Source organism: Vicia villosa, unplaced genomic scaffold (genome assembly GCF_029867415.1).
Source record: "Vicia villosa cultivar HV-30 ecotype Madison, WI unplaced genomic scaffold, Vvil1.0 ctg.001179F_1_1_3, whole genome shotgun sequence".
Classification (NCBI taxonomy): Eukaryota; Viridiplantae; Streptophyta; class Magnoliopsida; order Fabales; family Fabaceae; genus Vicia; species Vicia villosa.
Genome location: NW_026705522.1, coordinates 111914 through 184002, shown reverse-complemented (window position 1 = coordinate 184002; position 72089 = coordinate 111914). Strand labels below are relative to the sequence as shown.

Here is a 72089-nt window from a genome sequence, read left to right as displayed (position 1 = left end):
CCCTTGAATTCTTAAGGCGCACGAGGCTCTGTGGGGAATTGATTGTTATAGCCGAGTGCTAAAAGCATATCTGACATCACCCATAATTTCCGAAGGCGCACGAGGCGTTGAGGGGAATTGATTGATGTAGCCGGGCTCTCGAAGTTTATCATACAACACCCTGTTAGCTGAAGTTTTCGGCACCATGATTATTAGTGAAAGAAAATATTTGTTAAAGATATTATGATTTTTCATAGAAATAACATGTTTGCTAAAAGCCTATCGAAGTCGCCTCTGATAGGAGAAAGTGTTGGACTTGGACTTAGAAATATTTTCTGTTTTATAGTTGGTTCGACAAAAAGGAGCGTTTGACAGGGCAGTTTGAGTTTGAATGAAGATGTAACTACCTTTTGTCCTTGTCCGTTTTTACCTGAGGACTCGTGGAGCTTCAGAGCGAAAGGAAGACATGTCGAGCAAAACGTGACATGTTTTGAACGAAGAACCATTGGAAATGGTTATCTTTGATTTAGTGTATATATATATATATATATATATATATATATATATATATATATATATAAGGCTTAGCATTTAGGATTTGTGTGTTCATTTGTATACAAAATCTCATTAAAAAAACTCAAAGTATATGCGTGTTGAGAAACGAGTCATCTGACAATGTATGTGTAAACACCATTTTGCAACTTTTTTACAGTTTTATGCAACTTATCATTTCCAAAATTTACATTCTTGCAATTTACTTTCAATTGCCTTTACTTTATTTTCTTTACAAGTTTACAACGTTACTTTAAAGAGTTACATAGATCAAAATGACTTTTCAATAAGAACATGAATGTAGTCGAAGTATTCTTCATTATCAAGAATAAGGTTTGAAATATAAAGCACATGTCCTAGGATCAATCTAGTCGATCATGGGAGTAACTAAAGACTCTTGTTTTTGGAAGACTAGCGCTTATTTACCAATTTTCACGGTAAACACACCCCTGAATTCTAAAGGCGCATAAGGCGCTACGGGAAATTTATTGTTGTTGTTGGGCGCTTGAAGTGTATTTGACAGCACCCCTGAATTTTGAAGGTGCACGAGACGTTTTAGGGAATTGATTGATGTAGCCAAGCATTAGAAGCGTATGCGACAACACCCCTGAATTGTGATGGCGTAGGAGGCGCTGTGGGGAATTCATTGTTGTAGCAGGTGCTCGAAGCATATTCAACAACATCCCTAAATTTTGAAGGCCCACAACAACAACATTGGTTGTGCCTCATTTTTTCTTTTTGTCTTGATGTTACTCTCACTAATCACAAAGTAACAAATAGTTCACCCTTTTAGTGGTTGTATTTATAGTAGGGAATTGCATGCTTAGGATACATCAAAGTTCATACATGTAAATTTTCATATATAATTGTGATAAAGGAATAAAGCGAAATATAACCAAGTAGATGTTCAATCCATTCCCACTTCGTTTAGCCACATTTTAGAGTATTAATGTTCAAGCTTTGGAGTTTCCACATAACGGAGGTCATGTTGATCTCAATAGCGGTATTTTCCCCTTGATCTTGTTGGCGCGTGTTGTGTATTTTTCTGGATGCGTCAATATCGGCGAGTAAGATAGCTGGCTCTCCATGGAAGTTATGGTTCTTAAGCTAGAGGTGCATGGGTGAGACCACAATGTCCAATGTTGTAATGAAGGGTTTACCCAAGATGCCACTGCAAAGGCTTACGCACGGGATGACTATGAATTAGGTATGGATATACCAAATGTCTCTGCCCTCTCCCACTATTACCATCAGCTCTATATAGCCTCAGGTGCAAGTGGTCGTCCCATTAAATGCATGTAGATCTGAACCGTCATAAGGTACCAAGCTTCCTCAGTTCAAGTCCATGTTCTCGAACAATGACGAGTACAGAATGTCGCAAGAGCTTCCTTCATCTACCAGAATCAGTGAGACGTTGAATTTTTCCACACTAGTTGTGATTACCAATGGGAACAACTCATTGGGGATTCCTCCAACCTTTTCGGAGTCTTAACACGAACAATTTTGATATGCTAAGTGTTATACCCCAATTTTGTCGCGACTTTTAAAATTTCAGGAAACCGACTCTGTTGCGCTTAAAATAAATTTTCAATTTTATAGACAGACCGGTTGATTCATTTTCAGATCGTGTGTAAAAATTGCATACAAATTTAAAAGTTAGGCCTGCAACTGTGTGTTTTATGGAACTACGGTGCACATAGGTCATTTTGTTATGTTCATTTTAGTTTTTTTGCATCAGCGTGGGTTCGTGTTTTGATCAGTCTGAGCCTTTTCATCCAGGTATTTTTAATTGCAAATTTGATCTACACAGGGTTGTTTTACTGATCTCTATTGCGTGTAGTTTAACTCAATGGTTTTATTTTATTTTTCACCTTTGCGCGCGCTCGTTTTTTTAATTTGAAATGATTAATACCAAAGATAGTTAAATGTTTAGTTTATTTTTATCCTTCTAATTGTTGTTTACTTTTACAAAACTTATGAATAAAGGAGGTATTTTATTAAAGTAGAGGTGGTTTTTTTTAAGACACGTTGGTTTATTATATGACTGAAATCATCCTTTAAGAAAGCCTAAGGGTGGAATTGACTGAAAAATGATATTAGAAACCCTAAATGGAGATATTGAGGGCAAATTGTGTGGGAGTTTATGGAGGACCAATAGAGAGCCACTACTCATAGTCGCCTCTCTAATATTGAGAAAAGTGACACTATAATAAATAAATAAATGAAAAGGAAACTTGAAGAAGGGTATTCTTCTTTGCTCAAAATGATAGACCCACCCTCTTCAATGTTTCCACCTCCACCTGAAACTTTTTCTCCATCATCAACTCGGGGGTTTGGAAACAAACATCATCAACTCGGGGGTTGGAAAACAGACATCATCAACTTGGGGGTTCGAAAACAAACATCATTAACTCGTGGGATGGAAAACAAAAATGATCAACAAGATCATTCATCATCTCGGGAGTTGGAACATCATCAACTCGGGGGGTATCAACTCGGGTGTTGGAACAAAAATTATCAACAACATCATTCATCATCTCGGGTGTTAGAAAACCATCAACTCGGGGGTTAGACCCTTACTTTATCCTCCATTTAATCTGCAAAAAATGTAATTGTTATTCCAAGACAAACGCAACAAAGGGAATTTAATAGTGAAGAATATAGAGAAGTCTGAATTTACCAAAGGCAACCCGACAATTTTCAAGAGAATGGGACTCCATCAACAAGTAAACATATATCTGACGCTTGTGTAGCAACCTGCCCTAAAAATTGACTTTTAGAGTCGCCACCTATTCTACCAAGGCGAATAGGAAACCTATGCAATTAAGAGATCAGGGTAAGATACTATATTCGGGTTAAGGGAAGGTGTTAGGCACCCAAAACCCTTTCCTAAAGGTTAACATTGCAAAGATAAGGGTTATGGCAAAACATAAAGAAAGGTAACAAACAATTAATAGGGTTAAAGACATGATTAAGATTTTTGTGGCGTTTTAAACAAAACTTAGGAAAAGATATCTTGAAGAAGATCACCCTAGAAAGGATGGTGAACTGTCTTAGAGAAGACTCTGTACTTTAAACAAAGTTGGACAAGGTTTTTTGGAAGTATAAGAGAAGTTTGAATATGTCTTAAAAGACTAATTGAAAGAAGTTAAGAGATGTCTTACAGAAGACTACCTAGAAAAGGTTCGTAGAAAGGAATGTGTCTTAGAGAAGACTGTTTGAAAGGGTTTGAAAATAGAAAGGATAAGAAGGTGGGTCTTTTAAAAGATTGTCTGAAAAAGGCTCCTAGAAAGGGTGAAAAGTGTCTGAACATGTCTTAAAGAAGACTATATGGACAGATTAAGAAATATCCTATAAAGATTCCTGGAAAGGATGTGAGAGTAGCATTGACACCATCTGATACTGAGTGACCTTTGCAACATGCCCCCAGGTAATGGACTTGCCCCATGGGCTATTCAGCGTCCTTGAGAGACTCCAATGGATCTTGATGAGATTGCCCCATGTAAATGGGAAAATGACGGGTTATGCCCTGTGTGCACCTCAGCTATCTCAGTCATGTGTAAGAGATACGTCTTCTTTCGACAAGCTTTTAAAAGCTACTTCGTCAGTCAGTAGGATTTTTAGACATTAGTCATGCCCCATGCAACTTCTCCCTGATGTTTAAACATCTGAATCCACATAGACAATTGTACTTTGTAATGAAATTCATAAGATGCAAATGCATATGTCTGTCTTGAAAGTTTAAAAACATTTTTTGAATAAAACAAAGTTTTTTTTTTGTAAGAAAGTGATATCAACTCAAGAGTTATAGTAGACCTTAAGGAGTCGGGATACCTTTGGTAACGGTATGCTTTCGAACTAACCATGCTTCAGTTAGGACTTTTAAAGGTTGTAACGTGGCCTGGTTCACGGTTTAAAGAAACAAAAGATAGAGGCTCAAAGTTTATTTGTACCCATCCCAATCTTCGTGATGTTCTCCAGTCCTATGCTCAGTTAGCTATGCATTTAGTCTCCAAAAGAATTTGGGAATTGTGACATTGACATTTATGATGGTTCAAAAACCAAAGGTTTATCTGCAAAGGCAGTCATTCTCCTTTTTGTAATTTTTCCTTTTGTCGAAGGTACATAGTAACCTTTTTTCGACTTTGTTATCCCTAACTTTTGCCTGAACTGTTTGTTTTAAAACTGCAGTCAGCGGGATGCCCCAATGTTGCCTAAGTCTCCTTAATAGGTTTTGACTCAGCAGGCTTTTGCATTGCTTTCTCTTTTTTTTCTTTGCGGATATTGACTGCCAGGCTTAATCATGACGGAGAACCATCGGTGGTTATGTTCAAAGGAACAGTTTGGAATAATTAAGTTAACTGAGCAGCTACCCTACCCCAGGTTATATATTAAGGGTTTTATTTTGTATGAAGGAAAACTCCTACTTCTTTAGGCTCAAAGGGGTTGACAAGGGATTAACATCCTTATATCTCCACTGTTTGGGAATTGAAACAATGCCTGTACATCGTCAACACGGTCTGTTCGAAAGCATGGTGTATGAAATTATGGTATCGTTTTCGTCATTCTCCCTCAAAAGGTGTACAACTTTAACGAGAGTTGAATATCACAAAGAAGAAAACCGAGTAAAAACACAGTTTTAAATATAGTGAGAATACTAGGAATGAATCAAGACAAATGTAAGCAATGCATTAATGATTGTTGTAAAGTACATAGCATATGTCATAAGACTAATGTTTAAACAAGCGGAAAGAAATTGCGAATGAAAACAAAACTAATGATCTAAGAAATCCTCTTTCTAGCCACCTATGGCATTAGGCTTGTGAGGATCTTCGAACTCAATGAGCCCTTCTTCAATCAAATCTTGGATCTTGTGCTTTAACGGCCCACAGTCCTCTGTATCATGGCCAGGGCTGTCTGAATGATAAGCGCACCTAGCATGATGCTTGTACCCGGGGGCGGGGTTAGCTGGAGCTGAGTATGGAGGCAGCAGAGTTATCAAGTTCTGACTGAGCAGATGTTGCAGAGCTTGAGACAGCGGCATGTGCAATGGGGTAAACGATCGTTTTGGCTTGGACCTCCAGGGGCGTTGGCCACCCTGTTGCTTTTGCTGATCTATTGATCTCTTCTGCTGAAATCTTGTTGGATAATATGGTCGGGATGTTAGGTTATCCTTCCCAATGGTCCCTTGTTCTGGGGATAGAAGAGGAATCTTCTCTCAATGTCATGAAAATGATGTGTATGCCATGCATGATATGTATGATATCCTTTTTTCTTTCTTTTTTTTTTTGAATAAAATATGATGCAAGAATGCCCCTGAGGAATGATGCATGCAAACACAAAGATATAGCAACAAACCAATCAAAACAAAAACAAATCAAACAAGACAAAAATGCAAATCAGATCATCATATTTCAAGAAATCCAGGTTCATAGGTTCGACGTAGCGCCTCTTGGGAGCCAACCTTTTTATAGGGGGGTTCTAGAAGGTCTCATGGGGTCGTTCGTAGCCTCCGAGACTTTTTGTCTCTTCGGATTTTAGAACAACTCATTTTATCCATGAGGTTCAAATTTTTGGGGTAGGTTCCCGGAGAGATCAGCTAAGTATCCAGTCCAGCCCTCCACAAAGTCAAGCTTCGTTTCGGACCTTTCCAAATACCTAACCCACTCCGAGTGGAGTTATCAATGAGACTCATAGGCGATTCATACTCCCCTATTGATCTCAAAGTTAACTCCCACACTTAGGGTTTTAACATTACATAATGCCAGCGGTGTATATAAAAATATAACAATTAGGCAATTAAATATAAATATATTAACATAAACAATTAAATATAAACATATTATAAACAATTAAATATTTTTTAGACAAAAACAAAAAAAAATAATTGCAAACCCTAAAAAAGGCGAATTAGCCAAACCCTAAAAAGTTGTCAAACCTAAACCCTGCCAAAACCTAAAACCTATAGGAGTATAGTATTCACCATTATAGTTATCCCCAGCAGAGTCACCAGCTGTAGCAACCTGCCCTAAAAATTGACTTTTAGAGTCGCCACCTATTCTACCAAGGCGAATAGGAAACCTATGCAATTAAGAGATCAGGGTAAGATACTATATTCGGGTTAAGGGAAGGTGTTAGGCACCCAAAACCCTTTCCTAAAGGTTAACATTGCAAAGATAAGGGTTATGGCAAAACATAAAGAAAGGTAACAAACAATTAATAGGGTTAAAGACATGATTAAGATTTGGAGGAAGGGGACTCGCCTTGTTGCCAAGTGCCTACGTATCTCCTTATGGAGAATCAGAGTCAACGTAGTTCGGGGGACGGGTTGTACGCCCTTAAGGTTTGAAAATTGATTTGAAGGTTTGAAGGCTTTGAATAGCCTGTCGTAGATAAAAATCTGTATTTGGAGTTTGAAGTTTGAAAGATGTTTGAAAAGTGTTTTGAAATATGGGCGTACAACCCTGATTTAGTATGGCACTATTAACCGCAATGATCAATAGGTTTGATCGCCATAGTTAAAAGATTAGGAGGTTTGCACCATTACCAATTCAAATCGATTGATTCGATTATCACTAATAACGGATTATTGTATTTTATTATTCTTGTGAATTTTATTTTGTATTGTTACCCCTCATAACCGATTAACGCGATTACAAATAATAACAAATTGGAATTTAGAAAACAGGAAAGTTAATCATCACAACTAATAAAATAGTTGCAACCATTTAACTTAAATAGAAATCATTTGTATTTTAATTAAATAAACATTTTAATTAAAATTATTGTTGACCATAGCGATTAATCGATTTAATCGGCACGAACAACAAATTGGCATTTTAATATAAATATCACATATTAATTTTTATTTATAAAAATAATTATTAATATATAAATAATATATTAAAAGAATTAATTAAAACAAATATTTAATTAAAATTATTTTAGTTTTATTAAGGTTTTGATTTTATGTGGTTGTTAATAGGGTATATAGTGTGGGACTGAATCCTGGGGCGTCAGATCTAAGGCTAGTGGGAATCAATGGTCAGATCTGAGAAGGTGTATGGTAATAGCCAGGGTGTGGAGCGCACAGGATCATAGAGTAATATTTAGAAAAATAAATAGGCGAAGGGGGGGCTCGAACCCATGACCTCCCCCTCCCATACGCGCTTGGCAACCAACCCAGCTAAACATGCTTTGCGTTATAAAAACGCCTCCATTACACTATATGCAAAATATAACGAATATAGGTAAAACGCGCGCGTGAATTCAAAATGCCCAGTGATACTCAGACACCTCATCATCGTCCTCAACCCCACCTGAAAATCCCTGCAAAATTAGCTATGAATTTGCTACGATTCCATTCGTAGCAAACTTACCAAGAAAATAGCGAATAGCACCTGTACGAGCATAAATGTTTCGCGACCCTCTCCTTACTTTCGTTTGGTCCATACGAACCTGACTGTACACCCAATTGATCCTAATTTTATCTCTAACGTGAACCCCCAATTGAAACCCTAAAAACCTTCAAACGGACATTAATGGTAGAACACGATTAAGGCACGCAAATTCAACAAAACAATCCAGAAACGACCAATACATTGAGACAAACAAGAATATGCAAATAGATTTCAATGAGGATGCATATATTGTTCAAATCGAAAGGATTTTCAGAACGACTTACCTGGGCAAATACGAGGTATTTCTGGGGGTGTTGAAGTAGTGCACCTATCCAAACACGTTCAGAATCAACCAAGGAAGCTTTTGGAACCTTTAAGTCTCCCTGAAAACCTCCAATTCTTTGAAACCGAATTTCAGTTTCTTGGTGACTTTTGAGTTCTTGTACGTGTGCCTCTCTCTGAATTCTGCGTCCCCTAATCCCATGCTTTAGGTTCAGTACCTATAGGGGAACAAAATTAGGTTAACAAATAATGCCCAAGGTCTTTGAATCAAATCTTGCCATATTTGAATATTTGATTTGGTTTCTTGAATCTTAAGCTACTATTTTGGTCCAAATATTGTGTCAATCTTCCCAATCCATGTATGCACGAAATTAAATATATTTTGGACATTAATTGTGATTGAAATTGGCCTTTATGAATATTTTATCATAATATTTGATTTTATACTTAATTAAATCATAAAAATGAAATAAAAAAAATATTAAATCAATTAATATGATAAATTTCGTGCCCTTTTGTTTTGGACAAGCTAATGGCTTGTGGATCAAGTTTGTACCATAAAAACATAGGCCCATTTGCAAAATTCCTTAATTTGAACCCTCCTTTTTCACATTTGGTCCCTCAAAAATCACCTAACTTTGATCAAGCATATCTCACCCAATTTTTAAGCTATGAGGGGGTTCTAATACTTTTTAGAAACCTCAAGAGGTCCTCTACAAGCCACTTTGGAACATATTTCTCATTTGAAGCTTTTATCTTGATCATATCCCCTTTGGGAAAAAACTGTTTCTGAAGGATGCCTGGAAATGACCTGTAATCTTTTGCTTTGTATCTCTTAAATGAAGCATTTCTAGCCCTGGCTTGTGAGACACAAAGTTGTAGAGAATCCAATTTCCTTCAAAATAGGCTTTGAGTGGGAAATTTTTGATGTTCCATGTGAAAGTTATGCCCAGTCGAAGTTGGGTTGACTTTCTCCTAAGAAACCCTAATTTGAACCTTTTTGCATTTGTTCATCTCTGAGTTTCTATTAATGGAATCATGATCAATCTTTGATCAAATGAGGGTTATGCACCTCTATACTTGATGTTTGACCAATGATCATAGTTTGAATCATGCTTTGATTGCAGTTGACCTTCAGGTTTGAATCAGTTGACTGTGGATCTTGGGGATTGTTTGAGCAAAGCTTTGGTATTGAATCTTGAACCTTGAATCATTGTGAATGGAACATGGAAGGCAAATTTTGGGGTATGACAGCTGCCCCTGTTCAATCTTCTTGAACCTGAAGAGGTAGAAGATGATTGGACACTGAAATGCCCTGAAATTTGCTTGCGTAAGGAAAGAGCTCTGTGGGAGATGGGCTTATAGATGCCACCCATTTGTCTGGCAGGATACTTGTCTAAAGCATATGCTTTTCTGGCCTTGATCATTTGACTGCATTTGAGGAGAGAAGAAGTAATGTCTTACATAAGACTTCCTGAAGAGGTTCCTGAATAGGATGTATCGAAGGTTGGTGCGAAGAAGTTTAGGCTTTTGAACAATGCTTAGGAAGAATGTCCTGGATAAGACTAACTGAGGAGTTCTATAAAAGAACTAGGTATATCTTAGAAAAGATTGGATAAATATTTTAAGAAAGCTACCTAGAAAGGCATGATGTGTCTTAAACAAGACTGTCCTGGATAGGCTGAGATGTGTCTTAAACAAGATTCACTTGGAGAGGTTTTTAGACAGAGATGGGATGTCTTAAACAAGATTAACCTAAAGAGGTTCCTGGAAAGGAAATGAAAACGTCTTAAACGGTATTACCTAGAAAGGTATGATATGTCCTACACAAGACTAACCTAGAAAAGGTTTTTTTTTTTGAAAAGGATGTAATACGTCTTACACAAGACTCACTTGGAAAGGCTCCTAGATAGGATGCGAGATATCTTAAACAAGATTTACCTAGAGAGGTTCCTATAAAGGATAAGATACGCTTTAAACAAAACTAACTAGAAAGGTTTCTATAAAGGGAATGATGAGTTTTAAACAAAACTATCTAAAAAGATTCCTATAAGGGATATGAAATGTTTTAAACAAAATATCTAAAAAGATTCCTATAGAGGATATGAAATGTTTTAAACAAAACTATCTAAAAAGATTCCTATAAAGGATATGAAATGTTTTAAACAAAACTATCTAAAAAGATTCCTATAAAGGATATGAAACGTTTTAAACAAAACCATCTAAAAAGATTCCTATAAAGGATGCGAGCGTTTTAAACGGAATTACCTAGAAAGGTTTGGGATATGTCTTAAACAAGACTGCTTGGGAAGGTTAGGATAGTTATCTTGGACAAGACTACCTGGAAAGGTAAGAAACTGTTTGATTGCTTCTGGATTGCCTTTGAAGCAAGACTTGGAATGAAGTATTGGAATTGTATCTGTTAAGATTGAATCGTTGACACGATCATGTTTGCGTGGTAATTTGATGATAACGTCTTTTTGAAGTGAAGTGACCTGAAAAGGTAGCGTTAGTTTTATGCAATGTCATGATGCATGTATCATGTAATGAGATTCTCAATGAGAATTATGCATGTATGCCTATCCCACACTGCGGGATGTGAATGGTACAGGCGTGAGAAGATCAAATATGCAACAATGCTTTTTGTATGATGCCAATGTGACTTCCCGAATATTGGAAATTTTGAGAGACGTGCCCCTTAATCTGAAGGAGGGACCTTTCGAGGGAACTCGAATTTCACCATGTCTTGCCTGATATGCATTGCCCCAGTGTTTGAATTCTTGAAAGATATGCCCCTAGTCAATAAGATTCTTGATTGTATACCCCTGTTTTAGGAAAACCCTCTGAACGTGGTTTCCCCATTCAAGGGTCTTTATCAGGAATGATCGTCTTTGATTAGACCAATTTCGAGGTCTCCTTGATGCTAAGTGTTGATTTGAATGTGAAGCGATGCTTCTCAGAATGAGTCATGCGTTTCGGTCGCGCCTGACGGACAGTGATTTGCTGAGTACTCAGAATGAGATGATGTCTTCTATAAGACTACCTGAAGAGGTCCTTGGAAAGAATGGGAAATTGTCTTAAACAAGATTGCGCTTTGAACAAAGCTCAAAGGGATGTGTTTGTGCAGAGGGTCAAAAATATTCCTATAGAGGATAAAGACTGTTTTTTTTGTGGCGTTTTAAACAAAACTTAGGAAAAGATATCTTGAAGAAGATCACCCTAGAAAGGATGGTGAACTGTCTTAGAGAAGACTCTGTACTTTAAACAAAGTTGGACAAGGTTTTTTGGAAGTATAAGAGAAGTTTGAATATGTCTTAAAAGACTAATTGAAAGAAGTTAAGAGATGTCTTACAGAAGACTACCTAGAAAAGGTTCGTAGAAAGGAATGTGTCTTAGAGAAGACTGTTTGAAAGGGTTTGAAAATAGAAAGGATAAGAAGGTGGGTCTTTTAAAAGATTGTCTGAAAAAGGCTCCTAGAAAGGGTGAAAAGTGTCTGAACATGTCTTAAAGAAGACTATATGGACAGATTAAGAAATATCCTATAAAGATTCCTGGAAAGGATGTGAGAGTAGCATTGACACCATCTGATACTGAGTGACCTTTGCAACATGCCCCCAGGTAATGGACTTGCCCCATGGGCTATTCAGCGTCCTTGAGAGACTCCTATGGATCTTGATGAGATTGCCCCATGTAAATGGGAAAATGACGGGTTATGCCCTGTGTGCACCTCAGCTATCTCAGTCATGTGTAAGAGATACGTCTTTTTTCGACAAGCTTTTAAAAGCTACTTCGTCAGTCAGTAGGATTTTTAGACATTAGTCATGCCCCATGCAACTTCTCCCTGATGTTTAAACATCTGAATCCACATAGACAATTGTACTTTGTAATGAAATTCATAAGATGCAAATGCATATGTCTGTCTTGAAAGTTTAAAAACATTTTTTGAATAAAACAAAGTTTTTTTTTTGTAAGAAAGTGATATCAACTCAAGAGTTATAGTAGACCTTAAGGAGTCGGGATACCTTTGGTAACGGTATGCTTTCGAACTAACCATGCTTCAGTTAGGACTTTTAAAGGTTGTAACGTGGCCTGGTTCACGGTTTAAAGAAACAAAAGATAGAGGCTCAAAGTTTATTTGTACCCATCCCAATCTTCGTGATGTTCTCCAGTCCTATGCTCAGTTAGCTATGCATTTAGTCTCCAAAAGAATTTGGGAATTGTGACATTGACATTTATGATGGTTCAAAAACCAAAGGTTTATCTGCAAAGGCAGTCATTCTCCTTTTTGTAATTTTTCCTTTTGTCGAAGGTACATAGTAACCTTTTTTCGACTTTGTTATCCCTAACTTTTGCCTGAACTGTTTGTTTTAAAACTGCAGTCAGCGGGATGCCCCAATGTTGCCTAAGTCTCCTTAATAGGTTTTGACTCAGCAGGCTTTTGCATTGCTTTCTCTTTTTTTTCTTTGCGGATATTGACTGCCAGGCTTAATCATGACGGAGAACCATCGGTGGTTATGTTCAAAGGAACAGTTTGGAATAATTAAGTTAACTGAGCAGCTACCCTACCCCAGGTTATATATTAAGGGTTTTATTTTGTATGAAGGAAAACTCCTACTTCTTTAGGCTCAAAGGGGTTGACAAGGGATTAACATCCTTATATCTCCACTGTTTGGGAATTGAAACAATGCCTGTACATCGTCAACACGGTCTGTTCGAAAGCATGGTGTATGAAATTATGGTATCGTTTTCGTCATTCTCCCTCAAAAGGTGTACAACTTTAACGAGAGTTGAATATCACAAAGAAGAAAACCGAGTAAAAACACAGTTTTAAATATAGTGAGAATACTAGGAATGAATCAAGACAAATGTAAGCAATGCATTAATGATTGTTGTAAAGTACATAGCATATGTCATAAGACTAATGTTTAAACAAGCGGAAAGAAATTGCGAATGAAAACAAAACTAATGATCTAAGAAATCCTCTTTCTAGCCACCTATGGCATTAGGCTTGTGAGGATCTTCGAACTCAATGAGCCCTTCTTCAATCAAATCTTGGATCTTGTGCTTTAACGGCCCACAGTCCTCTGTATCATGGCCAGGGCTGTCTGAATGATAAGCGCACCTAGCATGATGCTTGTACCCGGGGGCGGGGTTAGCTGGAGCTGAGTATGGAGGCAGCAGAGTTATCAAGTTCTGACTGAGCAGATGTTGCAGAGCTTGAGACAGCGGCATGTGCAATGGGGTAAACGATCGTTTTGGCTTGGACCTCCAGGGGCGTTGGCCACCCTGTTGCTTTTGCTGATCTATTGATCTCTTCTGCTGAAATCTTGTTGGATAATATGGTCGGGATGTTAGGTTATCCTTCCCAATGGTCCCTTGTTCTGGGGATAGAAGAGGAATCTTCTCTCAATGTCATGAAAATGATGTGTATGCCATGCATGATATGTATGATATCCTTTTTTCTTTCTTTTTTTTTTTGAATAAAATATGATGCAAGAATGCCCCTGAGGAATGATGCATGCAAACACAAAGATATAGCAACAAACCAATCAAAACAAAAACAAATCAAACAAGACAAAAATGCAAATCAGATCATCATATTTCAAGAAATCCAGGTTCATAGGTTCGACGTAGCGCCTCTTGGGAGCCAACCTTTTTATAGGGGGGTTCTAGAAGGTCTCATGGGGTCGTTCGTAGCCTCCGAGACTTTTTGTCTCTTCGGATTTTAGAACAACTCATTTTATCCATGAGGTTCAAATTTTTGGGGTAGGTTCCCGGAGAGATCAGCTAAGTATCCAGTCCAGCCCTCCACAAAGTCAAGCTTCGTTTCGGACCTTTCCAAATACCTAACCCACTCCGAGTGGAGTTATCAATGAGACTCGTAGGCGATTCATACTCCCCTATTGATCTCAAAGTTAACTCCCACACTTAGGGTTTTAACATTACATAATGCCAGCGGTGTATATAAAAATATAACAATTAGGCAATTAAATATAAATATATTAACATAAACAATTAAATATAAACATATTATAAACAATTAAATATTTTTTAGACAAAAACAAAAAAAAATAATTGCAAACCCTAAAAAAGGCGAATTAGCCAAACCCTAAAAAGTTGTCAAACCTAAACCCTGCCAAAACCTAAAACCTATAGGAGTATAGTATTCACCATTATAGTTATCCCCAGCAGAGTCACCAGCTGTAGCAACCTGCCCTAAAAATTGACTTTTAGAGTCGCCACCTATTCTACCAAGGCGAATAGGAAACCTATGCAATTAAGAGATCAGGGTAAGATACTATATTCGGGTTAAGGGAAGGTGTTAGGCACCCAAAACCCTTTCCTAAAGGTTAACATTGCAAAGATAAGGGTTATGGCAAAACATAAAGAAAGGTAACAAACAATTAATAGGGTTAAAGACATGATTAAGATTTGGAGGAAGGGGACTCGCCTTGTTGCCAAGTGCCTACGTATCTCCTTATGGAGAATCAGAGTCAACGTAGTTCGGGGGACGGGTTGTACGCCCTTAAGGTTTGAAAATTGATTTGAAGGTTTGAAGGCTTTGAATAGCCTGTCGTAGATAAAAATCTGTATTTGGAGTTTGAAGTTTGAAAGATGTTTGAAAAGTGTTTTGAAATATGGGCGTACAACCCTGATTTAGTATGGCACTATTAACCGCAATGATCAATAGGTTTGATCGCCATAGTTAAAAGATTAGGAGGTTTGCACCATTACCAATTCAAATCGATTGATTCGATTATCACTAATAACGGATTATTGTATTTTATTATTCTTGTGAATTTTATTTTGTATTGTTACCCCTCATAACCGATTAACGCGATTACAAATAATAACAAATTGGAATTTAGAAAACAGGAAAGTTAATCATCACAACTAATAAAATAGTTGCAACCATTTAACTTAAATAGAAATCATTTGTATTTTAATTAAATAAACATTTTAATTAAAATTATTGTTGACCATAGCGATTAATCGATTTAATCGGCACGAACAACAAATTGGCATTTTAATATAAATATCACATATTAATTTTTATTTATAAAAATAATTATTAATATATAAATAATATATTAAAAGAATTAATTAAAACAAATATTTAATTAAAATTATTTTAGTTTTATTAAGGTTTTGATTTTATGTGGTTGTTAATAGGGTATATAGTGTGGGACTGAATCCTGGGGCGTCAGATCTAAGGCTAGTGGGAATCAATGGTCAGATCTGAGAAGGTGTATGGTAATAGCCAGGGTGTGGAGCGCACAGGATCATAGAGTAATATTTAGAAAAATAAATAGGCGAAGGGGGGGCTCGAACCCATGACCTCCCCCTCCCATACGCGCTTGGCAACCAACCCAGCTAAACATGCTTTGCGTTATAAAAACGCCTCCATTACACTATATGCAAAATATAACGAATATAGGTAAAACGCGCGCGTGAATTCAAAATGCCCAGTGATACTCAGACACCTCATCATCGTCCTCAACCCCACCTGAAAATCCCTGCAAAATTAGCTATGAATTTGCTACGATTCCATTCGTAGCAAACTTACCAAGAAAATAGCGAATAGCACCTGTACGAGCATAAATGTTTCGCGACCCTCTCCTTACTTTCGTTTGGTCCATACGAACCTGACTGTACACCCAATTGATCCTAATTTTATCTCTAACGTGAACCCCCAATTGAAACCCTAAAAACCTTCAAACGGACATTAATGGTAGAACACGATTAAGGCACGCAAATTCAACAAAACAATCCAGAAACGACCAATACATTGAGACAAACAAGAATATGCAAATAGATTTCAATGAGGATGCATATATTGTTCAAATCGAAAGGATTTTCAGAACGACTTACCTGGGCAAATACGAGGTATTTCTGGGGGTGTTGAAGTAGTGCACCTATCCAAACACGTTCAGAATCAACCAAGGAAGCTTTTGGAACCTTTAAGTCTCCCTGAAAACCTCCAATTCTTTGAAACCGAATTTCAGTTTCTTGGTGACTTTTGAGTTCTTGTACGTGTGCCTCTCTCTGAATTCTGCGTCCCCTAATCCCATGCTTTAGGTTCAGTACCTATAGGGGAACAAAATTAGGTTAACAAATAATGCCCAAGGTCTTTGAATCAAATCTTGCCATATTTGAATATTTGATTTGGTTTCTTGAATCTTAAGCTACTATTTTGGTCCAAATATTGTGTCAATCTTCCCAATCCATGTATGCACGAAATTAAATATATTTTGGACATTAATTGTGATTGAAATTGGCCTTTATGAATATTTTATCATAATATTTGATTTTATACTTAATTAAATCATAAAAATGAAATAAAAAAAATATTAAATCAATTAATATGATAAATTTCGTGCCCTTTTGTTTTGGACAAGCTAATGGCTTGTGGATCAAGTTTGTACCATAAAAACATAGGCCCATTTGCAAAATTCCTTAATTTGAACCCTCCTTTTTCACATTTGGTCCCTCAAAAATCACCTAACTTTGATCAAGCATATCTCACCCAATTTTTAAGCTATGAGGGGGTTCTAATACTTTTTAGAAACCTCAAGAGGTCCTCTACAAGCCACTTTGGAACATATTTCTCATTTGAAGCTTTTATCTTGATCATATCCCCTTTGGGAAAAAACTGTTTCTGAAGGATGCCTGGAAATGACCTGTAATCTTTTGCTTTGTATCTCTTAAATGAAGCATTTCTAGCCCTGGCTTGTGAGACACAAAGTTGTAGAGAATCCAATTTCCTTCAAAATAGGCTTTGAGTGGGAAATTTTTGATGTTCCATGTGAAAGTTATGCCCAGTCGAAGTTGGGTTGACTTTCTCCTAAGAAACCCTAATTTGAACCTTTTTGCATTTGTTCATCTCTGAGTTTCTATTAATGGAATCATGATCAATCTTTGATCAAATGAGGGTTATGCACCTCTATACTTGATGTTTGACCAATGATCATAGTTTGAATCATGCTTTGATTGCAGTTGACCTTCAGGTTTGAATCAGTTGACTGTGGATCTTGGGGATTGTTTGAGCAAAGCTTTGGTATTGAATCTTGAACCTTGAATCATTGTGAATGGAACATGGAAGGCAAATTTTGGGGTATGACAGCTGCCCCTGTTCAATCTTCTTGAACCTGAAGAGGTAGAAGATGATTGGACACTGAAATGCCCTGAAATTTGCTTGCGTAAGGAAAGAGCTCTGTGGGAGATGGGCTTATAGATGCCACCCATTTGTCTGGCAGGATACTTGTCTAAAGCATATGCTTTTCTGGCCTTGATCATTTGACTGCATTTGAGGAGAGAAGAAGTAATGTCTTACATAAGACTTCCTGAAGAGGTTCCTGAATAGGATGTATCGAAGGTTGGTGCGAAGAAGTTTAGGCTTTTGAACAATGCTTAGGAAGAATGTCCTGGATAAGACTAACTGAGGAGTTCTATAAAAGAACTAGGTATATCTTAGAAAAGATTGGATAAATATTTTAAGAAAGCTACCTAGAAAGGCATGATGTGTCTTAAACAAGACTGTCCTGGATAGGCTGAGATGTGTCTTAAACAAGATTCACTTGGAGAGGTTTTTAGACAGAGATGGGATGTCTTAAACAAGATTAACCTAAAGAGGTTCCTGGAAAGGAAATGAAAACGTCTTAAACGGTATTACCTAGAAAGGTATGATATGTCCTACACAAGACTAACCTAGAAAAGGTTTTTTTTTTTGAAAAGGATGTAATACGTCTTACACAAGACTCACTTGGAAAGGCTCCTAGATAGGATGCGAGATATCTTAAACAAGATTTACCTAGAGAGGTTCCTATAAAGGATAAGATACGCTTTAAACAAAACTAACTAGAAAGGTTTCTATAAAGGGAATGATGAGTTTTAAACAAAACTATCTAAAAAGATTCCTATAAGGGATATGAAATGTTTTAAACAAAATATCTAAAAAGATTCCTATAGAGGATATGAAATGTTTTAAACAAAACTATCTAAAAAGATTCCTATAAAGGATATGAAATGTTTTAAACAAAACTATCTAAAAAGATTCCTATAAAGGATATGAAACGTTTTAAACAAAACCATCTAAAAAGATTCCTATAAAGGATGCGAGCGTTTTAAACGGAATTACCTAGAAAGGTTTGGGATATGTCTTAAACAAGACTGCTTGGGAAGGTTAGGATAGTTATCTTGGACAAGACTACCTGGAAAGGTAAGAAACTGTTTGATTGCTTCTGGATTGCCTTTGAAGCAAGACTTGGAATGAAGTATTGGAATTGTATCTGTTAAGATTGAATCGTTGACACGATCATGTTTGCGTGGTAATTTGATGATAACGTCTTTTTGAAGTGAAGTGACCTGAAAAGGTAGCGTTAGTTTTATGCAATGTCATGATGCATGTATCATGTAATGAGATTCTCAATGAGAATTATGCATGTATGCCTATCCCACACTGCGGGATGTGAATGGTACAGGCGTGAGAAGATCAAATATGCAACAATGCTTTTTGTATGATGCCAATGTGACTTCCCGAATATTGGAAATTTTGAGAGACGTGCCCCTTAATCTGAAGGAGGGACCTTTCGAGGGAACTCGAATTTCACCATGTCTTGCCTGATATGCATTGCCCCAGTGTTTGAATTCTTGAAAGATATGCCCCTAGTCAATAAGATTCTTGATTGTATACCCCTGTTTTAGGAAAACCCTCTGAACGTGGTTTCCCCATTCAAGGGTCTTTATCAGGAATGATCGTCTTTGATTAGACCAATTTCGAGGTCTCCTTGATGCTAAGTGTTGATTTGAATGTGAAGCGATGCTTCTCAGAATGAGTCATGCGTTTCGGTCGCGCCTGACGGAAAGTGATTTGCTGAGTACTCAGAATGAGATGATGTCTTCTATAAGACTACCTGAAGAGGTCCTTGGAAAGAATGGGAAATTGTCTTAAACAAGATTGCGCTTTGAACAAAGCTCAAAGGGATGTGTTTGTGCAGAGGGTCAAAAATATTCCTATAGAGGATAAAGACTGTTTTTTTTGTGGCGTTTTAAACAAAACTTAGGAAAAGATATCTTGAAGAAGATCACCCTAGAAAGGATGGTGAACTGTCTTAGAGAAGACTTTGTACTTTAAACAAAGTTGGACAAGGTTTTTTGGAAGTATAAGAGAAGTTTGAATATGTCTTAAAAGACTAATTGAAAGAAGTTAAGAGATGTCTTAAAAGACTAATATGACAGCTTGTTGCGCGTTTCTCAGGTTCGTCAGAGGGGACCACACCCCCGACATAACCCAAACGATTGACAAACTCTAACAGCTTCTTCTTCTTAAAAGAATCCTCAGTGGTAAAGTAACTTTCTTTATAAACGCATGAGTCATCCTATTTAAGAATGTGCTTCACCATCAAAAATGGGAAAAATATCAGCTTATATTTACCTTCCACTCCCGGTTCAGCCGCACAACTGGTCGTGTATGTAACACCCCAACTTACCTCGTCGAATAATAATAAAAATCAGAGTTTAACACTTTTAATAGCAAATTTAGGATGTCACATTTTCTTCATAAACTTCAACAATTAATCATAATTAAAACAGATACATAACACTATTACCTCGAATGAACCAAACACAACATAATTAGTCTTAAAAAAAACTTTAATTAAGCAGCAGAATTCAATATAATTCAACTCAAAAACATCATAACATCTTAATCCAACATAATCAGCATCAATCTGTAAAAATACTTCAATAAGCATTTAAAAATCCAACAACAATATAAATAGAAAAATAACTAGCATTCATCCCCCTGAGTGTTACGTATCAGAGCGACGACGCCAACTCAAACTATCTAAGGTACTTAGCCTTCATTCCAGATTACCTGCACGTTACCAACATAGGAGTAACATTCAAACAGAAGGGGTGAGATGTCGTACAATATAAAAAAAATCATGATAACAAATATAGGAGATATATCTCAAGAATAATTCACCACTTCATAACACATTAGCATTATTAAACAACCAATTCATCATCACACCATCGTTATGAAAATGCAATGCAACTAACATTGTGCAAATGCATGTGGTACAAACAGGGCATAAGCCCCCTTTGCAACTTGCCAATTATTAGAGGCATCAACAGGGCATAAGCCTTCTTCGCAATTTTTCCAATCCAGACCAACGTGTTTGCCAATCCAGGCCATCGTAAAAATGCAATGTATGCGACTCCAGAATGCAACACCATAAAATGCAACAACATCAACTAAACATCAACAAGGAATAACCTCCATCTTAATCGCTAATAATTAGTGGCAGCAACAACATCATCATCATCGTAATAATCTATAATTACATTGTTTTGGTAGCATCATCATACAACAACGTTCATACTTCGCATCATCACAAAATATCGGAAAACACAGATTTTAGAAATATTTTCAAAATGTTTTAAATTTAATTTCATTGGATAGGATATAATTTTAGTTTTTCAGAAGTTCAAATGGCGCGTCAAACGAACACCTTAGTCAAAAGTTATGAATTTTTAAAGTTTTGCAAAAGTGTTGTCAACTACACGGAAACCGGTTACTTCAAGCTTGGTAACCGGTTACTCTACTGTAACCGTATCCAATTCACCCAAATTATGTTTCAGGTAACCGGTTACCTTAGACCAAGTAACCGGTTACTTGAACTTCCAGAGGCCAATATTTCCAATATTTCAGTGAGGTAACCGGTTACCTCAAACCATGTAACAAGTTACTTCACTGCTGCAGAGCCAAAATTCTGCAATTTTTCTGCTATGATTTTTGCCCCTCAAAACCCCAAAAACCCATCTTTTACATACTGAAAAATCATTATAAGATACAATCTTTTAAGTCTAACACCGGCATCATGTAATTGTTCATATCAATACATCAATTCCACCAATTTCACAGAAAATCACACATCAACATTAACCTCATAAACATATTAAAAACTCAATTATTCATACAAACATGGATAGAAAATTATGTAACCTAATCTCTACCATACCCATCATCATACAAACCCTTATAGTGTAAGAACTTCACCGTTACCTTGGATTGAAGGTTGCTCTAAGCTTCCAATGGAATTGCCCTAGCTTTGTGCTCTTCTCTATTTCTATGTTCTTCCAAAATTTCCAAATTTTAATCTTTCTTTCCTAATTTCTCTTATTTTATTATTCTCACTTATTTTCAATTCTACTAATGGGTTTAACCTCACACCCCCACTAATACTACTACTAACACTATAATAGACTCAAAAGTTCATATTCTCATTACATTATTATCAATAATTAATTAACTTCTAACAAAATAGCATAATCCTAAATAAATCATAATTTTTATCAGACAATTCACAACCACGCCATAAAAAAATTAATTAAATAACAGGGCGTTACAGTGTGAGCCTCTGGGTGAAAAGGTGTGACCAAAAAGAACCGGTCCTTGAAAGAAGGTGGTTCAGGGAAAGGTTCAAAAGTCTGTATCGTCTCCACCAAAAGAACCAAAACCTACCCTTTTGGTCAGGCTGAAGTGCTTCAGTCATAGTGGAAGAGATAAACGAATAAGATAGTGGAGGGTTTTCCCTTTAGATACTCAAACCAATGCTGATAAGCTTTAACATACGCTCAACTGGTAGGATGAAGTTGAGATGGAGCCAACATCAAATACTTAAGAACATCGACCTCGAAAGAAGTTGAATTAAAAAGGACCCTTAGAGACAAAAAGAGATACTCAAACTGAGGAATGGTTCAGTTAGCATACTCGTTACAAATTTTGTCTTTGTCACCAAGAGTGGTAAGCCCCCTAAGCGACGATTCACCGGAAACGGAAAGGGCCCCGTCAAAGTTCCCCTATTTGGTGAATATCGAAAGGGTGGTTGATCTAATAAATAGACGAATGGGAATCTCCATGTCGTCTCTTAAGGTCTCTTTACAGATATACTGATACATTTTTTATGAAATCAAACTTTGAGAGACAAGGAAATATATTTCTAAATTTTTTATATTTCAGGAATAAACATGGAAGACTTAATCAAGAATGACACTCCTAAATTGGATCCTCCAAAGAATGAGGACATTAAAGATGATGAAAACAAAAGTTAACAAGAAAATGATAAACAAGATACCTCAAAACAAGTTCTTCGAGATAGGATCATCACAAAGGACCATTAGTTGGACGATATTTTGGGAGATATCAAAAAGGGATTAAGCATACATTTACAATTAAATGATTTATTTAATTACTCTAGTTTCATATCCCAAGTTGAATCGGAAACTATTAGTGATGCTTTGAATGGTGAAGGTTGGTTTCTTGTTATGCAAGAAGAACTCAATCAATTTAACAAAAATTACGTATGTAATTTAGTCCAACTTCTAAAAATAAAACAATCATATGCACTAAATGGGATTTTCGGATCAAACACGGCCAAAACAGAATAATAACAAAAAAAAAAAGAAATACTTATGGGAAAAGGATATAATAAAGTTGGAGGGATAGGCTATGAGGAGACTTATGTTTGTGTAGCCTGTCTCGTAGCTATTAGACTTCTTTTGGCATTTTCTTGATATTTTGATTTAAAATAAAATTAGATGGACATTGAGTCTGCTTTCCTAAATGGTTTTACAAATGAATTTCCAACCTCTAAATTTTGAGGACCATAAAAATCCTAACCATGTTCTCAAACTGAAAAAGAGTCATCTATGGTCTCAAATAAGCTCATAGACTTCTTTACATTTATGTATACAAAAATATATTTTACTATAGTTTTCCTCTTGTGGGACTAAGAACTGAAGGTTTTACCGTAAGACAAGTAGCTCTCAAAGATGTTTCAAGTAAAATGGTCAAACATGATAAAACGTGTTTGAAAAATCAACATGTTTTCATACCATTTATATTTGTCACTTCGTGCTTCCTAGCACAAGAGGTCATGAATCTTTTACAAAAAGTTCAAAAGCACATATATATTAATATCGCATCTTTTAGAACTATGATTTTAATTTTTAAAATGATTGAATTTGTCATCTAAAAAGGATATTAGTACAACTTGTTATCCATTTGACTTTCATTTATGTATAAATAACTATTGATATTGAATGAATGTTATTATTATGTTTAGTAGTATGGTTACTAAATTGATTGACAACATTTAGTTTTAAATTTAATCAAATTTAAAATTTAGAAATTAAATTACTTTTGTTGTTGGTCGATGAAAGCATAAACACTACCATTTAAAATAGAAAACTTGTCTCGTTAAGTCAACTTATTTGGTAGTTGTGTAGAGACATCACATGTAGGAGTGTGGGTTTAAACTCGTGACATCCCACTTGTTCACCTTTAAAGAGTGAATTCTAGCTACTAGACTATTTGACAAAAAATAGAAAACTTTATTTAAAATTTAGAATACCTTATAAAATAGTCGCTAGATATTTAAGATAATATTTATGATTAAAGTCAAATATAATCAGTGAAAACTAAAGTGCTTTTGTGCGGCATAGACTTATTGCGTATAATACGATGATTGCTTATGAGTTATGTAATTATATTTAGAAAACTATTAAGAATAAGGAAGGTTACGCGGGAATAAAGCTAGACATGGAAAAAGCCTATGATATGCAAAATGGAATTTTATAGAGAAATCCCTTCTCACTAGTGGGCTCCCCCTAAACTCACCAACACCATGATGCAATGCATTAAAATAGTCACTTTTTTCTATTTTAATAAATGGGTATACTACCGAAACCATCATCCCAACCAGAGGGATAAGACAAGGAGACCCATTTCCCCCTTACATCTTTATTATATGCGCTGATATATTTTCTAATATAATTACTAATGCACAGATAAACAAAACTTTTATTAGGATAAAAAAATGCTAAGAAGGCTTTTAATATAACTCATATTTTCTTTGCAGATGATAGCTTTATTTTTTGTAAAGTGGGGGAGCTTGAGGAAAAAAACTTGTGAGCATCATAAACACATACCAAGACAGCTAGGGACAAAAAATAAACATCAATAAATCTGAACTTATGTTTAGTAGAAGCACGAACCATATCAAAAAGGAATCCTTCACAATAATCATAGGCATTCCCATTATGAACATGATCAACATGTACCTTGGACTCCCTACTCAAATCAGTAACTCTAGGAAACTGAGTTTCAACTTCATTTTGGATAGAATAAGGAATAAGTTGAATGCTTGGAAAGAGTACATGATCTCTTATGCTGCAAGAAATATATTAATTAAAACAATTCTATAAGATATGCCTACTTATATTATGAGTTCTTTTCTACTTCCTAACAGTATTTGTCAAAAAAAATTGAAAGAAGTCCACTGGACAAATTGAAAGAAGCTTCGTCTCTCAAAACAACAATGTGGGATGGGATTCAGAATGACTCATGATTTCAATAAAGCTTTTATTGCTAAACATGTATGGAGACTTCATATAAACCCTAATAATATTGTGGCTAGGGTGCTAAAATCTAAATACTACCCGAATGTGGCTTATCAACCGTTGTTATGTACAATTAATTTTAAATCAAAAAAATAATAATATGAGAGCACCTTAGTTTAGAGATGTTACCACGGTGTAGGGAAGAACTGTGGTGACCATGGCGTTGTTGTTTACACGTTTTGTAGTAATGTGTACTAAGCACAACATTATCAACATGCAAACACACTAACATATTTATCAACATCACTGACATAATATGGCATACCAGGAATTTATTGTGCTCGAACAAAGAGAGATACCTATTACTGAAGCCATTAATCGAGTGATAAACAACAGCAGCAAGTTCCTCTCTAATAAGGGAAACAAGGAGCCCAACAATAATAAACCTATCAGCAAAAACAATAAAAGGGATCACAACCAGAATTTGCAAAAGAGCAACAACAAGAATGCAAATAAAGATAAGAAAAAGAGTACTAGAAGTATAGAGACTACCCACAACATCAAATCCATAACTGAGCTGAAGGGAATTGTAAAAGGAATCATATTAGAATGACTCGGGTGAAGAAACAAATTAGGAGCAAACAAAAAGAGGATAAGTAGAAAGAAAACACCTCTTGCATAAAGGATACTGACAAGGACACTGTTCAGTGCATTTTAATGCACATTCTCCTATGTTTGTTCTTAAGCATTTCTTTGATTTTCTTTGTTTACTTTTATGTTTTATAATGTTTTTCTAATTTAGTTTATTTTTGGTTTAATTTGATTTTCGCACTTTATTTTCAGCATTAGTAGTCTGCACTAAAATGATCATAACTGGAGCTCCGGGAATCCGATTAAGCCGTTCTAATAATCGCCGGAAAGCTAAGAGGAAGAGCTACAACTTTTGTGTTGGAGTCAAAGTCAGATTCGGAGCGCATATTTTCCAAAATATCATTTGAAGCTGCAGCATTAGTTTTATTTAGTTTTGGGTCGTTAGTTTTGGGTCTGGGTTATGTTTGTTTGACCCAGTGGATTATGACCCGAATCATTGTTTCTCCCATTTACCTAGGGCTGGCTGCTAATGTTCATTGTTACGTTTTTACTATTCACGATTCACGAACAAAAAAAATACGATTGACTTGTACGATGATGAGGAACTAATTTCCCAAGGATCAATCTGCTGTATTCAGGTTCCGACCTTGAGGTTATTATAATTATAATTAAGTTCTATTACTTTCCATATTAATCTATGTCTCTTGTTTGCTTAATTCGATTTGCATTGACTATATTGATTTACTTTGATTGGTTGTATGATCCTAACTATAGTCACGTTATCGTTTGCTTAATTCGTTATCGTGTCTGTTTAATTCATGTTTGCTTAATTCATGAAACTTAATCCCGTTTGCTTAATTCGGATAATAGGAACATACAACTTATACTATCAATTGCGCTTGTCAATGGATATTATAATCAAATAAGAATAGATAAGAAAAAGAGTATGCATATAGACTATCCACAACATCAAATCCGTAACTGAGCTGAAGGGAATTGTAAAGGGAATCATATTAGAATGACTCGGGTGAAGAAACAAATTAGGAGCAAACAAAAAGAGGATAAGTAGAAAGAAAACACCTCTTGCATAAAGGATACTGAGAAGGACACTATGGTGAAAAACCTGCAAAGTAGAAAACAGTACAACAATAATTGCATAAGAACCATTACTCATGACAAAGGAAAAAACCAAATGGCTATTATTATGGAGAATAGTAAACAACAACATACCTACAATCAAAAGGACTTTCGGTGGGATCAGGGTCGAACTCCACGCAAAAAGACATCAATAGAGAAATAGAGCACTATTATAGCTTCCCTAACACTAACAATCAGATCTACAATAAGCATATTGAAAAGCTCTATATCCTCTATGAGCACCATAGAGATAGGACGAAGAACAGGTACACTGGTATCTAGATCTAGGGCGACCCGAACAATATTTCTCTTAGCAGTCACACGCAGGGAAATATGGAGAGAAATTCGAACACATACAGAAAAGAAAAACAAAACTAGATCTGAAATTTGAAAAAGGGTATTCTTCAAATTTGAGAGCCGCTACTCATAATCACCTCTCTGATATTGAGAAAAGTAACACTATAATAAAAAAAAAGGAAAAGGAAATTTGAAGAAGGGTATTCTTCTTCGCTCTAAACGATAGATCCACCCTCTTCAATGTTTCATCCTCCCGAGTCGACTATGATTAGCGTATGTTCGACAACTTGGATTATAGGGGGTATGTTGAGATATTAGATATAATCCAAGTTGAGTAATCCAATCCCAAGCCCAATTAGAGTTTGTTAGCCTACTTAGTGTACAAGTTAGGTGTATATAAATAGACATACTTTGTAATTCAGTTTAGATAATTCAATTCAATAATAGAATCCTTATTTGCTTTATTCTCTCTCTCTCTCTCTCTCTCTCTCTCTCTCTCTCTCTCTCTCTCTCTCTCTCTCTCTCTCTCTCTCTCTCTCTCTCTTTTCTCTCCTTACTAAAAGTGCCTCACGCAATAACAAAATGGTATCACGAACATTTTTTTCGAGAAAGGGACTGACTTACTTGTATCGAAAGTCAATGTCGCCACAAGAATGGTGAGTAAGAAACGTTCCGTTGAAGAGTGTCAACGGCGCCACAAAGGTGGTGAGTAAGAAACGTTATGTGAGCTACAAGAGTTTGTGGAAGTAAGAAGAACTTCCACTTGAGGGGAGCATTGTGGACTCACACTTGAGGGGGAGTGTTGAGAATGTAGAAAGTGTGGGGAAATAGTCTCACATTGAATATGAATGTGGTGACTTGAGCATTTATAAGTGGGAGAATCCACTCACTTATCAGCTTAAGGTTTTAGATGAATAAGTTGTGTGTGTCTCACAAATGTGTGTTGCTAAAGAAAAATGCCTCAAAATAAAATGCTCCTCAGTCGAACCTAATTGTTGCGTTAACAATAAATTCTTATAATAAATGTAAGCAATTTTTATTTTATTGAATTACTATTGATTGTTGTTCTAGTTTAAAGAATCTGTTTAGAATATATTGGTATTAAATATTTTTTATATTGATTGTTTTTAATGAAAAAGTAACTATATATTTTAAATATAAATATATAAAAAAGTGATATATATATATATATATATATATATATATATATATATATATATATATATATATATATATATATATATATATATATATATATATATATAATTTGAAATAAATTAAATAAATCATGATAGTTGAAGTTGAGAATATTCTTTTTCTTTTCATTTTAAATCTGAACCTTTTTAAGGTATAAAATTAATTCTTTAAAAATCATTTTATTAAAGTAGATATTTTTCTCTAATACTTATCATCAAATAGTCAATATATATATATATATATATATATATATATATATATATATATATATATATATATATATATATATATATATATATATATATCAGATGTATTTAGTTTATATCTATTAATTATTTAATATATTTAAAAATAATTTATAATATAATAAGAATATACGGAATTTTATTTTTAGTTCCTATCATATTTTGATCCCTACAAAACTTTTATGCATGCGATTTTAGTTCTTGTAATTTTTATAAATTACTTTATTACTCTATAACTTTTTAATTTTTAAATAATATTTTCATATATGTTTAGAATACTATAAAATATTTATTTATCAAATTTTAGAATTTTTTAAAATGAAAAGAATTAAATATGATTTTTTTTAATTTTAAAAGATAATGATAAAAGTAATGAAGATCTCGACTTAGAAATTAAATTTTGAGTTTTTTTTCATGAAATTTGTTATAACGTTCTAAACATGTGTGCAAAATAATCATTCAAAAGCACACATTGGTTTAACAGCAGGACTAAAACTATGTACATAATAATTTTGTAGGACCAAATACATACCTTCTCTCCTGTTCAATATCTTCCATCAATAGTTGTATGAACCATACCCAACTCTCCTTTGTTTCAGTTTCAACCACACCAAATGCCAAAGGGAAGTTTTGATCATTGGGATCCCTACCCACTACAATTAGTAGTTGCCCACCATATTTGCTCTTAAGGTGACAACCATCAACCCCAACAAATGGTCTACATCCATTTATAAAACCTTTCTTACAACCATAAAAAAAGAGTAAAATGTGTCAAACCTTGGTTGTATGGATGGACATGGTCTTTCAACATTTATCTTCACAGAGTTACCAAGATTAACGCTTCTTAGCTCAGTTACATACCTCCATAGAGATGCATACTGCTTATCAACATCACCTTCAATAATCTTCTTTTCTATCAACTTAGCCCTCCATGCTCTTACAACACTAATACCCACAGTTTTTTTTGCCTAAGTCTTGCATGATATCTCGAATTCTAACTATTTCAGATGTTTGCTTTCTCTTTACCACATACTTGGCCACCCACTTTGATCTTGCAGATCTATTATTCAAAACCCTAGCACGTGTGTGGGTTACTAGTGTTTTTATAGAAAATTTGTGCTTGTGGCCAACTTTAGAGCATAAGACTAAAAACTCACATTTAGCCTTGCTCTCTAACCTTACACTATAACTCTCATTTTTCACATTTAGTGGAGGATGAAGAAGGTTAGAAATCACATACCTCATACATTAGAAGCTTTAATTTCCTTGAATACGTGTTCGTCCACAAGAATCATCTTCGTCTTCCACCCTTTCCTGAGCATTGTCACCTTCGTCTTCACAAGAATCGTCGTCGTCTTTGCAGCTTTCATAGTGGAACCTCTTCTGAAAACTAACCCTAACTTTTACAAGGGGCTAATTGAAATGTTACATATTGTCATGAACAAATAAAAAATCAAAATGCCATGTGTTAATATGGATACTCCATGTGGACAGAAATAGAGAAAATAGGCGAATCTTTGAAGGTTACTGACGAAATCTAGATAAGATTAAGGGAGGATTAAAAAAAATCTTTTATAGGGACCAAAAACAAAACTTGCCAATATTACAGGGGGTTGTATATTTAACCCTAAATTATAATATTTGATATCGTGCAATAATAATAATAATGCATTATTATTATAAATAATAATAATAATATACTTTTTGACAAAAATTTATTTTTGATACATTTACAATACATTTTTCCATTGTTATCTTTATTTTCGCGGCTCAGCTTATTCTAGAACTAAAATTGTTTACGAACAACCTTTTAAAAGAACAAACCAAAAATAACCCCTAACTTAACGCAATTAATTAAGGAAGTGTCATCGAATCCAACATCATTTTTGGCTCATGATTTTGGTTAATTTGTTGATATTGAATGACCATTGTCAACCTTGTAGTTAAGGTTCTGTTTTTCCCCCACAATCTTATACCCTAGCTACCATTTCAATGTCCTCACAATAGTTTATTTAAAACTTGTATGATCCTAAATAAATTTTCAATTTTATAAAACTTTATAATATTTTCTCTTTGTTACTCTCCTCCTTGATCTTTCTTTTGATTACTTTTTCTACAAGCAATCAATGGATCAAGGAGAACTTGCACGAATTTTTCAAATGTTTGATAGAAATGGAGACGGTCGCATTACAAAAAAAGAACTTAGCGACTCGTTACAAAACCTTGGAATTTGCATCTCGGAAAAAGATTTGATCACACTGATTGAAAAAATTGATGTAAATGGAGATGGATATGTTGACATTGACGAATTCGGTGAGTTATACCAAACAATAATGGACGATAAAGACGAGGAGGAGGATATCAAAGAGGCATTCAATGTGTTTGATCAAAATGGAGATGGTTTCATATCGGGCGAAGAATTAAGCGCGGTGTTATCTTCTTTGGGATTAAAAAATGGAAAAACTTTAGAAGATTGCAAAAACATGATCAAGAAAGTTGATGTGGATGGTGATGGAATGGTAAATTTTAACGAATTTAAACAAATGATGAAAGCTGGTGCTTTTGCAACTGATTCATAGAGTTGATGCATGATAGAGGGTGTGTAAATGTTTTTTTCTCTTTTATGTTTAGATGATTTTTGTTCCACATAAAAGAAGAAACAAAGATACACTTTGTAGAATATTATGTAACATGTTCCAATGGAAAGGGGGGAATGGTATATGGTTGGTGATTATATTTGATGGGAATTACTCAGCTTTTTCTAAGGTTGGTTCATTGATTCCTCAATATTTTTCCAATCTATATATCTTGTTAATGAGTTGGAAATTTTATATGGAGAACAAGGCATACATGTAGGGTGTCTTTATGGAGGACGTAAAGTCGGATTAATGCACTGGGTTCAAAATTTGTCTAAGTTAAACAGTGGTTAAATAGAATCTTATAAAATATATGTCACAGTTAAATTGTGGTTGCATAGTATCTCTATTTATTTTGTCATGATTAAATCGCGACTAATTTACACAGGATTTCCAAAAACTTGAGACAGTATTGCATGTTCTTCTTTTCTTGATTTTTCTTCATATTGATGTTATACTCCGAAACTATGGTATTTAACTTGTTTTTCTTTCATATTGATGTTTTTAATTTAAAATGGACTAAATTATATTATGAAAATTTAATATTTTGACTAAATTTCATAACTTAATTATAATATGGAAACTAAATTAAAATACTACTAGACTCAATGCTTAATAATCTAAATGTTTAGTCATTTTTTCTGCATAATTTATTTCCATGGGTCAGAATCACGTGTCTAGAATCACAAATTTGTTATTTGAATCAATACATTATGTTGTTGATTGAGTTGATTCCAAAATTTGATTGATTATAGAAAGTTAAATGCAAAAAATGAACGGTCTATGAAAAGAAATTTAACTAGGTTGGTTTAAAAATCTAACTTCAGCTGTGCTAAATATTTGTTAAGTACATCAAAAATTTTGTAAGTAATATGAAGTTTGTATCCATGAGAATTGCAATTAATGTTAAATAAAAAAATTATAGTCATACTTTGGTGGTAAAAAATTATAGTGGTAAAAAATTATAGTCATACTTTGGTGGTAAAAAAATTATAGTCATACTCTGAATTAGCAACTTTGAACTCTAGACACCAAATTCACTCTGTACATAGGAACATACAAGAATGTTGTAGAGAAAAATAACTTCTCCCAACATTTCTCAGTCAATATGTTAGAACATGTATGAGATAGATGTCCCTGCAGACACTCTATACTGCAATGTAAAGATAATTCCCTCTTATTTGCAGCCACATAACTCCACACACTTTCCTCTATCATACACTTTCCTGTACACCTTGCCTTTCATGGATTTAAATGTTAAATCCTCTTGACATGTCCATTGAACCACAAAGTATCTTCCCTGAATCTCACCCAGAGTCAGAGTAGGATGCCTCCTCTGATACCAATTGAAATTCTGGTAGAAAGATCTCAGATGTCCTAAGAGATGTCGAGACATTGATCTCTAAACAACATACAACAGAAAGGTAAATATGATTTAAAATAGTGTTCAAAAGTAACTGAACACAGGAAATTGTTAACCTAGTTTGGTGTACAACAACACCTACTCTAGGGGCTATCAAGCCAGGAAGGAAATCTACTATTAGTAGTATCAATTCAAAACTAAACAACCTCTGGTTTACAAATTATCACTTAATCCCAACCCAGTGCAACTTCTACCTAGAAACTGTTAGAAAGCATAGGATAAGTATTTCTAGTATCATCTCCTCAGGGATTGATGCGATATTATCGCCGTTCTACAGCTTAGTGTATTTTGAGTTAAGTTTTGGGTGACAGTTTGGTGACATGAAATGTAAATAGCATGCAAAGTAAGTAAAGACAATAAATTAGGGTTTGAAAACGATTTGAGAAAACTGTGTCAAGATTAGTGTTCCTTAGTTTGCTTCATATGTACTCTAATGATCATATATATGAACTTATTAATGATTAATACAACCACGTATCCTCTCGATACCGTTTATCTCTAAAGCAATATCGTGATTATTATCATATTAACCGTCAGATGATCTCTCATGCCGACAATCAACGTGATAATCTTAAAAGCTTGATACATGTGATTATCAACTCACAAATCTATCTCTAGAGTTTGTTTATTGATAGATGAATATCTTTTAGGTCTAGCTTTGAAACATATCTCTCAATAGTGATCCAAAACAACAAATGAAACATAAACAACAAGATACTCACCATATATTAATCATTAACCAAGTTCATACATAATAGATCAAAGAAAATACATATTTACAAACTAACTACCTCTAATCTTGACACAAGATGAAACTTAGCTCTCCATAGCCATGGAAGCTTCAATAACAAGCAACAAACCAAGATTTAGTGACATCAAACTCAAGAAGATTGAAGAAAGATGTTTGAAAATCTTGATTTACACTTATGATATGGTTTTTTCTCTCTTCCTCTCTTGCCCTAGCTTTTTTCCTTAAGTTCTCTTATGATAAAGTTATCCTAATTACCCTAAATTATCAAATTTATGTGGCTAAGAATAAAAGTTGAAAAAGTAGGTCCGCTGAGCAAGACAGGTCCACTAAGCGGACTAGCCAAAATATCTGCTTTGTCTTCAAGGTCCGCTCAGCCGAGGGAGTCCGTTGAGCGGAACCAACTTTGTTGTTCGCCTCTGCCCATGTCCGCTTGAACTCCGCTGAGCGGACTTGTTGATGAAAACTTTCTGCCCTGGTCCGCTAGAGCTCCGCTGAGCGGACCTTCTTGAGCAAAACTTCTTCTTCTAGCTCTCCAACCTCATTGCAAGCTTGTTTTCACCATTTCTTTTCATTCCATCTTGCCAAAAGTTGCTAAAACCTATAGAACACATTACAAAAGTTAATAAACTAACTTAAATACAAAATAAACACAAAGTTATTTATTTACATACTAATATATCAAAAGGCAATCAAATTTGGCATAAGAGTTTAAGAAATACCACAAAATTCATATACAAAATATACACAATTGGGATTCTAACAGAAACCTCCTATATATGAGAAACCTCTCTCACTCCAAATCACCGCAGTAATGTCTCACAGTATCAATCCCAATTACTGATATTGACAGCCCTTTACCTCAATCTTCAATTACAAGCAATACTAGATAAGAACCTCTTAATCAATAATAATACTTAATATGGCTTAAAAGCTTCAAGCAAGAACAATAGCACGCGACTCAAGCAACACACACTTAGAACTATGTATCAATGATACCTAAGTCACATACAAACGTTCAATACTTAACAGCTTATGAATGAATGACAGAACTTACAACTCAAAAATAAACTTACTCCTTTATCAAGAATGATATTAGAGAGGCTCGTAATTAACACACAAACTCTAACCTATTACATCGTAAGTTCTACCCTTCAATTAGTTTTGTTGTCTTTTATTTAAAGCACGCATTTGGTCTGGATTTGGGCTTCAAAACGCAACAAGGAGACTGCTAAAAATATGCTAATGCTTCTCCATAAAAATAGGTATTCAATCATTAATTTCCTAAATAATCTCCTTATTTAGAAACTATGAATACATCTTAAAAAGCAGATAAAATCTTTTATCCTTAAATTAAGTGCCATATTGAATTGCATGATATTCCCATTATATTCTGCATCTGTAACAAACAAAACAGATTCTAAAAGCCCAGCTTAACACACAGTCACGATGTCGGATGATCCTGCATAGGACATCTCACTCGACATGTTATACCAGTTGCAATTGATAGAACATTTTGTTCAACATATATTCTTTACAGGTTAGAACATCCTGTTTAACATGTTCCTGCCTAATTTGTTTTAATAAAATTAATGTCAATCATAATATCAAAGAATTAACAACTTTACACTTGACTTTAGTTGTAATCATTAAGGACTAGTTGTCATCATCAAAAGCATGATTGTCTTTAATTGAACTTCCTTGATTAATAACTTGCAAAACAAGATTCCACAAAGTGTACTACCTCAAATACCAAGGTAACTTGAGAAACTTCCCATTTTGAGGGACGACAAGCCATCGTCGATATTCCTTCTCTACAAGTAGTTTGATACGAGAGTTGATCCAACCATGCGACTGATAAATCTATTACAAATTTATCACCTTAATCTTTCGTGATTATAGTCGCGGAATAATACCATCAGCATTATCACTTTGGAAAATTCCATTAAAAAACACAATCAACATCTTGATTAAATCCATTAGGGGTGACAAGCATCGTCAGATAACCACTTATTCTTGTACACTTGGGATAGTATAAAGAGCTCTGTCATATTCCGATTTTAATCTGGATCATATCAGATACATCCTTGCGCAAAGATTCGTTAGAAGTATCAAATCGCAACGATTCAAATTCAGGAAGACAACAACAACTCTTCCCGCAATTAAGCTTTTACAACCACCAGAATCAAGTACCCATACTCAGGCACCCAAAATCAGGTGAAGTGAACAAGCTAACTGTGTGATAGAAGAGCGAAACAACCATTTTATAACGACACTAAACAGAGAGTAACCATGAGAAAACAACACACGACAGCTGCCACGTGAAAGTCAACGGAGGAAAACGCCTAGAAAACACAGTGGGGCGGAGGAAGGACCTCATCGCACCACCGGCCAACTTAGCTATATGCTGAAGTTGGAGATTTGGATTTTGGGAGAGACAAAGTGGTGGCGGCGAAAAACTTTTGCTAGATAAGAGAGAAGAGAGTGTTTGGGCCAACTTATTAAGTTTTGCTTAACCTTAAGGTGCATGTTGTTAAAACACACGTTCATAAAAATAAATGAGTATTTTAGCAAACCCGATAGTGGTTTGTTATAATACACCCACTTAGTTTTTTTTTTTTTTTTTGGTTTATAACCACCGGTTTAGTCCGGTTCGGGGGAACAGCTCTGGCATCAAGTGGGTCAAGCCCCCTCCCGATCGCAGTTGCGGGGGATCGAACCGTGGTTCTCCCTACCAAGTCCAGCGCCAATCACCACTGGACCAACTAACGATTGGTGTCCCACTTAGTTTTATGAATGTGTATTTTAGCAAACTTTAACTAAAAAATAGTTAAATGCGCTTTAAGACATGTTGTTAAAATAAATCTTCATAAAATCAAACTTTATTTAAATAAATTTTTACAAAAATAATATAATAAAATTATAATGTTAACAATTTGAAGAAATATGAGAGATGAAAAACAAAAGAATATCAGAAAAGCGAGAGAAGGGTTTTAACTAGGGTTCAAGCACTACCATTACTTCAATCTTCTTTAAGCTTCGTTTTCGCAACCATGTGGGCTCTTCGTCGAGCTTCGTTACCGTCTCTCAGGTAACCTTTTCTTCTTCTCCCCTCTCTCATCATCATTTCCTACGCAACTTCATCATCATCGCATTTTCGTTTTATTTTTGTTTTTCTGTCATGAATTTATATTATTTGTTTTTTTTGTGTGTAGGAAAAGAGGTTTTAATCTTAGGGTTTCTTGTGTGAATTTAACTCCAACTACTTGTGTTGAAAATGGGGCTGGAATTTCTGACTCTCCTAAAAAAATTAATGGTTATGGAGGATTTTCGTCGCTGAATCGATGTTATCATTCTGGAAATGGCTCTTTGAAGTTTACTATTGGTAGACGCGAGCTTTCGTCGGAAGCCGGTGCTAAAGATGAGGATGATGATGATTTGGAGGAGGGGTTTTCGGAGTTGGAGACGCCTGCGGGTGAAGAAAGTGAGAAACTGTTGGGTTCTGATACTGAACTGTCGGAGGAGAGTGATGAATCCGATATTGAGGAACCGCATGATGAGCTGGAGTTACCGTTATCGCATGACGGAGATGTTATTTCGACGGAGAAGAAATTGAGTCGGAGAAAGGCTGAGTCGGAGCTGTTCAAAGCGATTATGGAGGCTCCGGGTTTGACTATTCATAAGGCGCTGGAGAAGTGGGTTGAAGACGGGAAGGAAATGAGTAGAGAGGAGATATCCCTGGCTATGGTTAATCTTCGGAAGCGGAAGATGTTTGGGAGAGCTTTGCAGGTAACTGGATTAAATTTATGTTTGTTTCTGTTTTATACATTTTCAATTTCTGTTTTATACATTTTCAATGTTTTAAGTTTCATGTTTGTTTCTTATTATACCTTCTGATAATATCAATTCGGTGGAACTCTCAATTGTATTTGTAGTAAAATGATACTATTGTTTAATGTCATGATGTGCTTGTTTGACATATGAATCCTTTGTGCTTAAATTGTGTTTTTGACTTCCATGTATTCTGCATAAGCTGGAAAAGAGAAGAGATATTTAACGTAGTTTTTGAATGGTTGTAGCTGTGTTTATATTAAAACACTAATATTGGCTAAGTGCTAGTTTTTTCATCAAGCACAAGGCATGAGCTAACACCCCCTTTAAGCTAAACCTGACACAGTAACCTAGATGTACACAGGGATTAAAAGCCAACACATGCTGACAACGAAACTCAGGGCAAGAGGTTCTAGTTAACCTAGACGGAGGTCAAAAAAGTTGAGCAAGGTCTGGAAGGTGGTGGATGTTTTGACAACTGCCGCGGCCAATTCGTGAAGGATGATGGTACCGTGGCATTTTATAGGAGTTATGGTGTCTTAAAATGGCCGATTTTTGGCTTTCCACCATGGTATTACCATCAGCAATCGATAATGCTGGACACGATTCATACAAGGCACTATTGATGGGTGCTGCTTTGGTCTGTATTTAAATTATAGCTTAGCATGAAAAGGAGCCAACGGAGAATATATTTCACTAATAGGAAGCTGAGTAGCTCTGTTGTAGCGTAAATTATGTTGATTTGAAAAACTAACATGAGATGTTGCATGTTAGTGGGCCACATACGACACTTATATTTCTCTCATGTGTGACTGGGTGTAATGTGGTGTTTGCTCATAATGTTGCTAACATGGCTAAGTTTGTTTTTGCACAGACCTCAAAAAAACCGTATTATTTTGGCCACAATTGCACTTGTGGACCACAATTGAAAAACACTAGTTTTTTTGTTTTTTTCAATTTTACTTGATGACTTTTTCCAGTGTAATCTTGTCTATAATTATTTTTTGTTGATTTTGCAGCTCTCTGAGTGGGTTGAGTCTAAAAAGCATCTTGAATTTGTTGAAAAGGATTATGCTTCCCAACTTGATTTAATTGCCAAATTGCATGGCCTTTATAAGGCAGAAGTTTACATCCAGAGTATTCCAGAATCTTTTAGAGGGGAGATAATATATCGAACTTTATTGGCTAACTGTGTTATTCAGAACAATTTGAAGAAAGGAGAGGAAATTTTTAATAAAATGAAGGATTTAGAGTTTCCTCTTACAGCATTTGCATGCAATCAGTTGCTAATTCTGTATAAGAGGAATGACAGAAAGAAAATAGCTGATGTTTTATTGCTGATGGAACATGAGAATGTCAAACCTTCTCCTTTGACTTTCAAAATCTTAATAGACGCAAAAGGCCAGTCCAATGATATTGCTGGAATGGAACAAATTGCTGATAAAATGAAGGCTGAGGGTATTGAACTGGACATCCAAACAAATGCAATTTTGGTAGGGCATTACATAACAGCTGGGCTTGTTGATAAAGCTAAAACAATATTGAAGGAGATGGAAGGTGAAAACTTGAAAGAGAATCGATGGGTATGTCGAATTTTGCTTACTCTCTATGCAAACTTGGGAATGGCCGATGATGTAGAAAGAGTTTGGAAGGTCTGCGAGACACACCCTTGGATTGAGGAGTGTTTGTCTGTAATTGAAGCCTGGGGTAAGTTGAAGAAAATTGATGAAGCAGAGGCAGTTTTTGAGACGATGTCAAAAAGATGGAAGCTTTCATCCAAGAACTGCTCTGTACTACTGAAGGTTTACGCAAACCACAACATGCTAGTAAAGGGCAAGGATCTTGTTAAGCGAATGGCAGATAATGGGTGTCGAATAGGTCCGCTGACTTGGGATGCATTAGTGAAACTTTATGTCCAAGCAGGGGAAGTGGAGAAGGCGGATAGTATTCTGCAGAAGGCAGTCCAGCAGAGTCAGATGAAGCCATTATTTTCTTCCTTTATCGTTATTCTGGAGCAGTATGCTAAGAGGGGTGACATCCATAATTCGGAAAAGATTTTCTATAGAATGAAACAAGCTGGTTATGCATCTCGAATACGGCAGTATCAAGTTCTTATAGAGGCCTACATAAATGCCAAGGTTCCAGCTTATGGAATTAGGGACAGGTTGAAGGCTGATAATATATATCCCAACAGAACTTTGGCTCACATGTTGACTCAAGTTGATGGATTTAGGAAGAGTCCGGTTTCCGACTTGCTTGATTGAAAAGATTGATCGATCCTTCTGCAAAGAGGTTGTTTCTACGGATAACTATGCTACTATCGGTAGTTAAATAGTAGGTTTTGACATGTTTGATTTGAATGTTTTATATAATCATGTTTGAAAACTCAAGAACAAGTATGCACAATGTTACTGCATATTTTGTTACTTTATCTCTTGTCGTTTGGTCGAAACGCCAACTTTTAAGAAAGGTGTCTAATAGTGTCGTAGTAATGCTGTTAGGTTAGGTGCAATATATATCTTGGCCTATATCTCTTGTAGTTCTGCAAAACATGCCCATCGTTTTTTGTTACAATTATAAATTGACTGCTAAGTGTTGATGTGCCACACAGCTCACTATCCAATTCAAAATCACAATGTTGCCTTCAACTCCATTCATACAGCCAGAAACAGTTGTGCCACCTCAACGAGAGTCCTCTGCAGCAACCCCTATACTTTGAATTCTTTTCACTACTAATGATCAGAGTTTTCTACTGTTGGCATCCTAACACGGATGTTATCTCACTAGAATTGAACTTAAAAATTGGACCTAAACAAACCTTTAAGTTCTATCATCAAATCATCTAGAAAACAAAGAAGACTGTTTCTTTAGTACTGCTTCGTATTGTATTATAAGCAAATTTTAGTTTTTTTTAGATTAATTGAATAATTGATGCATTTAGTCTATGTATAACTCAAATACATTAATTATTTACTGAATTTTAAAAAGTAAAATTTGTTTATAGTATGATACGGAAGGAGAGTATTATAAAACTCTTTATTTTTCAATAAAACCTTATGTACATTTGTTAGGGTTAATAGATTATATGGCAATTAACGTAATTGATTAGACCTCTATGATAATTGGTTATGTAACTCTGTTTTTGTCTTGTTGGTCTTTTGGACCTTAGATGACAGTTGGGCTTGATTTTTGCACCCCTTTCTTATCAAAGTTGCACCCCATAACTAAATTTCTTATGTTTGCATGGCAACCTTGTTAAAGAAAATAAACTTAACTCAAACCAAAAAATTATGTTATTGATAAAATATTTGTACTAAACATGAATAAGATCACTTACTATAGAATTTGATCAGAGTTTTTCAATTTAATCTCTATCAAGTGTTTTACCTCAAATTTCAAGATATCTTGAGAAACTCCTCTTTATGAAGGAACGACAAACTACCATCCATACGGATCGCTTAGTACGAGAGTTGATTCAAATATCCCTTAACTCAAACTTTCTAGAGGATCCATGATCATCAATATCATAAAAGTCGTTGAACAACACCATCAATGTCATCAAGCAACAACTTGATCAAAATATTATCAGGATCATCAAACACCACCAAAGTATACACATGCTTTGCACAATTTTATTAAATTTGTATAAACATTCTTTAAAGTTGCAAAGCATTCCTACAAAATAGATTAATTTTTTATTTTTTATACCCAATTTTTTTTTGTGGTGCGTTATTGGCTTTAAAAGGACTAGAGTTATTTTCCTTAGACAATCTTAATTCATTTAATTTAGCATAACAATAAGGTTCAAGACGAGATCACTTATCACAAAAATTGCATTTAAAAACATGATGATTGAATTTCTTCCTAGCATGGAAAATGTTACTAAATAATTTATTAGATTAATAATCTAATCCACTATTATACGAAACTCTTTGATTCAACAAAATCAAATTAATTTATTTTTACCCGTAGTAAATTTTTCAAGGGTTCATTCCTAATATTATATATTTTTTTATCAAGAATTTTATTGTTATTTTCTAGAAATTCAATATACTCTTTAAAATCGATGATGCTATTTTCTAATTTCTCATTATCTTTACTGAGCATAACACTTAACTTAAACATTTGTTTATAAGTAAGATTTTTTACCTCAATGTTGTCGTCTTCTTTTGAGATCTTGAAGCATACGTATTCCTCTTCATCACAGTTCCTTCTTTGAGAGGATGCTTTAGGAGAATCTTCTAACGTGTTATCGGGGATATTATTGAAGACATTTGCATGGGCTTCTTGAGGTTATACCCTCTTCGTGTGATCAATCTCCAAATGTTCTTTTTGATCTTTCAAAGTTTCTACTTGATGAAACTTCTTCATATCTTATATAGATGAAGTTTCTTCAAATCCTCTACTAGATGAAGACTCATCGGAAGATCGTTCGTTTATCATGGTCGTTATTTCAAATGACACCTTTGATGTTGATCCATCTTCTATTTGTTTTGATGATGAAGATGACGACTCTTCTAATGTTCTTGAATTCATTCCTTCATCTCTTAACATCTGGATAACTTTGTTGAGTATTTCAATAATTTCCTTCTTCTTGGATTTTTCTTGAAACACATCAAACCTTTGTTGTAATCCAGATTTTGTTGCATACCTTTTGTGCGCATTCTTTTTAAGTTCAATAGTTTAAATGCATCAAGCTTCTAATAAGTTATTTGCTCAAACCATTGGAAAATGTTTTTTTCGCACTTGCAATTCATCATAGAAAACTTTTCCGAGCTTCTTTAAGTTCTATGATTTCATTATCTTGAGCAAATATTTTTTCTGTCTTGCTATCAATCCCAAAGAATGATGCATACGAGTTTGAGGCAGCTACATATAAGTTAAGATTAGGGTAAAATCTATTTAATAAGTGTTTTTATGTAAAACCTGATTATTTTATCCCTCGGTTACAACGGAAACCGAAAGGATAGATCATTTAGTTTACACTTATAAATAAATAAAACTATAATCTACAATAGTTGGGATTCGAAGCATGTCCTGAATTGTTTTTCCCCTCAGTTATATTAAAAACCGAGGGAATATGTGGTTTTTATTTTTTATTTTTAAATAAAATATGGTGCATCTTAACCTTATACCTCAATTTTTTATTGGGTGAGGTGAAAACGTTTTCATAAAATGTATTATTTGTAGTATTGTAATCTCATAACCAACAGAGAGCTTTTACACCATGTGCAGCTCATGATCCAAACATAGATTCTAATGGACAATCTCACGAACCAAACGAGAGCTTTTACACCAGGCAAAGCTCATGAACTAAACCAAGATTTTGATGGATAATCTCACGAACCAAGCGGGAGATTTTACTAGTTAAACTCACAAACCAAATAACAACTTCTCATGAGAGATAATTTTCTCTTGTGTAAATTACAATAATATCCAAAACACTAGAACACACGAGAAATGTCTTACGGATGTTTTTCACTCTTAAAGTAGTAAGGCAATTTAGTGAAAAATAAAGAAATGGGACATAGGAGAGTATAAAAAGTGAGAAAGTATATAAAAATATGTTTTCTGGTGTGTTTTGAAAGTGAGTAGAAGCTCTTTATTTATAGGTGAAAATATGGCTCAAAAAGAAAAACTATCCATATGCCTTTTAATGCTCATAATCGATTATGTATTAGGTCTAATTGATTATGTGCTTCACAAAAAGGATAATCCTAATTCTAAAAAAAGAAATCATACAATTCCAAGTGGCTTATGCCATTAAGAGGGTTATTAATTGATTATGAAGCTTTGTGTCTTTCTCTAGTTGATTGGCTAGGGTCTTAATAAGTTAGGCAGTGTAACAACGCGTCCTAAATATTCACGAAAATCCTTAATCAATCTCACAAGCATTTTGATGGTTCCTCTAAGGGTTTTAGGGTATTTTATCAAATAGGGGGATAAACATACTTTTAGGTGAGTGTGTGTATTGCCTTAGTAATTTAATAATTACTCTAAAATCTTTTACAAGACTCATATCACTCAGACACAGGGCGGGCGATCTTTCACTCTTCATCTCTTTCATAATATCTAATGCTTAAAGATCCCTTGCTTGATTCATCAATGATTTATCACTTTATCTAGGAGTTAACTTCTTCATACTGATGAGGCTTGATAAGACTTCTTGATAGACACCATCACTAGAGAACTGTGATTTTGATTTTTATATCTAACCAAATAAGTGGTTAATATTTGGATATGATTTGGTCTTAACCAAACAATGCACAATCCTAGTATGATTGTAATTCTGTTGAAACCTAGGAGGCTAGACATGATCTTGACCAAACCATGCGCAACCCTAGTATTATTTGATCTAATTTTAATTGATCACCTTGAATAAATCTGAATTCTTGATTATTTTTGTTGTATTTGATTCATATCATATCCTCCAAAAACACACATGATCAATCAAATGTTTTTTAGAAAGATTGAGATCCTTGATTGATACAAATTAAGCTTTCCACATGCAATCTAACAAAAATAAGATCTTTTCCAAATCCAAACTCAAGCTAGCACGCTTATATCTGATAAAACAGAAAATAAAACAAATCATAAAAGGACAAGATGTACTTCAATTTATATTGCTCACCGAGTAACAGTCCAAGACAGGTGTCTCACATATCGTGAAACATTTTGCTTGACATCTGTCCGAAATTCTTAATCTTGCACAAATAAAAGAAAATATTTACTTGATATAAATCACAATTCCAACTTCTCAAGTAAAGGATTCAAAATAAATCTCTTGCAAAAACTAAACCACACTTTAAATCATCTTTAATAGAGATATGAGATTTTGTCATTAATTACAAATCTAAATCTCGTAATTAAAAACAAATCCAATAAGATCTCTACATGGAATATTGATCACGACTTTACGTGTCTATTAATCTTATGACTGCAAGTGCACAGTCGTGTCGTGTAGTTTTAAAAGATATCGAATCCACAGGGACTATGAATCGATCTACCGTTATCTAAGGTTACTATGTAAAGTTAAGGCTACTAATATTTTAATTGTTTCTAAGGGGAAGTGATTGTGAATACTAAGAAATATAATAATAGACAGATATCAGTATGTATTTCGTTTAACTATAGGTGATCCGAAGGTCCATTGGCTAATGTATTAATTCGATTAAAAATCTTTATTAATTCAATTGATTAAAAGTCCTCCTCTCAAACTTTCGCTCTGTTGATTTAGACTACTATCCTAACTCGTAATGTACGCTTTCGCCATCCCATTAGATTTTAGAAAAGCTTTTTGGAAACAACGTAATTAATAAAATGCTTGTTTTATGAAGTTGTTATCTATTTAAATCTCCTAATCTCAAACTTTCGCTCTGTTGACTCGGAACATGCTAATATCCCTAACGTACGCTTTCGCCATCCCGCGCGGGTATAAAAACATTTTTTGAAAATAAATAAGTTCTAATTAGTTTTAATACGCTTTCGCCATCCTTAAAACTAATGTCCTATGTCTACTATCCAGTTAAAGATCTCAAACTTTCGCTCTATTGATTTTAACTTTTGACCGTCTTAAGACCTCAAACTTTCGCTCTATCGGTTTTAAGACTTACTAATTAAATTAGACATACAAACCAAAAACAAGTGATATTCAATAAAATAAAACTAAGCCAATTTATTTCGGATCCCACGGTTAACTTACTTTACATACCGATATCTTAGTTAATTAGCCAGACATATTAATACGGTTAAGCATGCATAAATCAATTTGGCTTATAATAAAAGGCATGTTAAATGGCATACAATATATCATGCAATAACAATAATAAATAAAACGGTAAATAATAAACCTGAAATAAAATAAATCTGAATTGAATTGAATCTTGAAGTATCGAACTTCCACCACAGGTTGGCTGGATCGTTCTTCGGAAATAAACGGGCAGAAATTTAAAACAAGGAATAAAAAGGATAAATCTAACGTAAGGCTAGATTTATAAAAGGTTCACAACAATTTCCGGTGAAGAAATTGCTGTGAGAAAATAAAACGGTTTAATTGAAAGCAGGAAAGAAAATAATGGTCGCGGAGTAATTTCGGCAGCACTTCGTTAGCAGAAAATCGGACAGATTGAAGTGAAGTAGCTGCCTCTATTTATAGGCGAGCCTTTGCAGTTGGAACGCGTGAATGCAGGATTTCTGGGCTGGGAACTCGGAGACGCACGTCTCCACTTCTTTAGGGAGACTCAGCACATAACTTGAGACGTGCGTCTCAAGTGGAGAGAATATAGGGGGAGTTGGAGACGGACGTCTCCTCATCGTGACGTGGCAGAGAGAGACGTTGGAGACGGGAGTCTCCACGAGCTCTTTAGGTCTTTCCAGCTCCTTCGTGGGCTGGTCTCTCTCTTTGGGCTTTTGGGTCTCCTTTTGCACCCCTTTTTCACTTCAGCACCCCTTTTTCATCTTTTAGGCACAAATACTAGTCATTTTAGCTCCATTTCTTCTCCTTTTCACAAATAGTCTCAATAAGAGTGTAAAATCTTAAACAAAGCAAATACTCGCATAATATCTGTCATACCCCAAAATTTGTCCATCACATTTAATCATATTTCAGTCCATTTAACTTTTCAAAAGCTCAAAGATATACAAGAAGGAAGCATGCAGCCTCTCTTCTAAAACGACAACCCTCAAACTAGGGCTTTGATCTTCTCAAAGTAAAATCAGTTTCTGATACCTCAAGTGGATCCCATGGTCTCTCATATGCTTAGAGAATACTCACATCAAGTTTCAAGCTCTGGTTCATAAGATTGCTCAGTCTACAGTTCAAATGATCGACTGGTTAACCTAAAAGTCAACTGTGGTCAAAACACAGTCAAAACTCCTGACTTTTGGTCAACATCAACATTTTTATGTTATATTAATCATTTGATCAAGGGTTGATCATGATTCATCAAGGAAAACTCAGAAATCAACAAAAGTACAAGTCACTTAATTAGGGTTTTGAACTGAAAGTCAACCCATCTTTGACTGGCCATAACTCTCTCATACTTTATCAGAAATTCCTCAACCAAAGCTCATTCTCCAGGAAATTCAATTCTCTACAACTTTGATAAGAGATATGGATCAAGACATTATATGTCCTTTTTAAAAATCAACAAAAAGTCATCTTCTTGCAAAGAAGTGTACATAAACTTGGAAACTTCAATGAAGATGAAACCAAAAGGGTCACTTAGAGGACACTCTAAGCTTTCTAAAAAGATCAAGAACACCTTCATAGGGTTAAAACTGAGAGAGATACGCGTCGTTGAAGTTGAGCAATTTTTGAGAAATGCATGAAACCCTAATTGGCCAATTCTGGACTTTTAAGCTAATGGGCCTAGGTTTTGAATTTCAAACAGGATTGTGACCTCATATAGGACCCATAAACTTATTCTCATATTTTTGTGACTATTATTTAATTTATTTGGATTTTTATTCATTTTAAAAATCAAATTAATTAAGTAAAATACAAAAATTATGAAATAAATCAAAGGGATTTATTTTTTTATCACACAAGGCCCAAATAACATCTCTAAGAAGTCTAAATTTCGTTGGTACATGGCCATGGTATTTTATTTCATTTATTTTTGGTTTTTTATTCAATAAAAATCAAAATAAATCAAATAAAATCATATTTAATTAATGAGGGTTTATATGATTGAATTCTCAAATCAAAATGAAACCAATACCAATCAGAAACACGTGAAAAAAAACCTTGGCATATGAATGGAACAAAAATAGGAAGCTTTTGGTGCAAAATTGAAAGATTGAAAATCAAATATTTTTGCACATTGAATGCCAGATATTTCCACAAAAATTTTGACCTAAGGGCTCTTGATATATATACAAATAAAACCCTAAAGGTTGGGGACGAAAAAAGGAGGAGGAGAATAAGGGTTACACGTTCAAAATTTCTCCAAGCTAGGGCATGATTCAAAATTCTTTCCAGAAAGGTCTGACAAATTCCAAACGGTAATTCATACACTGGAGGTTCTCAGGAGTCTAATAATATCATTGGTGAATGGTATAACACTCTAGATCGATCTCATTCACCTTCACAAGTAAGTGCACGTCTTTGAATTTTGAAACTCTAAAGTTCGTGCAATTTCAACAAGCTTCATGTGCATATACGTTTTCGTGACTATGTTTGGATGTGTTTAGAACCCTTTTTGTGAAGCTTTAACGCAAGAACATGAGTATGCCATGGCTAGGGCATAATTAAACTTCGTCATCGTGTTCGCCATTGCAGCAAGTATCAGGCCAAACGGAGAGCACATTCGTGATCAGGAGCATTTTTTAATGCTATATGGACGTTTAGTTTTTTGTTTAATACTGTTTTTGCAGGTTTTCATATTCAAAGGTTATTCCGCAATGAAATCCGCAGCAAAAGCTGCATCAAAATCCGCAGGTCCCTTGGATGAAGAAGATGAACAGTAACGTTCATCAAGGACTTCACGCGTGGAAGGCCATCGTTGGCCAGTCAACAAGCTTGGTCCTTTTTCTCTCTCTCAGATAGCGCGTGGAACATTCTGAATGGCTAGTCAACGTCATTGATTTCTCTCTCTCTCTCCCTAATTGGTTTCCTGCGCACATACGGGGCCCACACCTTGACTATTTCAAATTCCATTTATTTTGTTTATTGTATATTAATACTTTTCTGAGTATGCTATTAACAAACATTTTCAATGGTACAGCCAGCTAAAGCATCTACTGGTCAGGGGAGGAACGTGGGTTCGAGTCCCACATGCACACACTTTGAATTTTTTTTTCAAGGATTTCCCATGAGATTCGGTACATGCAGACATCACGCCTCCCAGGATGCACCCTCAATCTCCTCCGTCAGATGGCCATGCGCCCAGATCCAAGGGTTCTAGAAGATACTCCCCATGGTGCACCTTCAAGAGGCTATCACACAAGATCAGAGCTGAGTTTTCTACCCTTTTATTTATTTATTTCTTTTTTAATTCCTCTTTTATTCAATTTTCTTTATTACTTTCAAAGAAATTTATTTTTATTTAAACTTTTTCATCTACATTTATAAAATTATATTTTCATGGCTCTTTAGCTTATTTAATCGAACTTTCAATTATATATATTTTTATTTTATATATTAATTTATTCACTTTACATGTTTAATCCGTGGCTTTAAACCCTGATTTTATTTTAGACATTTTTATCATGATAATTAATCACTGTCAATGGTCGGTGTTATCCATTAACGCATCTTTTAGCCTTACAAACCCTGTAGGTCATAATAAGTTTTCTTGAATAAACCTGTTAGGTTCAGGGGTAGGGTTTGTAAACCTTTTTAGGGTTTATAGATTTTTAATCAATCAAGGTTTGTAGATCACTCATACACTAACCTTTTCCCTTCTTTGTGCAAATTTTCAGGATTACCTCAAGATCCTCCGACTACGCGCCAGATCAAAAAAGCTAAGTTTCTTATTTATTTCTTTATTTATTTTAATGTCATCTTGTTTTTGTTTTAAAATAGGGTTTGCCTCGAGTAATCAATGAATCATGCATACACTCACTCTATTATTTTTCTCTTAATTTTCAGAGTCAATCGAGGGTTCGAGAAGATCAAAGCGCTCAAAGATAATTATTGATCCCTCTTATTTTTTTCGCCTTTTAATTTCCGCATTCCCCTACAGGTTTTTATTGTAATCCCCGTCCCCGAAGGTGTTTATTGTAATAGCGTAGGAACTTTAATTTCTGCCTTTAATTTCTGCCATTTTAACTGCGTGGTTAGTAAAATAGGGAGTGCAAGATTATCAACTGAACCTAGATCACTAACAATACAAGATAAATATAATCGAATTGAATCACGTGATTGTTGCACCCACACACCTTTAGGGTAACCTTCTCGTTTCCTGTTGCCTTAATTGTTGCCTGTTGCCTCTAAGTGTACTAAATAGTCAAGTCCATCGATTCCGAGGATACCTAAAGCAATGCTGCCTGTCGCCTTCAAAGTTATTGAAACTCCCTCGATGTTGCCTTATAAAATGATTGTCCCAAATTGCTAAGGTATCCTCGCATGATGCCTAAAAATGACTATTATATCCTTCCCTTAGACTACCTGCCCTCTTTATGGCATGGGACAGTCTTATGGCGAACGATTTCTCGATGACCCTTAACATACAATTGAAAGACTTCCTGCCCTCTTATGGCATGGATAGATTCTTTCGCCTGAAAAGCTAAAAGAACAAATTTCTAAACTTAGGGTAGTTGCTATTAATTGCTTGCTCTTTTTCAAATTCAAATTCAAAATCTTTTCCCATTTCTTTTCAAAGAAACTTTTCAAAAAGACTACGCTTATTTACAAGCTAAAGTTCTTATTCAAAATTTCTATTCACACCCTACTTTTCAAACAATTCAAACATTTTCAAAGTGAGCTAAGCAATTAAGAGCCCATGGATAACCATGGATACAAAGGGTGCCTTACACCTTCCCTTTGTATAACTTACCCCCCCGAACTCAAAATCTTTTTAAAAGGTCTTTTTCTGTTCTTTTAGCCTTTCCTAAAAATTGGATAAAATAAAAGTCGGTGGCGACTCTTGCTATCCGCACATTTCAAATAAAAGTCAGTTCACCGTATTACAATATCATAATAAAACAATATAATAAACGGAAAATGCTATAAATATTTATGGATTTCAAGCTAAATATACGATATAAAATCATGTTATCAAATTCCCCCAGACTTGAGCCTTTTGTTGTCCTCAAGCAAATAATAAGATAAAGACAGGAGGACAGTGAAATGAAATACGCTTCCACCACGTCGTTCGGTCATACTCAGCTACAGAGTGTTTTTGTTTGAAAATTATGCGGCAGATCCTAGCAATAAACTTATAGTAGCGACACTAGACAACTCCCAGCGTGTATACCAATCCGAATCATGCCATTATAGCTCGACCTTGACTCGTCATCATGTTTTACCCTTTTCATTCGCGCGCAGTCACATTAAGCCCATTATCTTGACACGCACATAGCAGAGTAGCCGGTTAGTGACTATGATCCTTCTTATGGAGTTCTGGCATATTTATGTGGTATACTCCTTAGCGCTCATTTGTAGATTGTGGGGAATCGGACAATAGTCCTTCCTACCAAGTTCAGTACCAGATAACTTCTGAACCAATCAACAATGAGTTTTTAAATTCTTTGTATTTGAGATTTGTGACCGTTAGGTTAAATGATCTTGTGAGGATCACCTTACTTAGTAGGCACAATTCTATAAGCGGTTAAACATATAATCATAATTATAAGGATCATACACTTATATTCATCGACTCTCTGCGTAGTTGGTGTCTAAGACGGTGCCGACTGCTAGAATAAACTAATAAGGGTTACTTCAAAAATTAAAGTCGATGGTTTCGGTATAAAGGGTATTCAAATCGGTTACGCACACTTGGGGGTTTTAGAGTGTCGGGACAATAAGGGTATTGTCTTGAATCTTTATTGTGATTTCTATGTGTTAAGTATTTGAGTAGCTTCGTACTTCTCGAACGTGTGGGGTTATGCGTTTATCGTTTTGGAGTAAAAAAATTTGTTATGGCTCAAGAAAATGGAAGAAATTGTAATAGCCACGGAATTATACATATAAGACTTGAAATTCCATAAATATGCTTTATTGAATTTGAAAAGAAACATTACAAGGAAAGGAAATAAAATAAAAGGAAATAATAATAAAGGGAGTAATACGACTCCCCCAGACTTAGATGATGCAGTGTCCTCAATGCATGTGAACTACTCGTCATTGTTGCGGTTGCGGGAACTGCTTGCGCCTCTTGTACGAACACGACGACGTCTATCAGTAGGAGAGCCATTGACACGAATGTTAAGATCATGCAATTGTGTGGCAATTTCGGTGTATTGACCTTCGTTCCTAATAGCGTAGTCACGGTGCTCTTGTTGCATCTCTCGAATAAGCCTTAGTGTTTCGTTTTGATTTGTCTGCATAGCTTGAAAGAGTTGGTCTTGGCGTTGAATTGCAGCATACATGGCTTCAAGAGTAATAGGCGGAGGGTTGTTTTGAGGAGGTTGGTTGTCGTCAGCTTGTGCTTGGTTGAATTCTTGTTCCATTGCATCCGCTTGCTCATTATGATGTTCAGGTTGGTTATCTTGAGGATTTTCATTAATAAGCCTCCAACGCTGAACGTAACGGATGTTGATTTGCTCTGGGCATGGCAGGATGACATATGGAATTAGAACTTTGTTGACGACCAGAGTGTAGTGGCCATCATGACGAGGTGAAACCAAGTGAGAGTCACGGCAGTAAGTGAGATCGAGGGATTGAGCAGGCATCATAATATGAGAGAGGGAGATGAGGTCATCACCGAGACCTAAGGCACAGCCCAAGGAGGTAATAATGCCGCCAAACAGGAAGGGGTTTGTAGCGGGGGCGTTGATGCAGCCTTGAATGTGTTGGAGCATAAAAGGTGTGGCATTGAAACGGATATTGTTTAGCGTACAGTATAAGAAAAATAATTCATTTTGGTTTACTGTCATACCCCAAAATTTGCCCAACATATTTATTCATATTTCTGTCCATCTGACTTTCAAATGCTCAAAGATATACCAGAAGAAAGCATGCAGTCTCTCTCCTAGACAGCAGCCTCTAAATTAGGGTTTCTGATTTAATCAAGGAATTTGAACCTCTGATACCTCAAGTGGATTCCATGGTCTCTCATATGATTCAAAGTACCCTCATGCCAGGTCCAAAAATGTTTCATTTGAGAGATATGAGCTAATACATTACAGGTCCTTCTAAAAGATCGCCAAAAGGCATTTTTTCTCAAAGCTCGTAACTTGAGCATGGAATATTTAATTGAGATGAAACCAAAAGCATTATTTAGAGGACACTCTAAGCTTTCTAAAAAGCTCAAGAACACTTCCATACAATAAAAAATGAAGAAGTTATGACTTGCACAAGTAGGGCGATTTTGAGAGAATGTACAAAAGGAAAAAAGGAGAATTTTGAGTTTTAACTACATGGGCCCAAATATTTGACTCCAAACTTGTCCATGGGCCTTAAAATGATCTTTGAAATAATTATTTTATATTCATAGTATTTATCTTATTTAAATTGAATTTTAATTCATTTAAATATTGAATAAATCTTTGTAAAATATGGAAAAATTAATTAATCAAAGATTTGATTTCCAATCAATTTTAAACAATTAAGATGGCCCAATGGTCAATTTATATTATTATTATTATGATATTTATTTTATTTATATTTGATTTTATCATTTTAAAATCAAATAAAACCAAATAAAAATCATAAAATAATTATATGATTGATACACCAAATTTTTTCCTTAATTCATTCAGATCAAATCAAATCCAATGGCTAAGATTAAAAATAAAATATGCATGGTGTTCAAAAATTGGAATTATTTTATGTAAAATCTTTGCATATTTCCATGTCATCAAAAGATTGGATTTTTCTTTAGTTCTTTGACCTAATTCTCTTCATTATAAATACCTAAGCTAATCCATGCAGTAAGGGGACGAAAAATTGGCAAGGAGGCTAGGGTTTTCAAAGGTGAAAAATCAAAGAAACTAGGGCACACTTGCATTCTTAATTGTGGGACAACTCCGAGGCAAACAGAGGTTCCACTACATTCCTGAGACCATATAAGGTAAAACTGTAGCAAAAGCTGCAACAAAATCCGCAGGTATGCATGAGGAAGAAGATGAATAGTGTATGGGGAAGCTTTGACCGATTGCATAGCATCATGCGCCTCCCTCATTGGTCCGTCGAACAACACACTCTCTCTCTTCATGCGTGGCACACATCCCTTTGCTAGTCAACGATTCAACTCTTTCTCTTCCCCAATTTCATTGGTTTGCTGGTGGTGAGTGGGCCCAGGTTTGATTGTTTTCAGATTTTTTCTATTAAACACTTATTTTATATTTATTTGTTGTTGCTTATATTATTATCAGCAAACGTAATTAGATCATTGGTAAGGGAAGAGACTGGTAACGTTAAAGATCTGGGTTCGAGCCAGGCATCACGCAATTATTTTTTCAGTTTATTTACTTACAGATCTAGTGCGTTGCTCTCATGCCATACTCCGGTGGACCTTCGCCCCTCGCCATCGGATCACCACCAGCGTACCATCCAACGAACCAGGACCTGCTGGACCACTATACACCCTAATGAAGCACCACACCAGATTAAAAGCTAAGTCACTTTTAATTTAATTTTTTTTATTATTTTCTAATTACATAGCCTTTATTTTTGTTTTATTTTCCTCTTTTCTTTTTAATATTTTTCTAAATATTTTTTAATGTTTACTAAAATTAATATTTTTATGTGATTATGTATTTTACTTATTTTAATTGAAAACTCATAAATTTATTAATAATTGTTTTTAAACCCTAAAAATTATTATTTTTGCATGTGTTTTTAATCAATTAAATTTTTTTTAGGTTTGTTAACCTTAATTTATTTATAAACCCTAGCCAGGTAGGTGGTGTCCATTAACGCATTTTTAGCCTTATAAACCTTGTAAGGTCACAATAAGTTTTCTTAAATAATCCTTTTAGGTTTAGGGTTAGATCAGTTAATGCACTAACTATTTCTTTTCTTCATTCTTAATTTTTTCAGGTTTAATCAAAACCCTCCGACAATGCGCCTTACCAACTAAAAAGCTAAGTTTTCTAACCTTTTTTTTCATATATTTATTTTTATTTTTAATTACATAATTCCTCTTTTATTTATTATCAATGCCTTGTACTTGCCACAAAAAGTTTTCTACCTTTCCCTTCTTCATTTTTCAGGGTTAGCCAAGATCTTCTGACTACGCACCATCAGAGCTAAGTTTCCAATCCTTATTTTATTTTATTTAAATATTATTTTACTTTTTGCCTTTTTTCCAAAATAGGGTTTGCCTCGAATAGTCAATACACTAACCCCTATGGTTTTTCTGTTTAATTCTCAGGTGAAATCAAGGGTTCGAGGAAGATCAAGGTTCAAGATCAAGATGATAAAACTAATTATTGATCCCTCTTATTTTCCGTCTTTTATTTCCCCTTCCCCGCATGTGTTTATTGTAAAAGGACATTATGTTTTTCTGCCTTTATTTTTTAACTGCATGGTTAGTAATCCTAGGGAGTGCAAGCCTTGTTTAAAACAAATTAGCTCACTGATTATAAGATAAATAACTGAATTGAACCACGTGATTGTGCACCCACACACCTTTAGGGTGATCCCTCTTGTTGCCTATTGCCTTATCACTTGCTGCCTTGTTGCCTTAATTTTGTTGCCTAAAAATAGTCAAGTCCCTCGATTCCGAGGATACCTAAAGCAATGTTGTCTGTTGCCTTCAAAGTTATTGAAACTCCCTCGAAGTTGCCTTATAAAGATGATTGTCCCAATTGCTAAGGTATCCTCGCATGATGCCCAAGAATGACTATTATATCCTTCCCTTAGACTACCTGTCCTCTTTATGGCATGGGACAGTCTTATGGCGAACGATAATTTCGATGACCCTTACACATCCAATGTATAGGACTACCTATCCTCAAATGGTATGGATAGTACTATCGCCCAAGGAAAGCCTTAATGAATATGAAAGACCTTACGAGCTTAGGGTAGGAACTCTTAAGTGCTTGCTCACAATCAATTCAAACAAATCAATTGTTTTTCACACCATGTTTTATAACATTGTCTTTTCAGACATTCTTAAAAAATCAAATTGTTTTTCTAAACACACACGACACTTTTCAAATATTTCAAAACAAACAAAGTGAGCTAAGCAATTAAGAGCCCATGGATAACCATGGATGCAAAGGGTGCTTACACCTTCCCTTTGCATAACTTACCCCCCGAACTCAAAATCTTTCAAAGGTCTTTCCTATTCTTTTTGCCTTTCCAATTGGATAAAATAAAAGTCGGTGGCGACTCTTGCTTAACTGCACATTTCGAATAAAAGTTAGTTCACCGTATTACAGAACTGGCGACTCTGCTGGGGACAAATAAAAAGAGGGGTTTACCTTAGGGCTTAGATCACCAATTTGTTTGTTTTGATTGTTTTACTTTTTCAGGTTGCTTGGGATTTTTTTGGAAGATGAATCCTATACCCGGATTCGAGTGCACCTTAAGATAGGAGCGGCATAGTCATGGAGACCTCCCTTGTGCATGCTTGGGATTGGTCAATATGAAGTTCGCGCTTGAGTTAGGCCTCCACTGGTTATTGTGTACCTCTTTTGCATGAGAGAGGTTTACGCATGTATCTTTGGGTGCGTCGGAGCTCAAGGACCTTTAGTCACCTTTAATCCATCTTGACTTTTAAGAACGTAGTGGGAGGGCTATTCTTGATGCATGTCAAGTTATGGTCGCGACCCGATACTACAACTCAGATAGGTTTCTTCTTAAAGTATCATTGCGTGGTATGCATGTACCATGTTCGAGGGTGCTTTAGAGGGGCTGAAAATTCTGAGTAACTGGTAGAACCCTGTTACTAAATTCACTCTTATCCTTAGAAGTACCTATTGGGGAAGGGTAGTTACCTGGTCATACTTCATACAAACCTTTAAACTTAAGGACTCTTGTGTGACTTGTTTGTTATCTAACCTTTCTATTTCCTTGCAGGATTTGCTCGTAGGACATTTCGTCCTCATTACCTTATGCTTTAACTTTCTATTTCCTTGCAGGATTTGCTTGTAGGACATTTCGTCCTCATTACCTTATGCTTTAACCTTCTATTTCCTTGCAGGATTTTCCTGTAGGATATCTCGTCCTTATGACCTTATGCTTTACTTAATGCATTGCATCTGCATGACATCATAACATCACATGTTAACTAACCCTTTCAAGGATCTTAGAAAATTAGGGCGCACAATTTCAGATGCCCTTATCAAAAGACTAAATTCTCATCAAGGGGCAAGAGGATTTATTTTCCTCTGGCCAAATGTCTCCCAATTCAAAGACACCTTACCTCTCAAGGGGCAAAGGGATATATTTTCCTTTGGCCGTATGCCTTCCAATTTAAAGACACAATACCTATCGAGGGGCAAGAGGATTTATTTTCCTCTAGCCATGTATCCTCAAATTCAGAGGCATCCCGAATCAGAGGCTATGACCCACTGGATATGGTGAGCATGATTCTCAAAGAAAGACATTCAAAGACAAAAGTCAGAATTCTTCAGACAAAGACGCAACCAAACCATTTTCTAATGTTGCTAACTAAATTCCTGAAGATCCTTGAAAAGATTGCATTTGCATTCATAAACATCACATAAAACTAACTTTTCCTTTCAGGTCGACCAACTAGTCAGACAAATACCATCAACAAATCAATCCTAATCAGATATACATTCCGGAAGCTCGAACCCCGGACATTCTGAAAGTTCCAATCAGATGAACATTCTAGAAGCTTGACCCCCAGACTTCTGAAACATTCCAATCAGATATACATTCCGGAAGCTCGAACCCCGGACATTCTGAAAGTTCCAATCAGATGAACATTCTGGAAGCTTGACCCCCAGACTTCTGAAACATTCCAATCAGATATACATTCCGAAAGCTCGAACCCCGGACATTCTGAAAGTTCTAATCAGATATACATTACGGAAGCTCGAACCCCGGACATTCTGATACATTCTTATCAGATACACATTCCGGAAGCTCGAACCCCGGATACTCTGAATCTCTACATTAGTTCCACAACAATTACGCAAGCCAGATGCACCTAGGCGTCAATTCACCAAAATCAATATGTCGTCGGCTCAAACATTACAACATCTGTTGAAGATCAGAGTGATTACTCTGAGGGAGGATCCTAAGAATTCTAACACCTCCACTCCTGGCTATAAACTCAATGCGAGGTGCGTGTACCATTCCAACAGTCCTGGACATTACACAAACAATTGCCGGACATTAAAGAATAAGATTCAAGATCTGATCGATGATAGGGAAATCAAATTCAACCCTCCTGAAAACTCCCGCGATGATCACTGCTCATATGCCTAGTCATGACAAGACTGATTGACGTCTAGACGGACGAACTTTTGGATCATTAGATCTACTTTCGTTTGCAAGTCTCTTTTCTGTTTGTTTAAACATTCGACTCATGATAGACATTATCTGTTTTAATAATCATCACCAGTGCATTGCATATGTTTATCTTGAATAAATTATTTCGCTATCACTCATTTTAAATTGTGTCTTTACCTTGCATATGTTTTGTGATACTCGACTCCTACTAAAGTTGTATGCCTTTTAAGGGAGGATGACGAAAACGATACCGCAACCTCATATAGTATGCTTTTGAGCGGACTATGCTGACGATGTACAGGCATTGTTTCGATTCCTAAACAGTGGAGATATAAGGATGTTAATCCCTCGTCAACCCCTTTGAGCCTAAGAAGTAGAAGTTTCTTTCTTGTACTAATTAAAACCCTTGATCATAACCTGGGGCAGGGTAGTTCTCAGTTAATTTGGCTGTGCATTCTATTTTAAGAGAATCATTCAGAACACCTTTCAACAAAGGTTTCAATCACAAGCGTTCATCCGCACATATCAAGGAAGTGTTGGAGATGTCAATCAAAAGCCAATGATGGTTCATCGATCATTAAGCAAGGCAGTCAATATCTTTCAAAAAGAAAAAAAATGAAAAAAACATATATACAAAGAAAAGCCTGCTAAGTCAAAAATCAAAAAGATGACTTAGGCAAAAATCAAGGCATCCCGCTGACTGTAAGCTCGAAATAGACAGTTCAGGCAAAAGTTAGGGATATCAAAAAGATGAAAAAAGAGAAGTCAATAAATTCCCGAACAACACAATGTTGTGACTACCAAAAGGAAGAAGTGACTGCCATCTCAAAAGTTCTCTTTGCTCATGAACCATCATCATTATCAAAGATGCAAATCCAAAAGTCTCTTGGAACCTGAATGCATAAGTTGAATTAACTGAGCTTAGGACTGAAGATCATCGCGAAGAGGGGTGGGTACAAATAAACTTTGAGCCTTTATCCTTTGTTTCTTAAACCGTAAACCAAGCCACATTACAACCCTTGAAAGTCCTAATTGAAGCATGGTTAGTTCGAAAGCATACTGTCACCAAAAAGGTATCCTGACTCCTTAAGGTTTACCACAAATGCTGAGTTGATATTTCTTTTTTTTACAAACATCATGTTTTTATAAGTATCATGCTTTTACATCTCCAGTTTTAATGTTTTTCAACAAACTCAAGACAGACATATGCATTGCATCTCATGAATTCATTATTAAACATATTCTGCTACATAATTTCAAATGTTAGCAGCAGAAAGAATTTGCACAGGGTACAACTAATGACTGAAAGTTATCCCGACAGACAATTATGTATACAAGGGGCATGACACGTTTTGCCCAATCAATCTGGGGCAATCAAGTCAAGATCCCGAGAATCTCTCAAAGATACCAAAGCAATCAGGGGCATGCATCCAAGTAGATATGAAGCTACTTCCCAATCAACATGGGGCATTGCCTTGGGCCTATGACTACTAGGGGCATGTCGCCCATAGCGCACATCTCACAAAGTCCTCGCAAGGCGAATCTTTTCAAAAGTTCCTACTAACAGGGGCAAATCTATGCAAGTCCAGTTTTGACATCTTGATCAATACTCAGTGGTGGGTCCTAATCAAATCCAGGAATGGTAGTTACTATAATACTGGGGGCAACTTTCACCCATGTCTCCCCACAGAGCCGGGTTCACAAGATCATATCCCCACAGAGTAATCATTAAGAAGATATCTTCAAACGCTCTCGACAAAGACATGGCTCCCCAACAAAATTTACACTGCTGGTTCTCCAACACTTTGCTCTTCTCCAACATGGTTTATTAATATCTCTAATCCCCAATCAGGGAACATCAAGTTACTGATCATCCCCAAGAAGAAATCATAAACCCCCAGCTGAGCATCTTTAAGACAAGATCAGACAACAAAATTACAAGGGCATGGAGATTTAGTCTCTTAATCAAGACAACATAAATCATAAACATATTCATACATCGCATACATATCCATACATTGCATATAGTATCTCATGACAAACTCATGCATAATATACAAAATTTCTCATTTATTTTGAGGGACTCATTACATAACACATGCATCATAACATTATATAAATTGCTACACCTATTGCAGAATACAGGTACAGACAAATGAACGAAATCTCCAAATTTCCAAGATCTAATTCATTTACCACGAACGGTGGTGACACGATCATTTTCAAAGATCTAATTCAGTTACTACGAACGGTACTGACACGGTCAAAGATCTAATTCCATCATCACGAACGGTGTGGACACGGTCAATTACCTCCTCAGTCTAATTCAGTTACTACGAATGGTGCTGACACGACAAGAGATCTAATTTCATCATCACGAACGGTGTGGACACAATCATCTTTCCAAGATCTAATTTAGTTACTACGAACGGTACTGACACGATCAAAGATCTAATTCTATCATCACGAACGGTGTAGACACGATCATCTTCCAAAGTCTAATTCAGTTACTACGAACGGTGCTGACACGACTAACTCTCCAAAAATCTAATTCATCTACTACACGATCAACATTCAAACAACTACTTCTCAAACACTTCAGTCTCGACATCTGGATGGCATCTTTAATCCCATCTCCAACAAATATTCCTCAATACAAAAAATTTCAGCCTAACGCACGGCATTCTAGACATCTACGGATGCAATTTGGATTAGTCTGACGCACGACTTATCTTTCAGCCTAACGCATGGCCTTCCAGACATCTGAGGGTGCAATTTGGATTAGTCTAACACACGACTCATCCATCATCCTGACGCACGGTTTTCCAGACATCTGAGGATGCAAATGAGATTAGTCTAACGCACGACTTATTCTTCAACCTAACGCACGGTTTTCCAGACATCCGAGGATGCAATTGGGATTAGTCTAACGCACGACTCATTCCTCGACCTAACGCACGGTTTTCCAGACATCTAAGGATGCAAATCAGAGTAGTCTAACACACGACTTATTCTTCGACCTGACGTACGGTCTTCCAGACATCTATGGATGCAATTCGGATCTGATCTAACGTACGACACATCCTCCAGCCTAACGCACGGTTTTCCAGACATCACATGCTGATGCAAACTAAATTCAGTCTAACGCATGACTCAATCTATTCTTCAGAGACAGTCCCACGAACGACGTATTCTGGTTCTCAATTCTATCAAGCTTGATGGCATCTTTAAGCCCATCTCAATCATGCATCTGTTCTAAGCCCCTGGATGGCATCTTCAAGCCCATCTCCCAAAGTCCCTTCATCATCAGCAAGGGCAAATTTCTTGGTATTCTAGTGTTCAATCCTCTTCTACCTTCAGATTCCGACAGGCGCACATGCCAGTCTACATCTTCAGATATAAGAAAATTGAACAGGGACAGCTGTCATACCCCAAAATTTGCCCAACATATTTATTCATATTTCTGTCCATCTGACTTTCAAATGCTCAAAGATATACCAGAAGAAAGCATGCAGTCTCTCTCCTAGACAGCAGCCTCTAAATTAGGGTTTCTGATTTAATCAAGGAATTTGAACCTCTGATACCTCAAGTGGATTCCATGGTCTCTCATATGATTCAAAGTACCCTCATGCCAGGTCCAAAAATGTTTCATTTGAGAGATATGAGCTAATACATTACAGGTCCTTCTAAAAGATCGCCAAAAGGCATTTTTTCTCAAAGCTCGTAACTTGAGCATGGAATATTTAATTGAGATGAAACCAAAAGCATTATTTAGAGGACACTCTAAGCTTTCTAAAAAGCTCAAGAACACTTCCATACAATAAAAAATGAAGAAGTTATGACTTGCACAAGTAGGGCGATTTTGAGAGAATGTACAAAAGGAAAAAAGGAGAATTTTGAGTTTTAACTACATGGGCCCAAATATTTGACTCCAAACTTGTCCATGGGCCTTAAAATGATCTTTGAAATAATTATTTTATATTTATAGTATTTATCTTATTTAAATTGAATTTTAATTCATTTAAATATTGAATAAATCTTTGTAAAATATGGAAAAATTAATTAATCAAAGATTTGATTTCCAATCAATTTTAAACAATTAAGATGGCCCAATGGTCAATTTATATTATTATTATTATGATATTTATTTTATTTATATTTGATTTTATCATTTTAAAATCAAATAAAACCAAATAAAAATCATAAAATAATTATATGATTGATACACCAAATTTTTTCCTTAATTCATTCAGATCAAATCAAATCCAATGGCTAAGATTAAAAATAAAATATGCATGGTGTTCAAAAATTGGAATTATTTTATGTAAAATCTTTGCATATTTCCATGTCATCAAAAGATTGGATTTTTCTTTAGTTCTTTGACCTAATTCTCTTCATTATAAATACCTAAGCTAATCCATGCAGTAAGGGGACGAAAAATTGGCAAGGAGGCTAGGGTTTTCAAAGGTGAAAAATCAAAGAAACTAGGGCACACTTGCATTCTTAATTGTGGGACAACTCCGAGGCAAACAAAGGTTCCACTACATTCCTGAGACCATATAAGGTAAAACTGCAGCAAAAGCTGCAACAAAATCCGCAGGTATGCATGAGGAAGAAGATGAATAGTGTATGGGGAAGCTTTGACCGATTGCATGGCATCATGCGCCTCCCTCATTGGTCCGTCGAACAACACACTCTCTCTCTTCATGCGTGGCACACATCCCTTTGCTAGTCAACGATTCAACTCTTTCTCTTCCCCAATTTCATTGGTTTGCTGGTGGTGAGTGGGCCCAGGTTTGATTGTTTTCAGATTTTTTCTATTAAACACTTATTTTATATTTATTTGTTGTTGCTTATATTATTATCAGCAAACGTAATTAGATCATTGGTAAGGGAAGAGACTGGTAACGTTAAAGACCTGGGTTCGAGCCAGGCATCACGCAATTATTTTTTCAGTTTATTTACTTACAGATCTAGTGCGTTGCTCTCATGCCATACTCCGGTGGACCTTCGCCCCTCGCCATCGGATCACCACCAGCGTACCATCCAACGAACCAGGACCTGCTGGACCACTATACACCCTAATGAAGCACCACACCAGATTAAAAGCTAAGTCACTTTTAATTTAATTTTTTTTTTTATTATTTTCTAATTACATAGCCTTTATTTTTGTTTTATTTTCCTCTTTTCTTTTTAATATTTTTCTAAATATTTTTTAATGTTTACTAAAATTAATATTTTTATGTGATTATGTATTTTACTTATTTTAATTGAAAACTCATAAATTTATTAATAATTATTTTTAAACCCTAAAAATTATTATTTTTGCATGTGTTTTTAATCAATTAAATTTTTTTTAGGTTTGTTAACCTTAATTTATTTATAAACCCTAGCCAGGTAGGTGGTGTCCATTAACGCATTTTTAGCCTTATAAACCTTGTAAGGTCACAATAAGTTTTCTTAAATAATCCTTTTAGGTTTAGGGTTAGATCAGTTAATGCACTAACTATTTCTTTTCTTCATTCTTAATTTTTTCAGGTTTAATCAAAACCCTCCGACAATGCGCCTTACCAACTAAAAAGCTAAGTTTTCTAACCTTTTTTTTCATATATTTATTTTTATTTTTAATTACATAATTCCTCTTTTATTTATTATCAATGCCTTGTACTTGCCACAAAAAGTTTTCTACCTTTCCCTTCTTCATTTTTCAGGGTTAGCCAAGATCTTCTGACTACGCACCATCAGAGCTAAGTTTCCAATCCTTATTTTATTTTATTTAAATATTATTTTACTTTTTGCCTTTTTTCCAAAATAGGGTTTGCCTCGAATAGTCAATACACTAACCCCTATGGTTTTTCTGTTTAATTCTCAGGTGAAATCAAGGGTTCGAGGAAGATCAAGGTTCAAGATCAAGATGATAAAACTAATTATTGATCCCTCTTATTTTCCGTCTTTTATTTCCCCTTCCCCGCAGGTGTTTATTGTAAAAGTACATTATGTTTTTCTGCCTTTATTTTTTAACTGCATGGTTAGTAATCCTAGGGAGTGCAAGCCTTGTTTAAAACAAATTAGCTCACTGATTATAAGATAAATAACTGAATTGAACCACGTGATTGTGCACCCACACACCTTTAGGGTGATCCCTCTTGTTGCCTATTGCCTTATCACTTGCTGCCTTGTTGCCTTAATTTTGTTGCCTAAGAATAGTCAAGTCCCTCGATTCCGAGGATACCTAAAGCAATGTTGTCTGTTGCCTTCAAAGTTATTGAAACTCCCTCGAAGTTGCCTTATAAAGATGATTGTCCCAATTGCTAAGGTATCCTCGCATGATGCCCAAGAATGACTATTATATCCTTCCCTTAGACTACCTGTCCTCTTTATGGCATGGGACAGTCTTATGGCGAACGATAATTTCGATGACCCTTACACATCCAATGTATAGGACTACCTATCCTCAAATGGTATGGATAGTACTATCGCCCAAGGAAAGCCTTAATGAATATGAAAGACCTTACGAGCTTAGGGTAGGAACTCTTAAGTGCTTGCTCACAATCAATTCAAACAAATCAATTGTTTTTCACACCATGTTTTATAACATTGTCTTTTCAGACATTCTTAAAAAATCAAATTGTTTTTCTAAACACACACGACACTTTTCAAATATTTCAAAACAAACAAAGTGAGCTAAGCAATTAAGAGCCCATGGATAACCATGGATGCAAAGGGTGCTTACACCTTCCCTTTGCATAACTTACCCTCCGAACTCAAAATCTTTCAAAGGTCTTTCCTGTTCTTTTTGCCTTTCCAATTGGATAAAATAAAAGTCGGTGGCGACTCTTGCTTAACTGCACATTTCGAATAAAAGTCAGTTCACCGTATTACATTTACCTTGTGGTTGTTGGATCTTGCAAAAATAGTGTGCCCCACAACACGTTGAAAATAACGTATAGCGGAGTTTTGAATATGAGAAGCATGTAGGGTCCTCCAACCGGTAGGAACTTCGCCAGTAAGATTAAACCAAAATTCGAAAGCGAGTTCCTCCCAAGATCTGCCATTGAGTTCTTGAAAGATCGTGCGGTGAGCATTTGGTGCATGATTAAAATGCAAATACGTAGCGACTGCTTCTTGGTCCAGAATAAATTCACGGTTAAACATCCGAAATTGGATGTTACCGGTTAAAAGTGGTTGATCAGAAGGAGTGTCGTAATTGAAAGAGCTCAAGAACTCTAAGACGAGCGGCTCATAAGTTGGTACGGGTTCGGTACAGAGATGATGTAGGCTAGATTTTGTGAGCAAACGGGTGACACCATCTATGAGACCCAGAGTTTCTAGACATTCGATGTTCACAAATTTTGTGGGAACAACCGAACGTTCATAGAAAGCGAGGTATTTGGTTCTTTGAGCATCGTTGTCTTCCTCTCAAAGATAATATGTGAAAGGTCGGGAGGTGGCCTCTCAGGAAGCACACTTTGGATGACTGAACATGGAGGCATGATGTGTTTGGAAAAGGATAGTGTGGAGAGTAGAAGAATAGAAAATGGTTTGGAGGTTGTGAAGAAAAAGAGTGGTGGTGGTGTGGTTTTATAGTGAGGTTTGAAAAGCCGTTATGGGAAATTGATCTCTATCTTGAAGACCAAAGTGAAAAGCGAAAGAGACAACAAGAAGATTCAGTTGCATGGAAGGAAGTTGCTGATAAGTTGATGGTCGAGAATGCTCATTTGAAGGCCTTTTATGAAGATGAGTTGGAGAAGCTCCGTAGGAAGCTGCAGAGAGGAGTTGAATCTTCATCAGAAGTGTTCCCTTCTAGTTTCTAGTTTTTCCTTTATTTTGTAATTTTGGATCTTTGAATCTTTTTGTAAGCTTTTCCATTTCTAATGAAGAATGTTGTTACGTTTTATGTTGTTTTTGTTAATGTTTACAATTAATGTCTTAAAGTTCCTTGAAAACCAATAATAAAAATCATTTGCATTTCATTTCATGCATCATTCTGCATTTTGGTCTTGCTTCCGAGAGTATTCCCGAGGTCTTATTCAGTGTTCTTCATACAGAATCAAGCTGTCTCACCGGTATAACACTCGAGCTAACTGCAAGAAGAAGATGGAAGGTCTTGAACAAGAGAATCGTGAGCTACGCGAAGAGGTTGTTACTTTGAGATCTGGTGTGGATCGTCTCACTGCTCTGGTTGAGACATTGATGGCTACTCAGAATCAAAATCAAAATCAGGTTCCTCCTCCCAACGCCCAAGCTCAGGGTCAGACCACTGTGATTTCTGAAATTGCTGCTACAACCATTCCTGCTGTTCCTGTTGGGGCTACTCAGCAACGTATGCCTAATGGATATCCCTAGGGCATGCCTGAAGGTTATTTGTCTATTCCTGAGATGACTCGTCCGTTGACTCCTGTTATGGTCAACACATCTCCTATTGTTCATACTGGTCCTTTTGTCCCAGAGCCCATTTATGATGCTGCTCCAAGTGAAATTCAAGACAGAATGGATGGTTTCCAAGATCAGTTTGAAGAACTGCAGAAAGAAATGAAAGCCTTGCGTGGGAAAGAACTGTTTGGAAAGAATGTGCATGATCTTTGCCTTGTTCCCAACGTGAAAGTACCTGCTAAGTTCAAATTACCTGAATTTGAGAAGTATAAGGGAAACTCCTGCCCTCAGGCACATCTGGTGATGTATGTAAGGAAGATGTCCACTCACACTGATGATCAACGTCTGTTGATCCATTATTTCCAAGACAGTTTGACTGGAGCTGCTTCTAAGTGGTATATGGGCCTTGATAGCACTCATATTCGCACTTTTAATGACTTAGCTGAAGCGTTTGTGAAGCAATACAAATATAATATGGACATGGCTCCTGATAGGGATCAATTGCGAGCTATGATGCAGAAAGAGAAGGAATCTTTCAAGGAATATGCTCAGAGATGGCGTGAGGTTGCCGCCCAAGTGATTCCTCCAATGGAAGAAAAAGATATGACTAAGATTTTCCTTAAGACTCTTGGTCCGTTTTACTATGAGAAAATGATTGCGAGTGCTCCTGTAGACTTCACCGAAATGGTGGGTATGGGTGTCAGGTTGGAAGAAGCTGTGCGAGAAGGCCGTCTGGTTCGGAATGACAATTCGTCTGGTGGTGCAAAGAAGTATGGTTCTTCATTCCAGAAGAAGAAGGAATCAGATGCTAATGCTGTTTCTCATGGGAGGAATAGTCGATTCAGAAATCAATCTCAACAAGTGGCGTCAGTAACTCCTGTTGTGAATTCAGTGCCTATAGCTCCTGATAATCAACAACCAGCAAGGCGGAATCCGTATCCTCGGGTTAATATTGATCCTATCCCCATGACATATACTGAACTGTATCCTGCACTAATTCATAAAAAGTTGGTTCAACCAAGGTCACCACCTCCTGTTCCAGAGAAACTCCCTTGGTGGTACAAGTCTGATGCCACTTGCGCTTTTCATCAGAATGCTCCTGGGCATGACTTAGAGAATTGCTGGCCTTTGAAGAATGAAGTTCAGAGATTGGTTCGTTCTGGAATGCTTTCTTTCCGTGATATTGTCCCTAATGTGAAGAACAATCCGTTGCCAACTCATGAAGCGTCTGCTATGAATATGGTGTATGGGTGCCCTGGGAAGTATAAGATTTATTGTGTGGAACACATCAGAGGATCATTGGTAGAGATGCATGCCACTCTGTGTGAATACAGTCATTATGAGCATAATCATGCTGCTTGTAGGATCTGTTCAGTTAATCCTCGAGGATGTTATATTGTGAGAAGAGATTTACAAGAGATGATAGATCAAAGGCTCATTGAGATTCTGAGGGATAGAGATGAAGATGATGTCAATGTGATTGAACCAGGCTTTGAAATCCCAGAATGTGTAGAGATTGGTTATTATGGCAAAGCTGCTGTAGAACCTCTTGTGATATGTTTGCCTGGGTCTATACCTTATAGTTCTGACAAAGCTGTACCCTACAGATACAATGCCACCATGCTGGAAGCTGGAAAAGAAGTTGAGACTAAGCCTCTGTCTTCTGTTGAGAATATAGCAGATGTTAGTAGAGTGACTAGAAATGGACGAGTTTTTACTCAGCCCCAAACAGTTGTGGATGTCCAGAGGAATCCTACTCAAGTGCCTGTGAACAATAATGATGCGACAAAAGTGAATGCTGAATCATCTTCAGGAAAGGAGATGGATGAGATTTTGAAGCTTATCAAGATGAGTGATTATAAGATTGTGGATCAGTTGCATCGCACTCCATACAAGATCTCTATAATGGAGCTGCTGACAAGTTCTCCTGCTCATAGGGATTCTTTGATGAAAATACTTGATCAAGCCTTTGTGGATCATGATGTGACGCTGGATCAGTTTAATGGGGTTGTGAGTAATATCACTGCATGTAACAATCTGAGCTTCAGTGATGAAGATTTGCCTGAGGAAGGGAGAAATCATAATTTGGCTTTGCACATCTCTGTCAGTTGCAAAGAGGACTCAATGTCCAATGTGTTGATCGATACTGGTTCATCGTTGAATGTCATGCCGAAATCTACTCTTGCTAAGCTGTCTTATGGTGGCACACCAATGAGATTTAGTAATGTGATTGTCAAGGCTTTTGATGGATCGAAGAAATCAGTGGTTGGAGAGGTTGATTTGCCTATTGGTATTGGACCATTTGTCTTCAAGATTACTTTTCAAGTGATGGACATTTTCCCTGCATATAGTTGTTTATTGGGACGCCCATGGATCCATGAGGCTGGGGCAGTTACTTCGACTCTCCACCAAAAGTTGAAATTTGTGAAAGATGGAAAGATGGTTGTTGTGAATGGAGAACAAGCTTTACTGATTAGTCATCTCTCTTCGTTCTGTACCATAGAAGCTGATGAAGTGGTCATTGGAACTGCATTCCAAGCCCTGTCTGTTAATGATGAATTCAAAAAGGATGAAGCTTCCATTGCCTCCTTCAAAGATGCTCAATTGGTGGTTCAGAATGGACATTCAGGAGTCTGGGGACAAGTGGTAAGTTTGCAAGAGAACAAGAATAGAGCTGGTCTGGGATTTTCTGCTTCAGACAAGTCTATGATAAAGCCAGAATCTGCTTTTCGTCCTTATCAGGAGATGTTCCATAGTGCTGGGTTTCTACATCCGACTCTTCCAGAAGTGAACGCTATTGTTGAAGATAAACCAGAGCCAGAAGTGCCAAACTTTGTGACCCATGGAAAGACGATTAAGAACTGGATCACCATTGACATTCCTAAGTGTACTCATGCTTCAAAGTAATTTGCTTTTATGTTTTTCAAAATCCTTTCATTCTGCCCAAGATGAAAGTAAAGTTGTTGGGGCTTTTTCCTGTTTGTTTTAAACATTAAAATCATCAATAAAAGTCATTTTGTTTCTGCATATACATGCTTTTTATCTTTTTGCTTTTTCTGGAAAGTGGTAACACAAAAAAACTTAAAAAATGTTTTCATTTGCCATAATCTGCACGATTACATGTTTGCATATATCTTTCCTTTTTTCTGAAATAAAAATCACTTGTGCAGATTAATCAATAAAACCGTTGAAAGTAATGACCCTGCACCCTCTCCTAACTTCGAGTGTCCTGTGTATGAGGCGGAAGAAGAGAGTGATGAATGTATTCCTGATGAGATTTCCCGACTGCTTGAGCACGAGGAAGACACCATTCAGCCATATAAAGAGCCGTTAGAAGTCATCAACTTGGGTTCTGAAGAAGATAAGAAGGAAGTCAAGATTGGGGCACTTCTTGGTCAAGTTGTTAAGAAGAGGATGGTAGAGCTTCTTAAAGAGTATGTTGACATTTTTGCGTGGTCCTACCAAGACATGCCTGGGTTGGACACAGATATTATGGAGCATCGTTTGCCATTGAAACCTGAATGTCCTCCTGTCAAGCAAAAGCTAAGAAGGAGTCATCCTGATATGGCGGAAAAGATTAAGAATGAGGTCTTGAAGCAGATTGACGCAGGTTTCCTTGTCACTTCTGTGTATCCTCAATGGATTGCTAATATTGTGCCTGTTCCGAAGAAAGACGGAAAAGTTCGCATGTGCGTTTATTATAGAGATTTGAATAAAGCCAGTCCGAAAGATGATTTTCCTCTACCTCACATCGATATGTTGGTAGATAGTACGGCAAAGTTTGAGGTTTTCTCCTTCATGGATGGTTTTTCAGGATATAATCAGATTAAGATGGCACCTGAAGACATGGAAAAGACAACCTTTATTACGCCATGGGGGACATTCTGTTACAAAGTAATGCCTTTTGGGCTGAAGAATGCTGGCGCGACATATCAGAGGGCCATGACCACTCTTTTCCATGATATGATGCACAAAGAAATTGAGGTTTATGTGGATGACATGATTGCCAAGTCCCAGTCAGAGGAAGGGCACATGGAGGATCTTTTGAAGTTGTTTCAGCGTTTGAGAAAATATCGTCTCCGCTTAAATCCAAACAAATGCACTTTTGGTGTCCGTTCTGGAAAATTATTGGGTTTCATTGTCAGTCAGAGAGGAATTGAAGTAGATCCTGATAAAGTCAAAGCAATTCAGGAAATGCCAGCACCAAAGACTGAGAAACAAGTGAGAGGTTTCCTCGGACGTTTGAATTATATCTCCAGGTTCATTTCCAATATGACTGCTACCTGTGAGCCAATCTTCAAGTTGTTAAAGAAAAATCAGGGATGTGTGTGGAATGAAGATTGTCAAAAAGCTTTTGACAACATCAAAGAATATCTGCTTGAACCTCCCATTTTGCTCCCTCCAGCTGAAGGAAAGCCTTTGATTATGTACCTCACAGTGCTTGAAAATTCAATGGGATGTGTGTTAGGACAGCATGACGAGTCTGGTCGAAAAGAGTATGCAATATACTACCTTAGCAAAAAGTTTACCGAGTGCGAAACAAGATACTCGCCGCTTGAGAAAACTTGTTGTGCTTTGGTGTGGGCTGCTCGCCGACTGAGACAGTATATGTTGAACCACACCACCCTATTGATTTCCAAAATGGATCCAATTAAGTATGTATTTGAGAAACCTGCATTAACTGGAAGGATCGCTCGCTGGCAAATGTTGTTATCAGAATATGATATTGAATATCGAGCTCAGAAAGCTGTGAAAGGAAGTGTGTTGGCGGAGTACCTCGCTCACCAACCAATTGATGATCATCAATCTATCAGAATGAACTTCCCAGATGAAGATATATTGTATTTGAGAGCTCAAGATTGGGATGAACCGTTGCCAGAAGAAGGGCCAGATCCTGAATCCAAGTGGGGCTTAATTTTTGATGGAGCTTCTAATGTTCATGGCCATGGAGTTGGCGCCATTATTGTCACTCCGCATGGGTCACATGTACCTTTCACTGCAAGGATATGTTTTGACTGTACAAACAATATTGCTGAGTATGAAGCTTGCATCATGGGACTTGAAGAGGCCATTAATCTGAGAATTAAGATTCTTGATGTTTATGGAGATTCTGCGCTTGTGATTAATCAGATTAAAGGAGAATGGGAAACTCGTCATCCTGGTTTGATCCCTTACAAAGATTACGCCAGAAGGCTATTGACGTTCTTTAACAAAGTTGAATTCCACCACATCCCTCGAGACGAGAATCAGATGGCTGATGCATTAGCCACATTGTCCTCCATGTACAAAGTGAACTTCCATAATGAGGAACCTCAGATTACAATCAGACGTCTTGATAGACCTGCTCATGTATTTGCAGTTGAGGAATCAGCAAATGAGAAGCCTTGGTACTTCGGTATTAAGCATTTTCTTCAGACCCAAGAGTACCCACTTGGGGCATCAAATAAGGATAAGAAAACTTTGAGGAGATTGGCTGGCAGTTTCTTCATCAATGCTGATGTTTTGTATAAAAGGAATTATGACATGGTCTTGCTCAGATGCGTGGATAGATGTAACACCCCGATATCCGCTGCACGCATCAACCGTGTCAGCCAACCGAGCATGTTACCGGCTTAATCAATAATCCCCCCTAGGTCCGCTTATCGGCTGCCCAGGAATTATTGTTTTTGCCTCCCGCAGGAATCGAACCATGTACCTAGGGGTTAAGTACATATTCATAGCAATTCCTGCTACCACTTGAGCTAGTAGCTCAATTGGTAGCAGGAATTGCTATGAATATGTACTTAACCCCTAGGTACATGGTTCGATTCCTGCGGGAGGCAAAAACAATAATTCCTGGGCAGCCGATAAGCGGACCTAGGGGGATTATTGATTAAGCCGGTAACATGCTCGGTTGGCCGACACGGTTGATGCGTGCAGCGGATATCGGGGTGTTACATTAAAAAGGCGCCTTTTAATGTAACACCCCGATATCCGCTGCACGCATCAACCGTGTCGGCCAACCAAGCATGTTACCGGCTTAATCAATAATCCCCCCTAGGTCCGCTTACCGGCTGCCTAGGAAATATTATTTTTGCCTCCCGCAGGAATCGAACCATGTACCTAGGGGTTAAGTACATATTCATAGCAATTCCTGCTACCAATTGAGCTAGTAGCTCAAGTGGTAGCAGGAATTGCTATGAATATGTACTATGTACTTAACCCCTAGGTACATGGTTCGATTCCTGCGGGAGGCAAAAACAATATTTCCTGGGCAGCCGATAAGCGGACCTAGGGGAGATTATTGATTAAGCCGGTAACATGCTCGGTTGGCCGACACGGTTGATGCGTGCAGCGGATATCGGGGTGTTACATTAAAAAGGCGCCTTTTAATGTAACACCCCGATATCCGCTGCACGCATCAACCGTGTCGGCCAACCGAGCATGTTACCGGCTTAATCAATAATCCCCCCTAGGTCCGCTTACCGGCTGCCTAGGAAATATTGTTTTTGCCTCCCGCAGGAATCGAACCATGTACCTAGGGGTTAAGTACATATTCATAGCAATTCCTGCTACCGGTTGATGCGTGCAGCGGATATCGGGGTGTTACAATAGACACGAAGCAGACATGTTGATGCATGAAATTCATGAAGGATCTTTTGGTACCCATGCCAATGGACATTCGATGGCTAAAAAGATGCTTAGAGCAGGTTACTATTGGCTTACAATGGAATCTGATTGCTACAAGTTTGTAAAGAAGTGTCACAAGTGTCAAGTGTATGCTGACAAGATTCATGTGCCTCCGACACTTCTCAATGTTATTTCTTCTCCATTGCCTTTCTCTATGTGGGGTATTGATATGATTGGCATGATTGAACCCAAGGCTTCGAATGGTCATCGATTCATCCTGGTAACAATTGATTACTTTACCAAGTGGGTAGAAGCTGCTTCATATGCTAATGTGACAAAGCAAG

General features: G+C 36.2%; 2 protein-coding genes across 2 annotated transcripts; both read left to right on the top strand.

The window, feature by feature from the left end:
- Positions 1-30020: 30020 nt before the first annotated feature.
- LOC131633841 (calmodulin-like protein 3) lies at positions 30021-30852 on the top strand. Its single transcript, XM_058904518.1, has one exon. The coding sequence runs from the start codon at positions 30214-30216 to the stop codon at positions 30664-30666; it is 453 nt and encodes a 150-aa protein (XP_058760501.1). The 5' UTR covers positions 30021-30213; the 3' UTR covers positions 30667-30852.
- Positions 30853-35854: 5002 nt separating this feature from the next.
- LOC131633840 (pentatricopeptide repeat-containing protein At1g80270, mitochondrial-like) lies at positions 35855-39275 on the top strand. Its single transcript, XM_058904517.1, has 3 exons — positions 35855-35985; positions 36110-36683; positions 37745-39275. The coding sequence occupies exons 1-3, from the start codon at positions 35948-35950 to the stop codon at positions 38987-38989; spliced, it is 1857 nt and encodes a 618-aa protein (XP_058760500.1). The 5' UTR covers positions 35855-35947; the 3' UTR covers positions 38990-39275.
- Positions 39276-72089: the final 32814 nt, after the last annotated feature.

Bases quoted from the DNA above. Each gene is read 5' to 3' on its own strand.
- LOC131633841 (XM_058904518.1), top strand. From the start codon at position 30,214: ATGGATCAAGGAGAACTTGCACGAATTTTTCAAATGTTTGATAGAAAT.
- LOC131633840 (XM_058904517.1), top strand. From the start codon at position 35,948: ATGTGGGCTCTTCGTCGAGCTTCGTTACCGTCTCTCAG. The intron at 35,986-36,109 runs GTAACCTTTTCT...TTTTGTGTGTAG, and splicing joins GCTTCGTTACCGTCTCTCAG to GAAAAGAGGTTTTAATCTTA. The intron at 36,684-37,744 runs GTAACTGGATTA...TTGATTTTGCAG, and splicing joins TGTTTGGGAGAGCTTTGCAG to CTCTCTGAGTGGGTTGAGTC.